Raw genomic sequence first — 72,089 nt, forward strand, 5'->3', positions numbered from 1 at the left:
AGTAAATAAGAAAAGAGCAATGTAATACTTCCTACACGACTGACTCCCACACAGCTGCGCTTGCCAAGAGCATATCACAGCACTTGTGTCCTGGGAATTCCCTTTCGAAAGTCTTTCCAAGATTAGAACACAAGCTTTATTTACAATGATAAAAATATCATACGTCTATATACGTAGCTTTGGTGGGGACTGTTACATGATCTTTTAGTGGGATTAAAGTTTTCAGATGCTCTGGAAAAGCTATCTTTGCAGAAAGAACTGGAGAACAAACACATTCAGCAGAGGAGGGAGTTTGTCCAATGATTTTTTTTAGATATTACGTATTTGATTTTTCCTTGCAATGACCACAGGAAATTGTTACGTTTGCTGACAATTTGATTAAAGAAATGAATACATCTGCCTTTGCTATTCATCCACAGCTATTTCAGTATTTTTACATCAGCAGGATTATGAAAATAAGTATATAGATACAGTATATATCTGCATTACCACAAATAGTATAAATGAAGCTCAGTGATTGTTGATATTATTCACCTTTAAATGAATGAGTCAAATGTAAATAAAACCACACAGCTGAAGGATGAAGGAAAACAATGAGTAATTACTCTTCTTTCCCTTTCAAATACAATTTGTACAAGTGTATTTGACCATGAACAGAATTCCATTTTTCTTTCCACTCTGCACAGAAATGTTTACAGGACATATCCAGAATTGATAGCCACTATTTAAAAGTTTTTATTTGTGAATTACATTTTCATTAGTTTTCTCGAAAACAGGACAAAACAAAAAAACATTCCCCACCTTGAATTCCTTTGGTGGTACCCTCTCCAGGTTTATATCTCAATAAAACATCAGCAGCACTGGGTAGTAATAACAGAGATACTGTGCACTAAGGATTTAGCAATTTGAGTTGCACCCTATTTTTTTCTGTATGATGAGTGAAGCCAAACACACATTTCTGTCACTAGAAGAAGCCAAGATCTGTGTTTTTCATGAAACAAAAGTACTCATAAAGACCAAGGGATATCCTTTATTAAAAGAGAGAATAAAGAAGATGAATCCTGTTTCTGAAATGTTACCACACCTGGACATTCCCAAAACATGTGTAAGTAGGGGAACACAGTGCATTCTGAACAAAGTGCACACTAGTTAGGAACTTCAAACAGCAGTGTCTTTGATGGAATATGGGAGCAAGATAAAGCATTACTAGTGCAACAGCAAGTTAGCTCTGCATATGATTGGACAACTGAATGAGCACTATTACATAGACTTGGCCCCAAACCACGCCACTCTTTCATCTTGCTAAACACACCATTAATCCCATGTCTGGAGTGAGCCTGCCTGTCTGATGTTACTGTGAAACCAGTGCTTTGAAAAGCACCATGTGGCAGTGTACTACCTAATAAACACTAATCATACCACTGGTATCATTAGAAGTGATGGCTTGAGAAAAGTATTTCTGTAGATCATTTGATGTGTTTTTGTTTTCTTCTCATTAGCAAGCTAGGGAATATAACAAGGATCTTTACAGTGCATGCTGAGAAAATAAGGAAAATGCTAAATCTTATTTTTCAGGATTACTGTGTCTGCACGCAACCCAGTAAAAATTGGAAGTACTGTAAACATCAAGGTTTAGGCACAAAAGGAATTCTTAATTATTATTCTACAGAAGGCTGATTTTTTTAGCTAAATGTATTTATAGAGAGAAGAAAGACCTTACATGTGTGAAAATGTTGTTGGCAAGTCGGAATTCTTTAAAAAAATAAAATAATGTGGTAAATACAAGTTCTATTTTGGTGGACATAAAATATTTATACTCTGAAGTACACTTTCGCATTTAGAATTTTTTCTGTAAGACCACTGCATCAGTGCTCCACTTAAAATACTCTCCCTCTGTCTCTGATGCTAATGGACCAGCTCAGTCTCAAAGAGGGAAGGGATGCCTTTTCTTTGTAGAGCATTTGTTTCAAAACCATCTCATTGATGATCATAGTAAACATATTCTTCTCTGATGTTATAACTGAACATTTTTAGAGAAAAAAAACATCAGTCCAACCAACATGCCATTCAATTAAACTTGCCTGCCTATCAGTATTGTCTGTCATGATACCTGACTTGAGTGGGTGTATGGGGTGTGTTGGAATGGACAAGGTTGTTGTTGTGTTTTTGAACATTGAATAGTTCATGAACTAGCGCATAAGGGTTTAGTGATCAATGGTGTGTGGGTGTCTATCTTTACTAATCATCTAATGTTGAATTCACTAATTCAGTTTACATATTAGCTTGCCATTGTGTATACTGTATATAATAAATACATGGAAAACAGCATTGTGTATTTCAGTGGATGGGTCAAGCAAAAATTACAAAGGGAAAGAGGAATGATTTGAATTAGTTCACTTTATTGGCTTAACTTTTCTGGCAGAGAGAGAGAATCACAACCTGGTCATTGAGACAAAGGTGCCAGGACTCCCTTCCCAAGTTTTTTTTGAGGGATGAATCAGGGAAATGCTCACTCACAGGGAGGTGAAAGTGGGCAAGATTACAGTTTGACTTTTTCCTGAACTTTCACTAAAAAACTCCATAAGCTTATTTGAACATTGCAGCACAAAACACATTTCTGACTATCAGCATTAATTCCATTGTGCAGTGTGTCAGTATAAGGCACTGTTTTATTATCATGAGTGTTTTGTACTGAGACTCTGCGTAGCCAATTAGCAGGAAATCCTCTGCTCTAATTGCACTGATTAACTTTAATAATGAGAACTTTTATCTTACAGAAACATCTGCTGCTTGCAAACATGCAAACAGACCAATAGTCACACATGGCACTGTAATATAACAAGAGACGTTTTTGGAAACCACAAACATTAAAGACTCCATGGTTTAGTCACTACACCAGCCAAATAATGAACCATGTTGAAAATTAATGCCTTACTATTAATTTGAACTGCCTTCTCTGTGAAAAGCAGCCTGTGCAACTATTTGTCAGTGACTCGTTTTACTTTATGATTTAACAGCTTCCGGATTATCTATTTGCTACTGTACGTTCGTTTAGTTATATTGTGCTATTGCATGCGGTCAACATGCACTGTAGTATTATAACATGCGCAAAACACTGAAAATTGTCAACGGATTTTCCAAGCAACCAGGGGATAAATGCTTGGTTCTCAATCTCTAAGGACAAAAACCTAAGGTAGTTTTTCACATTTCTAGTAGTAAATTATACTGTACATATCACATCTGAAAAACAGTTTATCATCCAGAAAACAGAATACATTAGCTTTGCTATATGAACACTATATTTCATGTATGCATACTGTACATTGTTTCTTCCAAATCAGCAACATTAAAAAAATAATTTCACATAATAATAATAATAATAATAATAATAATAATAATAATAATAATCGCAGTTTCTTTGGTCAGTTCATTAAAATAACGGCATTATTTGATCAGTTTCCTCCAGTTGCCCCCGGCGTAACCACACCATAAAATATACAGTAATATTTAAAAAGTTGTACACCCTGAAAAATGCATACCACTATCTTTCGTTCAGTGTAACCACTAAAGAGACCACTACAGCTCTCTTGGCACTGAACACAGAGATGAAAATGAGCCAGGCGGTTTGAGCGGCGATGGTTCTAGCACAACGCAAGTACGCTCAGTGGATCGCAGAATCACCTGGTCTCCAGACTTGCTGTGCAACCTGATCGATTGCACACCATTGGCTCGGGACGCCGTCGAGACAGTGCGAGACGATCTCCCCTTTCGCTCGGTCCTCGAAGTGCCGCTCCGCGCTTCAGGTGCTCGCTGTGCTGCTACCGGAACCTCTATGGCAGTTCTGCGGCTGTCTTTGGATGTTGAGTGTCAGCTGTCTGAAAGCCCGTGAAACAGGCTAGCTCGGATTTCCCCTCATTGGATTGTTTCTTGTGGATCTACACCTACAGTACAGTACAATGAAGTTGTCCCCCACTGACAGGAGGAAAAGCATGCGCGACCTTGCTTTAGAGATTGGGATAAGAGTTTTGCTCTTCGGAGTTTTTGTGTAAGTACTGTAGCATTTCATACTGTATAAACACCTGCTAGTGGGATTCCACTGTAGTATAGTATTGTTTCACGATGTACTGTATTATTATTGAGTATCCCCACACAAAACGAAGTGTTTATTAATAAAACATTAGTAACCTCAGTCATAGCTAATAAACTATTTTAAGTGCTACATTTGTAAATATTTTAATAGTAATATTAGTAAAACTACGCTTTTCAGATGTTATTGTTCTTTTGAAAGTATTAATTAAATTAAGGTGCCTTGAAACGGTTATTTCTATCAGGAGGGCTCAGCTTTCATCTTTACCCTCTTTATAGTTATTACTATTCAGTAAGTTAAACTTATGTTTCTATTTACACTTGTTAAGATGAGGTGAAGATGATAATGATAAGATATGCATGCCGCAATAACACTGTCGATTTATACAGTAGGACGCGTATAATCTCTATTGCCTCTTAAACCTCGTGCTTTACTTTCTGTACTCCGATTAAGTTTGCCAAGACGCTGTTTTTTCGTGTGACTTTTATGATTTCATTAAGAAGATTTTGCACTTTTTTAATCCAGGTGTCGTTGTACAGTGCGTTGAATGACAGTGACAGAATGATTGCAATTTTTCCTTCGACTTGCTAATAATCACTGCTCTAAAATGAAGTAAAATGCTCAGCCTATACAGTAGCTGTGCTTGGTTCTGAAGTGACAGCTCTTGAGTGCTGTCTTTTAGCTTGTGCACTTCTAGTGTGCAAGAGGCAGAAATTTAACATCTGGCACATTATGTGGCTGTTTAGTTTTCCTCGCGTAAAATATAACGCTTTTTCATCTTCTCCTGATGACGGGTTTGGACATTTCGATGTGCAAATGAAGGGTATAATCAAATCTTGTGGACCTGGGTTTTCGATATCTGTGTTGTCTGGGCGTTACAAACTCCTTTGCTAGCTCCTGCACAAAAATCTTCGATAATTCAACGTGCAAGCGAAAAAGAAAGAAGCCGGTGTGGTGTCATCCAAATGTACTGTAGCCCCTTACACTTTTGCTTTGCCCATATTGCTTACATTCTCGTTGAAATGCAGATCAGGGCTACATACAGTAATTCCATTCTGAAACACCGACACGTAAAAGCTTTTCTACTTGTGGTTTTAAACATCTGCTGTTTCGGCTTTTATCACTTTTGACTAGTACTACTTGGGTGACATGCTCTTTGCGTGTCGATGTCTTTTAACAGCGGTGTACAGTTATCAACCTGACAGGCAGATGGAAGATGTTGTTGCTACCCTGCAGGACATTTTACTGTATGTCCTGTTTTTTTTTATTTTGATTAATGTTTTTTTTTCTGTGCAGATTTATAGCGCGACCCAGAGTAAAAAATGATGAGGAGGGAGAGTTTCGATACAGAAAGTGGAATAGCCGTTTGTTTAACCTGGCAGAGAGAGAGAATCACAACCTGGTCACAACGGTTTAAGTTGGTGAAGAGACTTAAGATTTGTTTCCCCACAAATCATTAGGATCTGTTGATGCCACTGGCACTGTGTCCATCCAGATAGCACATATGAATGAAGGGTTCATACATTCAAGCTTTGTATATCCATCAGGCACAAGGTACTCTACACGTTAGGCAATGATAGCTCTCTAAGGTCATTCATCCATCCATATGAAACATTTTCAGTACAGACAAATACATTTCTACAGACAAATACAGATATTGATCGTGGAATCAATGGTTCAGTAAATTGGATTTATAGTTTCTGTCTTCATGTTCTCTCCTACCATCCTTGAACTGATTTATAAACGAACATACATTTTCCTTACATGTTTTGATCTAAAAGTTTCATCTTTAAATATTGACCATACAGGATAATATAAAAAATACAGAGAAAATCCCACTGTACACCATTTCTGTCAATGTGTGTCCCACATTAATGGCTGATTGATGACAAAAGCTGCTCCATCGCGATCCATTTAATCAACCTTGATTTGATCCTTCTTTCTGGAAATATATTACTCACGCTTAGTAGCATCATTGCTTTTTAGTGGTGTTATTAATCTCTAATCAGTACAGAGCCATTTACTATAAACGTACTGTAGATTAGGACAATGGAAATAATCTTGTTTCTTCTCGCAAAACACATACAAAAGACACCTGCACACCCACACGCTTAGACACACAGATATACATCCACAGTGTAACACCATGACAACTGTTTTTGTTGTAGATTATTTTCTTCACTTCATCTGGCAAGAGGGTAAATGTCAGTCTTTTCTTTTTCTATGGAAACCATAAAACAATTGCAGAGCATAGCTTTTCTTGTGCAGAATCGTTGTAGCAATTAAGCAGCAGCACAATGGTAGATACATTATGTTCATATTGTTTGCTAAAGTATGTAATGGGAACAGTGGAACAGCATCTCCCCTATTTTCAGTTTATAACATTCCCTCGGTTTTTACTGTGTTGCCTGACAACCTTCTGTTGTTTTGCTTTCTTCATGATTAATTCATTCTTTTATTGCATGGAAAATGATGCACCTCGTTAAACAAAATTATTTGGTACAGGCACCAACAGATCCATGAAATGCTTATGATAAAATCATTTAAAGGATACTGGAGATGTGTTAAATAAAGTGAGCAACTAATTGCTTATTACTGCTGAAAAACTCTTAGGGATCATGAGAAATATTAGTCTAGTTGATCGTTCAGTTGTCAAGTGATGCCAATGGTTACGTATGAAAAGCAGTTTAATTTTCAGGCAGAGAGCATGTTTTCAGTAAGGGTTGAGCCCTATAGTCCAGATGTGCTCTGTTTGATCTTGGTCAGTGTCTTCAGCGTACTGTGATTCATCATGTGGCAAAACATGTTGGGGCTACTGAGCTTTGGGAGACTAAAGCCTGTTCTGGTGTCCTCTGCTTGCCATGCATTGGTGAGCCCTTGGAATGTACTGTATGAGCTTGCACTGCTTTCAGTGATGAAAATAAAAAATCTGCATCTTCAAATTCAAAATCAAAGAATTACTGTAATAGAAGTGTTTGTCATATATTTTTTTTATTTTACCTATGATTTTAAAAAGCTTTAGTCAATATGATATTGCATTGTCTAAAAACCTTTGACATGATCAATTAATATTTTTGAACTAAAAGAACATAAGAAAGGTTACAATCAAGAAGAGGCCATTTGGTACATCTAGTAGGAGCGTATGTTCAATTGATCCAAGGATCTCATTCAACCATTTCTTCAAAAAAGCCAGAATATGAGCTTCAACAGCATGGCTGGCAAATGTGTTCCGTACGCCCACAACCCTTTCTGTACATACTGTGAGTACCTCCGGTTCTCTGTTTTAATTACACTTCCATGTGGTTTCCACTTGTGTCCTCTAGTTCATGATTTACTGATGATTCTGAAGACGTCCACTGGACCCAAAATGTATTAATCTTGAGTGCTTCTCGTACCTGAAACACCCCTCCCTGTTCTGTGTTGATACTTTGTCCTTCCATTGTCTGAGACATGTTGCTGACTTCTTCCTCAGAGGACCCCTGATTGAAATGTTCATTTAGTACATCAGCTATTTCCCTCTTTTTGTCTATGTTTTATGCTATGTTACTTCCCTGTGCAGTGAGCTCCCAGGCAGGTGTGACTTGGTCAGCTTTCATTCAGTTCTCACAGCAGCTACTGTACATGTCCTGCTGCCCATTTCAGACTAGCAAGGTAACTGATGTGACAGATTAGTAATTCTCATAGAAGAACATGTACCTGTAGTCATAAAGGTGTCTTGTTATCTAAGACTGGGTGGCTGTGCTTTTTCCCCTTGGCACTCCAGTGGAGTGAACACAAACTGACATGTGGTCCTGATGATGACTTGAGCACTGTCTCTTGGGGTAAGCTCCTTAAAAGCGAGGGAATGGGCTGGTCACTTGCCTCATCAGCTGCAGACTGACATTTGCATTGCTGTTGTGGAGCAGAGTACATTTCTTGAGCTCTATTACCAAAGCCAGGCGGATTCAGCCTCCGGGAGCAGTGCTGTAGGAACAAGCATGCCCAGCGGCAGCCAATAAACGGCTCTTAAATCAGGGCAAATATTTTAAGGGGAGAAAAATTAAAATCTGTGAACTGTGTGATGGATGTGCTTGCAGCTTAGATTCTTGTCATCGGGGGTATTTTGTCTCAAGCTGGAATAGAATGGCATCCTAGGAGACTGATCATAAACTGCTAAGGGCTTTGATTCCACATGCATTTCTTTGGGGAGGAATAAGTGCATTAGTTTTGTGAATTTCTTTAAGGAGACAAAACATCATAAAGCTATTGGGAAAATAAACATGCTGTCATTTTTGTGTGTGTCAGAGTAGCTTTGTATTAATACTGATACGTCTGCACTTTTGTAAACTGACTTGTGTAAACTGGAAGACTTGTGCAAACTAAAAATTCTACTATCATTCTGCAGAAAAAATCTGAAATACTGCAAACTATATGAAAAAGAAACCAGATTGCAAGGGAATGTATTAGATGTTTGTGTATGATTACAATCAGCTATCTGAGGTGAGTGTGCCTTGTAGGCTCTTTGAAATAAGGTTAGTGTGAACACTGTCCATGTTGAGCCTGGAGATAGGGGTACTGCAGCTAAATGACTTTCATACTGTATATTGTATGCCCATTTTAATTAATATATTAGTCATATTAAGGAACAAAGTGAGGCGTTTATATAGTATTGACATTTAGTAGTTATAGTGCAGTACAGTTATATAGCATAAAAGCTAAACTGCAAGCCAAGGTATTCATCAAGTAATTGAGGCAATTCATTGTGCAAAGCGCTGGACTGGCCATATGCAGTAGACCATTTTCCACCACACTGCATTAACCTCATAATTTTTGAAAACGTAGAGACAAACATCTTTTGGCAGTAAAGATGCGTATACTGTATGTGTAGTACATGCATACATGTGTACAGATAATCTAAATTGACTCATACATATAAACATATTTATTATGTATAAACATTGTATAAATACAGAATATTTGTGTGACACAAAGCATTTCCATTCTTAGAAAAAAAAGATAATCCTAACAGGATGAAGCCCTATAACCTATCTTAGCAGGGTAAGAAATCAGAATACAGATTTCTTAATCAGAATGAGAAATTATTATACTGTTAAATTGCTGATTAAAGCTCTTTTTTTCATAAGTAACTATATAAAGCTCAATAATTCTGAATTGTGTGCATGAACCACAATTATAAAAGGTACGTACTATAATTCAATAGGATTCTGAGTATTTGGCTTAGTGTCTACTATTACAAAGCACCTCAATTTACACACAATGGACCTGTTTCATAACATCGAGGTTGCATTGCAATGGAATATAATGTTCAGAGTTATGGAACATTTGTTCATCCTTTTAGATTAATTAAGACGTTAGTATAGCTTTAGAAACTCAACTATGCTTAATACTGAGAGGCACAGCTATAAATCAAGAAATGAAAGTAATTCTAATTTTACCGAAAGATTGTTCATCCTTACAATTAAACAAAAGTGATGAACTATGATAACGAGCTAAAGTAAAAATAAAAGAAAGAATAAAAAAACAAACGTAAAATAGTTGAGTAGCTCTCTGTCTTCAGGTACAGTACATACAGGATATGAACTGGATTTGACTGCTGACAGAACTTGTGTGCTTCACAAGATGCACAATGTACTGATGAAACTAGGTGTGACGGACTGATCACGTCTTTTTAAATTCAAGAAAAGGGAAAACATCTGTTCGTTGCACAATCATTAACCTACCACACAACCAAAATGATTGCAAATGTGCATCATACTCCTTTCCATACTTCTCTGACATTCAGTAGTTTTTCTTGATTTTAAACTGTTTTGTCTTCTTTCTGCTTTTTTCTTTATTCAGGTAACTGGGGAAGATTTTGCTAGAGTTTAGCTGGTCAGAACATACTGTAAACCCTTAAGCCAGATATTGCAAAGTTCCAAGCATGTACTTGATGTCATACTGCATCCATTACCTCCTTTAGGGAGGCGTGCCACTCTCTTGGGCACAGTCCTGCCCAGGTGTGCTGCCACGCTGGTGTTTGTTCACTAAATCCATTATTTGCTGGGTTTTCCCAACAGTAAATATCCAAAACTACTATTCTTTTAAAGGTTGAGAGTACAAGCAAAGGCAGTTATTGCTTTGTGTTTTTTTCTGCGGTGTTTGTTTTTTTATTCTTGTCTCATACATTTGAACTTCCCAGTAATTCATTTTCTTTTATGGCTTTAAGGAGTGCCAGCGTTTGGACTTTGAAACTCCATTTAAGGGGAAGCTGTTCTCTGGGGGCTTTGTTATTGCTGAGGAACCACAGGCTCAGCCTCATAAACCCATGGTCAGAAATGAGGTCAGGGCCATCTCATTTGATGCTTTGATGCCAGGGGAAGGTTTATGATATACAGTAACTGAACTGGCTGAAGCAGAGAGCCAGTTCCTCCTGAAAAATGAGGTCTCAGAAATTAGGCTGCTCCTGAGCATGGGTGTAGTGGACTTTATACCTGCAAGGGACCATGAGCCAAAACACACACACAAAGCCTGACATCCTCATTCTAACTTCTCACATGTGAGATGCTCAGAATTTTTTTCCAATTTTTTTCTGTATTTTTGGCTTAATTTTTGTTTTTACTGTATTTGGATGATTTATGTGTACATTTTACATTATACTGTCACGTATTGTTTTACAGTATATATTTTAAGTAACACTACTATTACTACTACTAATCTTCTTCATCATCATTATCACTCCACTCTCTATAGTACTTCATCATTATCATCTCCAGCCTTCTGTATTTTTGGATCACCAAGATATACAGTAAGTAGTTTTATCTTTTTGATGTTTTTAATGCTCAGGATGTAATACTTTTGTTTTTTATTTAAACAGGCTCTCTTAAGTCATTAAGTTTAAACACGTGCTGAGGCATGCACACTTTCTTACCAGTGAAAGATAATGGCATTGCTGCATTAGACTCCAGTACAATCTGTATAGGCAAATAATGCAAGTGTTAGACCTGGAAATGATCTCATTTTTATTTTTTTCTGATCTCACAATATGTTAGAGGGTATTAAAAAGACCAACATCTTCCAATGTGACTAAAACTTGGTGAAAGGGTAATGGAACGGTCTTAGAATTGAGTCATTTCATGTGTGCAAATTAAAAAGTAATTTACATGTAAATCACATGACTTAGACAGACATTGACATGTTCTGAAAATGATAAACATGCATCTAAGAGAAAACAGATGAGATCCATTTCTGGTATCTGTAATGTGTGGTGAGTTTTATGGATGGTTTTGAAGTTGAAACTCTCACAGAGATGCTGCTGAGGCACTGGAGATTCCTCTTTCTGTGAGAAAATATCTCCAAGGACTGGAGGGGGAATCAACACTGACAGGGAGTCGGGTTAAAGGTGCTCTGAGAGATTAAAGAAAAGACACTGGCTGAGGTGTGGAGTTGTACTATACCTGAATGCGGAGTTGTAAAGCCTGGGGAAGGGGTGAGGAAAGGGAACAAGCATCTTTTATACATTCAGCAGTCAGGCAGGTGTGCCCTGGAGCAGAAGGGTTAGACATGAAAGCCGGGGCTCGTTAATATCAGTTTGGTTTAAACTAATAGCAGAGAACTGGGAGGCCAGGGACTGGTAACAATGAAGAAGGAGAGATCCTGTCATCCCCCAGTACTGCAAGAAAAACAACCTGAGATTGTGTGGTGTAAGTCTTATTATGGCACAATTACCTGACCTTCCACAGTGGTATCTGGAGTCGGGGACTGGAGTGAATTTAGATTGGAATTTTACTCTGCACAGACTACCGTTCTTTCTCTGTCTTTACCAGCGTAATTCATTTCAATTGACCTGTCAGAATCAACTGATTACAGGAACTAATACAATATATATACAGTACAGTATACTTTATATATTCTATACAATATATTTATATCGATACATATCGATAGCTATACATATCTATAGGCATATCTATTGTTACTTGTCTAGACAAATAAATATATACAATTTATTTCACCAGATAAATCAATTGAGATCACATTCTAATTTACAATGATAACCTAGCCAAGACACTTACACTATTGAAGCATAGAAAACAGAACAACGGCAGAAAAAAAACAATACCCTTAAATAACTCAACAAAGCATGATATTATTATCAAGAACACGTGCTGTGACAAGCAGAAATAGTTTAAACATACTGTACTGTATAAATGAAAACACTGCAAGTTACAAAAGTGGACATTTCTCACATTATTCTAGTTATTAGTATGAATTTAGAATTAATTTCACCCCAAAGTGGCACACAGAACAGTAATAAGGAAGCAGTTTTCCACTTAAAACTATGTAAATTAATATACTGTACCAGTATGCAATGTTTTTCTAATATAAAGATATGTCTAACCAGTAAAAGAATAAAGATCACAATGATAATTCTTATAGCAGAATGGTATACGATTTCAGGCTTCTCATGAACAGCTGTAAAGCCCATTCTGTAGCCAACATTCTCAAGTGGATATTAAGATAAGGAGCACAGACGTTTGAACTAATGTACAGCTAGAGGAATGCAGAAACTAAAACTAGATTTGTTGCAGTAAACCAGCTTCAGTTTGTAATTTATCAATACATGTTTTGAAAATTAATTATTTATAAACTGACTTGATCCAGCTTTACATATAGTACTGTGCTGGTATATACTGTATGTAAATTTGAATTTCTTTAGTATGTGCAGTCATTGTATTTTTTCTCTAGATGTCACTCTAGATATCTGCTTTCATGATGCAGAAAGCACATTGGAATATTTGTTTTCTCCAAGTCAACCCACTGAGCAATGAAGTTTTTAGGATTTGAAGGATTTGATTTGGCTTCTTTTTGAAATCACTTTGCAGAATACATGTGTGCTGACATAAATTAGTTGGACAGGTTACTTGACTTGCTCTGCTGATATACTGTAGCCTTATGAGAGACAGTCTTATTTTGAGCACTAGAATAAGGCCATGAGCCATAAAAACTACCACCCAGCTGAACACTTCTGAATGGAGAGCCAAGTCTTGTTTTGAACTAACAGTGATTATTCCGTTTTTCTCAAGGTTAGAGTACTATTCAAAATCCTCTCCTTTAAATGCAGTACAGCTTGTTCTAAGGACAATAGCACAGAACTTTAGCTGCTCTGAGCAATGGCACTATTCAAGTACTAAAATAACAGGATAGGTGTTTAGTTTGTCCTAAGAATTTGTTTTTGACATGTGAACTACAGTTTTTAACTGACAGTCTTATCTGACCACACTGCCTACATTATACTGTATACTGACATCTCAGGGAGCTACCCTTGGTTATTGAGCTAGAGTCTTCTGGCTTTGGGCGCTCTTATTGCAATTCTTCTTTATATGCATTTGTTGCTCTTCATTGCAATTGAGAGGAAGACCTTGTGATATCTTTTTATCCATAAGAAGTGAAAGGAAGTGAAATCTCTGCCCTGGATGGCTAATTCTGGTTTTCATTCCAGCTTCAGCTCTCAGTTGCTTCTTCTACCTTATTATTTGTGTAATTGGAAATATTTAATATTTTTCAGAATATTTTTCTTTACAAATGCACAAGTCAAGCCACAGTTTATGTTACACATTCTGCAGACCCTACCAGTTTGCATTTGTCTACTGATCAAATACATGCTTGACTTGTGTGAATGGGTAAAACACAAAATATACTGCAGTTCTAAAGGACCTGTATTTGAGATGTACAGTCTTGGATAAAAGCTTACTTATTTAACTATGCTTCATTGTCACATTGTTTTTTTTTTTAGAATGAACAATTGAATAGTTCATAAAATGCTTGACCTGAGGGAGAATTGTGCTGCAATGAGACACCTGTTGGAAGACAACAAGACTGTTTTTAGACAGTTAACCAATGGTTTTCCTCTCTTATCCGAGGGAGTTTAGCTCTTCTTACACTGATATCAGCACCTGGCTGACCTTGGACAGCTCCCAGCTCAGTGCTAGCACATTTCCACTTTCACAACAATAGTACATTACTCTCTATGGATTATGGAGTTGAAAGTCACCATGCTCATTCCTAGTGCTTTTTAAATAATAGAATTCTGAAAGTTTAATTAATTGGCTTCTCTAAACACAAATCAACTTAAAGACAAATGAACTTAAGATCTGTACATTGTTGTGTGATATTTGTTCTCATCATGTTTAACAGGACCTTAACATTTATCACTGTGAATAATGAAATATTGATGAAAAACAGATAGATAATTGACTGATACCTAATCTGACTCAGTTCAATGTTACAGTTTTTTTTTCTTACTTTGAGTTGACCTGTTTATTTAGTAGGTTTATCTGGCACAATTTACGTAATCCTTTATAAGATTCAATATATACAATGAAAAAAATCAGTGAAAAAGGAGATAAACCTTTTGCAGATTACATTCTGTGAGATTATAAAATCTTACTGTATTTTTGCTCTTCTAAATCTCCTAGGCACAAAAGCAGTTCTTAGATATCAAAAGATTTTTTTTAATCCTTTCTCCTCATGCCTCTGAGCCATTTCCCCATCACCCGTGTAGTAATCTCTTTTGTTCTTGTAACAAGTGCCTGTATCAACATCAGACTATGACCAGGAAAAAAAACAAAACATCAAAAATACTTTCAGGCTTCATCTTTTTTTTTTTGTTTTTTAGACACTCCACAGCTTAATTGTTTAGTTTTTTTTTTTACAGTCTAAAACTTGATTTTATCTTTCTTTTATTCTGGGAATTAAAAACCCCCTTGTAGTGTATGGATTTGAAAGGAATATTCTGTCCTTACCTACATGTATTAAACCATATTGATATAATTGAATTCAGCTAGTGCATATAACACGTGAACACTGAGATCAACCTTGTTGTTCTCTACTGCTTTCCTTGTAAAGGTTTAACAGCTGTTTTTGAAGTACAAGGGCCAAAAAGCAGGGCGGAAGAGTGTTGTACGATAAGAAAGTTAGAGCTGTCTAATCTCATTAAGACCAATTGGGCTCTGCCCCCCACTCAGTACCAGATACAGTGGGCTGGATATTGTACGTCAAACATTTAGTGCAGTTCAAATTCTGCATGGTTATACTGTAGTTGAACAAAGAAAACAGTTTTGCAATAGGAATTCTCGTAAATGCCTGAAGGAGTCTTTCTCAATCCTTCACCAATCAGTTGCTTTTTCTCATCTGTACTAGTAAATCGGAAAGCATACAAAACTAGTAAAGTGCTAAAAGAGTTATGAACCCAACCCCATTTTCACCTTTTGACTTAAAACACCACTGGAACAGATCAACACTCTGGAAATAACCTGTACAGATTTCATATTGAGTAAGGACAAGTGAAGCCAAGATAACCATGTCTTCTGTTACCATGCTGTTTTAGTGGAAATTGGAATTGTCTGGGTCTGACTCTGTCTTTTGAGGTACAGTATGGCTAAATGAGTTGAAAAAAAAGGTTGTCATCAGAACTGGAAGTTTGTGACTTTAAATTAAAAAATTAAGAAATTGCTATTTTTGTTTTGGTTAGGGGAAGTGCATACCACAAATTCAAGATACTAAGTTTTGTTGACTGTAGTGAGATAGAGACCTAAATAAAAGGATACGTTTATTTTTGTCTGCTTATGATTCAATGTCATATAAACAAGGGATGCCAAAAGTATGTGCTTTTAAAAAATGCTTTAAGACATACAGTATGGAGCTTCTTGACTGATCTATTAAAAACAAAGATAACCTCCTTGTGACAGTACTAGAGGTTGCTACAGTACACACATTAAATAAAGTATATGAGTGTGAGGAGAGTGAGATAAATGTCAAGTCTTGAATGAGCAAGACTGTTGTCCATGCCTGTGCACTGCAGTCCAGTCCATGTTCCCCTGCTAAAAAATGCTATGAATGCTAAAAAAAAGTCACAAAATCAGATGATGCAAAAGATATACGACTGTTTATTTATGTAATGTTTGAAGGTTATTAGAAATGTTAAGAATGTTAGAAATGCTCTTTGTACATTGTTTAGCTATTCAAATCATCCAAACTAATTGTTCAGTAAACCCAGATGTTTGACCACAGGAGTCTGCATTCCTTTTTATGTCATATTTGTTAGCATTGCATTTCTTTCATGTTAAAATTGATATTAGGATTGAGGAAGGTGTCCCCCCCCCCCTCAAAAATTAATAATCTCAGGTTTTTTAATAGAATTTGCATTTGAAGTAATCTCCCTGACAGGTGGCTGAAACAGAGTGTGACTATAATGGCTTGTATACAGACAGCGTGTCCAGTCCTGCAGTGACAGGCGTATTTCCCAGCCTGTTGCCTGGCCTCTGTTTGAGTGAGCAATGAGCATGCTGTCAGGGTGCTGCTTGTGGAAGGATACTGGAGCCTGCACATCGCTGACACAGCTGACTGGCAGAGCTGCCAGCCATTGTGACAGGTCTGTTACCAGGTTACTAGACATGAAATTGAAAAACTGTTTCTCCCCATCAGTCAATGGTGTCCACCTATCATGCAGCCAGATTTATAATAAAGTTGTCCATCACAAGTGAAAACCATCACGTCTGGTATCATCCTACACTTTTTATGAAAATAAAAATAATATTTATATGAAACTAAAATATAAAATAAAAATCATATTGACCTATTCTATGAAAATAAGAATAATATATTTTATGCTTTTCTCTAATTTATTTTAGCTCATCCTCCTCCTAAAGTGACAGAAAGAAGGGAGGATACACCACAAGAGAATCTTTATTACGGTCCTGCACCAATTACTGTCCTGGAGATCAGCGGGTGAACAGGGTTTGATAGCTTCAGTCATATGATGGTGTATTTGTGTGGGAGTGTGGGGGGATTTAAAAGGCTATGAGAGAAACAGAGTTAACACAGCACAGAACCCTGCCTTAGAGTAGCTCTCATCGGCTGGTGCTCTGTGCTCTGAGAGAGCAGCAGATGGGTGTGCTCCCATACTCCCAAGTATCTCCCACAGCCCCACTGATAATGATCTCTTTCACAGAAGGGACATTGAGAAAACCTCTGGGGAGGTGCAAGGTTAAATGTTTTCATACTCTCTTGACACACAGTTAATTTCTCATGAATTTTACATGAATGTCTAATAGGAAGACAAATAATGCTGTTAATTGTCATGTGAGGCTAAAACTTGTTTAATACCCAGTTTCTGCAAAACGGCTTGAGGTCTGAAGAACTGCCTGGGCACAGGAAAGAGAAATTGTAGCAAGTCTGCACTGAACTAAATATCCAAATATATATATATATATTTTAATACATTTATCTATAGTTAGAATTCATTTTCTATACTACAAGAATAATGGATATTGAGGTATTTTAAGAAAACTGATGAACACATAATTATTCTTTTTGCTAATACATTTATTGTCAGGATAGTATTTTATTAATATTCTTGAATGTTTACAGTAATGATGGTAATCAAATTTCCTGAAGTGAAGATTGCAGTTTGCAAGTGAGTACCTAGTCAACCAATGTTCTGTGTATACTTCGCATTATACAGTATTCTTTTTTATATGCTACACCTCGGAAAAAGCTTCTTTCTTCTGAAAAACAAACACTGCACAGACAATCCACAGTTCTTTCATCCCTCCTCTAGCTGTTGTGAAGGATTTATAATGGGTTTGCTGTTGAGCTGTAACAGTTCTTATCTTATCACCACAAACATTAATGTTGTCATATCTCAGTTCACAATATGCAGCTGCCAAATGAGAAAATATGCAGCTTATAATGAATTCTTCCCTTCTGACTTCTTTTCCTGGACACAGACATGTACAGTATGTGTAGAAAAAAATAAGAGGAACCTAAGACAGGTGCACCATACACCATTTTATCATTTCCAGACAATAATTCAGTTAGGGAATGAAAATATATTATTTTTATGAGGTACATGCCATACCAGTAAACAATATAAAATATTATAAAAATTCAGACCAGGAAACACCAAGAAAAACTTGATTGTCCAAAATGCATGTTTTATCCAAATAAGAACAGTTTCAACTGAATGATTTCTCCTTGAATCATATAGAAGAAAGCAAAAAATTAACAATGCCAACTTCCTTTTTTAAACCACTCTGGAAATGCAATGTTAGGTTGTGTTTCATTAAAATGTTAATACATTGGAGTACCTATTTTCTGTAAAAAATGCTTAAAACATTAGTGACCAAACTCATTTAAACTATAGGGTGATATCAGATGGAAACTGGTATATTTTGAGGTGTTTGCATAAACCTTATAGATTGTGCTATTATTTCTGATATACTCTTCTGTTATATGCACACTTCTTACAACTGTGCCTGCCACTTGCACCAATGTTGTTTTGAATGAAACAACAGGATGAATGTTACATCAATGTCACCTTTTATTCACAGCTAGACAAATCAGGAGGATGTCATTCAGTCCACCTAGCTCATTTGGTTGCTCATAATTAAGCAATTTGAGGATCTCATTTCATGAAATGGCTTTAACAAGATGACTAGGTAGCTTGTTTCTGACACCCACAACTCTTTAAGTTCCACAGTGTCATTCTGCTTTCTCCCATCAGCTCTCTTATATTTCATTTGGTATTTTCAGCCACGTTCACGACTGAGGCCAGTTTTCAAATGCGCCGGTGTTTGCAGTTGATTTATTGGTGTTCATCTGTGGAAGGCCTCCCTGAGGAGAAGCTGCTCTTTGTTCACTCTATCTCTCTGCGTAAAACTGGCATCAGAGGAAAGTCTTAAAGACCAGCAGAGGTATAGAGAGTATCTGAAAAAGCAATGAGTTTATTGTAAAAAGCTGAGTGAAGAGTATTTCCCAGCATCATAAGAATCAAGATAGAGACTCTTCAATTTTTATTCAATTTCTAGAAATGTGCTTTTGAGGACTTGTGTGATGAGATGGGGGAGAGAGATGCTACATGTTGCAAAACACAATGAACAACACTTGCAAACAAAAGATGAAAACAATGCCACTACATCTAATAGCCTCATGCCCCTCACCTGAAAGATTCTGTAGTACGTTGTATGGACTATAAGTATAAGTTGTACTTATAATTGTAGCATGAGTCCTAACCATGTCAGACGTAGTAACGGGAAACACTGAAGGCTCAGTTATGTCCTGGTTTTCTAAGTACTAGGATTAGGGGTATGTAAGATGTTGAGAAAAATAGAAGCAAGCTGTTAAGCATGCCCTACATATTTTTGCAGCAGTGCAGAAATTAGGAGACACAGAGAGAAGTGCGGAAAAAGAGAGAGACAGATGGTAAGTAAGTTTAATGAGAGAGAATAACTGACATACAGTAGGAGTACTGTGCAACATAAAACAATATAGTACAAAGCAATGTCAAACAGTAAAAGACAATAAAAATAAAGCTCTTCTAATTCTGCTCTCCTTACTGTCCCCCAAGCCCGTCTACATTGTATGGGTGACAGGGCCTTCTCCTGTTATGCCCCCAAGCTCTGGAACTCTAAACCCACAAGGATATCAGAGAGTTACCTTCTCCTTCTCCTAAACTCCTTCAAATCCAGACTCAAAACCCTCTCCTTCAGAAAAGCCTTTACTTAACTGGCTCCTTTCTTCACCCCTCTGCTTTTCTTAGTACCACCATCCATGTCCCCTCTGTATATTGTAATTGTGTTTTATCTTGTGTATTCTTTTTATTTATTGTTGTTGTCATCCTGTAAAGCGCTTTGAGAAGCCACCTTTAAAGGCACTATATAAAATAAAGTTTATTATTATTATTATTATTATTATTATAAAGGCGACCCATACCCCTTTTGTCACTAAGAACAAATTGCTGTTTGATACATTGGGTAATAATATACATATTTTTAAATGTACTGTATTACAAAGCTAGTTTTAAATACAACTGAATACATGAGTGCTGTATATTCTATTTTTTTTTAGAATCAAGCTTTTGATTTATTTGATGCTGTGCTAATTTATATTGGGGACACAGACAAGACAGCTTTAAAGGTGAGTTTGGCTGCAGACAGTCACAAGCCTTACAAGACTCTTGGCAACAAGGCTGTCTGCTGTGTTGTCTGTCATGCTTTGAATGCTTTTAGAAATTCTGATTTCACAGGGCTTATTTTGTCTTCTTCTGAGCTGCTGAATTCTGAACTAGCTAGAACAGGCACAGCAATGAGAAAGTTCACAAAGACATATGCCCCAGAGAAACCATTTCTGGAGAACATAAAACAGGCCTGTCTCAGCATCAGGACCAACAGTGCATCTTCACTCTTTTGCAGGCAGCTCAAGAGATGCCTGGAAAAATTATTGGTAGATGCCTGAGTACCATAGGATAAAAATAACATTTAAATGAAAAACTCTCATTTATGAATGTGAGCATTGTGAATAAAAAACACAACAAAGTCTTAATTAACTCACATTGTTAAGAAAGTCACTGGCAATCAAAAAACAGCTTCTAATTTCAGGTTTTAGTGAAAACATTAAGGAGAGTATATATAAAGAGAGCTGAAAGCTTTAAAATTCTTTGACATCCAACACTTAGTATTAGCAGCCGATGATTGCAGGGATGCCCCAATAGCTGTATTATAAATATATTCATGCAGTTGATTGTCTCCAGATTACTGATGAAAGCTACTTCATTTCTAGAATTTTAGTTTGAGACACAGCGGAGCAACTGGTAGAAAGGGGTAGTGTTTGTTAATTTTGAAAGATAACAGATGTGTGGTACTGTTTTTGTTACACTGAATTCTCAGAATAATTCACAGACCTTGCAGGAGTCATGGAGCTCCATGCCATTCAATCTTGCCCAGCACAATGTCCTTGCCTTTCTTTCACAAACTGGTAGCTGTATTCTCCTAAAGACTTTCACCTCCATCACTGTTGAGCTACAGGTTTGAACATACTGTACCATAAAAGTAGGTGTTCTGTAAGGCATGCCAGGAAATTTATAATTAAACCATACAAGCAATGAGAACAAGGGTTCATTTATTATAACAAGGGCATTGCTGCTAGATGTGTTGAGGAAGCCGTGGCATGCTAATTGCTGGATCCTAGCTGATAAAGGGACCTTCAAATAAAGAAATGCTGAAGAATGGCTTTGCTGAATGTTAAAATAATTCCTTAACCATGTTATGATCACTCTCTGACATATTTTCATGCACAGAGCTCTCTGCAGTATTTTGCAACTTCCACATGTATATCAGTTATTCAGCTACATTTACTGTATTTGCTTTTGTCTTTCTTAAATGCTACGTTGTCAGCTTAGAATATCCTTACAAAATTCTCTCTCCCTCTCTGTCTAAAGTTAGTCTTATACAAATCCAGAAGTACTGACACAGAAAAAGAGACATTTCCTTTCTTAGTTTTCTTTTCACTGCATTAGCTATTTTAATAAACTACTGTATATCTGCTGGACTCGGTGGTTGATCACAAGTTACACCATGTCTTTGTAATGTGAGCTGAAGAGTGTTTAAATAGATAGATACTTTATTGATCCCGTGAGGGAAATTGCAGTGCAACAGCAGCTTTACACAGACAACACAGCCACAGTGTGACGAATGATACAATAATAATAATAGTACAATACATACAATACAATCAGTACAGTGAGGGGTGCACTAAAAGAGTAACTCACAGTCCGGACACACAAAGAACAAACTAGAACAGAACAGTATGCAGAAAAATCGTATAACACATATGAATATAAATATAGATGTAATATAGATATAAATAGATATAAATATAAATGTATTGCACGGGTCCCTGGCATATATTGCACAAAAAACAGTTGTGAACGTGAAAAGAAAGAGAGCAGATGTAGCAGTAGATGTGTAGATGTGTTTAGTCCAGAAACAGGTCATTGTCAATGTTGCCTATGCCCAGACGCAAGGTGGATGCGTTGTACAGTCTTATGGTAGAAGGCAAGAATGACCTCCTGTAGTGTATAAATATATATTGAAACAATCAGCACAGCCTTTCCTGAGCTGTCAGACACTCAGGATCTCTTCTACCCTTCGGTTAAATAGAAGGCAATGCCACCGGGGATGACTAACTGGCTGATTTATTGATCAATCGGAATGTGCATTATGGAATTTCTCATGTTCTTTATTCATCTAGTCAGAACATTCCACACAGACCTATCCCTGCCTTTAACTGCTTCATCCGATTCAAGTGCAAGGTGGGACACAACCTGGACAGGAGGCCAGTCCATCACAAGGCACACTCACACCAGGGCCACAGAAGCCAACAAACCTACCTCTATGTCTACACATGAATGTGGGGAGAGCATACAGTACAAACTCCAAGCAGACTGGTTGAGAATTGAACCCAAGACCCCAGCGCAGCAAGGCAGCAATGAAAATCACTGTGCCACTGTGCCGCCTGCCTTTTATTCATAATATAGCAAATGCTTTATTGTTTCATGCTAGACCTGTACTACTATATGGAGCTGAATGTTTGGCAGTTGGAAAGAGGGAAGAGAACTTGATGAGAAGAACTGAAATGAGGATGTTGAGATGGATTCTGCAGATTTCAATGAAGGATAAGATCAGAAATGAAGAAATCCGTAGACGATGTAGGGTGGTGGATGTGGTTGAGAAGATGCGAGAGGCAAGGTTACGGTGGTATGGACATATCATGAGGAGGGACGTTGAGGAAGTAACAAAGAGGCTAATGGAATTTGAGGTGGAAGGTAACAGGGGAAGAGGCAGGCCTAGAAAGAGATGGATAGATTGTGTGAGAAAAGATATGGAGGTATGTGAAGTGAGTGAGGAAGATGTGCTCGACAGAGACAAGTGGAGAAGAGCAACCAAAGCAGCTGACCCCAGGACAATCTGGGACTAAGGCTGTGAAAAAGAAGAAGAAGAAGAAGAAGCTCTGGTTCTCACTAATTGCTCATCCACCTTCAACACAATTATCTCATCCATATAAATATAAAGACACCTAATGGAAACAATCCCAGGAAATGTATAGTTATGAAGAGTGTTTGCATTGTGTTTCATACCTTGGCAAATAACTGCTCTATCTGAAAAGAGAAATGTTTCCTCTTGTAAATTATATTGACTAGTCTATCTAATCCATTCAGGTATACACGGTATACAGTGTAAAGTAATTTCTTGGGAAAAAAATGAAAATGGTGCAGTCTGTTTTACCTCTCTCATGATAACATCTTTTGTCAGGAAAACTATGCTAGAGATTAATTAGAGAGGAAGGGAATTTTGTTGAAGGTGGTCTCACAAATTTCGTAAAATATTCCTCTTTGTAATCTTTCATAGTTTAAAGAGGAGATATTTTTTTATTCTTTCAGATAACCTACTATCATTAATTTTCATGTGATAATTTTGCATCTTTGTTCAGGTTCACCGAGTTCCTGGAGCCTTTCGAGAGAGTTATCCAACCTGAAGAGCTCTGGCTGTACAAGAACCCCCTTGTGGAGTCTGACCACATACCAAAGAGAGTGATGTTTGTAAGTATAAATCCATAATCATTGGTACTATCATCAAAACCAGTAGATTAGTACTGCTACTGATACAGCTAATAAGGATGAAAAGAATTTAAGTTTTTTTATGTTAATTTTTAAGCCTGAATTACTCCTACTGAATTACTTTTAAGCCTATATACCGTATATGTACTGTAAGAAATAAAAACACTCTTCAGCAATTTATTACCTACAAGGACTTTGGAGACTGCATCTCATGTGTATGTGTTTATTCACATTATATGAGTTCTTCTGTGAAAGAATCCCTTTATAGTGTGAAGGTAACATTAAATCCACTGAAAACCTCTCTAATAAGACAAAGCAGATCCACAGTGTAGAATTCATTTCCGGCACTGAAGTATATTGTAAAACCTTGCTCTATCCAACAGTGTAATTTCAGGAGGAAACTAATATACAGCACATAAAGTAATTTCATTAGTAGGGCAAAATGGTGCTATGGCAATTTGAACTGCTGCCTCACAGTTCTTATGTAGTAGGTCCCAACCTGAAGTGTCTTCTGTGTTCAGTTTGCAATGTTTTTTTCAAGGTTTGTGAAGATTTTCTCCAATTTCCTCCCACCCCACAAAGACATGCTGGCAATGTTATCAGTATCATCATTTTTTGCTATGTGTGTGTGCTCTGAGATGGACTGGTATCCTGTGCACGATGAAGCCCTCTCTTGTGCTCTAAACTTCCCATATAGTCTGAAAAGCAACAGGTAAAGGTTTATTCCATGCTGAAAGGAAAAGTAAAGAGACATGATGTTTTGGTTTTGGAGCCTTCTTCAGCTGTGATTCAGGTGTGGAGACTGATTCCCATATACAGTACTCCCCAAGTTGCTCTGATCCACATGAGGAATGAGTCACTTTCTGATAAGGGATTGGTACAGTATTTGTCAGTAGTATTTTTTCCTAGATAAAAATTGATCTGATTTCTCCCCTTTCATGCTACGATTCTCTCACTAGGGTTCAAGATCACAAAAGCAAGAACGGATAGAAACATGCCATTAGCACCATCTAGCCCATTTCATAGTTAGTACTGTAGGTAAAATTTTCTAACTTTTGTGTTAGCTGGAGAAGTGGTACAGCTAATAATGACAACCCTCAACATGTGACTCTCAGGTTCTCCAGTCCTGCCCATTTTCTGTCAATGAAAGAAAATTCCAAACACAGCATCCACTTTCACTATATTTTTCCCAAAATCTGTATCATATGTAGAAGTTATTGTTTTTGTACACTGTTGTACAAAAGCCCAAACATCTTGTTTACAATAAAGGGTTGCAATTGTATGTATGTTATGAGCATCAAAAGTTTATTCATGTCCTCTACCAGTGTTTTCTATAATTATAACAACTTTGGCTGTTATTAATAGAGTTTAGCTGAGGAGAGAAGAAACCAAGCTTGCAATTTAACAATCTTCAATTACCACCAATTACAATCTTCAAAAACCTGTTTATTGAAGTACTTCTACTTTTACCTACTTTTCCCTACAGTAGTAATCCATCACATTTACCAATCAAATCAAGTTTTAATGGTTCCTTATCTTTGTTTCCTTCCTACAGTACACATCCACACAACGAAAAGACTAATTTTGGGCTACAAAATATGGATCTATCAGGATTTATGGATTTAGTGTTATCTTAAAACCAAATCAGTAAAATGTCTGTTGAAAGTCACCACAGAATTGTGTTTATGTATAAAGAAGGAAAAGCGCTGAATGAAAAGAACAGATAATGCTGAATGTCTATATCTTTTACAAAGGTGTGTACCATGTGGAGTGTATAGATGATGGATGATGTTTTTCTATTTATATGAATTCTGGACTATTTCAGCTCTCCAGAAAAGCCAAGCCTTTCCTTTAGCAAACAATTAGTCTGAGAACAATGTGAATGTTGAAATGTTGACCATGGCTCCTTTTTCCATAGAAGCTCCATTATTCGTATCAGATAATAACTAATGGCTGTGGACTTATATCGCCACACGCACAATGGAACACTCCAAATAAGGACTGCGAGTTGGACTAGCAAGTTCAGTACAAAATGTGCTTATAGTTCATAATCTGTAGGTCCTTTAAACTACGTTATAAAACACAATCGGTGCCTCATTCTTGTCAGGGTCCATATACAGTAAGTGTTTTAGGCACTAATAAAAACAAAAAGGCAGATATAATAAGCTACAGCACAATAACTAAGCTCACCCATCATTAGTGTTCTGCATTTTGGCTGTCAGATTTTCTTGCCACAAGAAGCTCCTTTAGAATTATCTTTAGCCAATTATGTTTCCCCATTAAAAACAGTAGAGTTCTGCTAATGAGTAAACAAGGCTGGAGCTGATTTTTACATGACACCACAGAGAGTTTATAAATGATTTCTATCAGTAATCCTTGCCTTTCAGTTCTGCAGTTTGCTAACTACTGTATGTGTACATGGTTACGCATTTATTTTCACCTACTGCTGAATGAGACATTCAGCTGCTTTCTTTACAGAACAAAGAAGTATTTGGTGTGCATATATCTTCACTGATAGTTAGATAAATATGTTAAAGAATGAATTGAAAACGTTCTATATTAATATGGCAATGAATATGTTTTGCTAAACAGTGACAATTCAGTGACATCTCATTGCTTTTTAAATATATGTTATTGTAAAAGAAATCTTGATCTTGGTGTATGAAATTGATGCTCTCTGAAGGACACATCTCTAAATCACAATGTCTTTACTTACAGGGAATGGACAGGAAAACATTTTAAAAGACCAATGAGTGTCCTTAAAATGGACAGTAACTCTGTTCCAAATGTTGCAAGGTCAAATACAGGTCTTGTCTTTGACTGGGATTCTCCAAGCAATAGCACACAATTGGCCCAGCACTGCCAGAGAGATGGGTGGGGATTAGTGATAAGCACTTCAGAAGTGTAATTTAACAAATTTATTTTTGTTAAATAATGAGTTGCATTCTCCTGCAATGCATGCTTTGACATTAACTGGGTCTAAATCAGCAATGAAAACAGTGGAAGTGCAGGTTTCAAATGAACATGTTTATAGTTTCTTGTGACATGCTTTTAAAGGTACAGGCAATGTGTAGAACATATTGTACACTTACATTTGAAATCCAGAAATTCTGTTAAAAAACCACAAATAATCTGAAATTTAACAATATGTGAGAGTTGGCAAAAGCAAAGTGTCATGGCTAAAGTTCAGTAAACAACTCAAGACCCAAAGCAATCAATGCACACAGGTCCCTGATCAGTCAATGAACCAGAGAAATCAGCCAGTGAACGTGAGGTTCTGTTCAATAGAGGGCTTGTCCAGGGAGCAAAATAATAATTGTTGCAGCAACTTCTGAAAGTCTTGTTTAAGTCTAAAACATTGTGACCTACCGTCTAAACAACATTATTCTATAGATGCCAGGCTGGCAGTGGCAGAGAGACATTTGTGTAATTATTGTTCAATGTTGCTGATCTGCCCTGGGACAGGATGATGTGACTGATTGTCAATTAACAACTTTAATACTTGTTGTGTTGCCTGAATTATTATTTTTTCCCAGTTCTAATGTGTCTCTATTATGTACATAGGCAATTTCCTTTCTTACTCCCCTGGCAGTAATTTTTGTGGTGAAAATCATCCGTCGGACAGATAAAACAGAAATCAAAGAAGCTTGCCTAGGTACAGTATATGAATCGCTAAATTATATCTATTTTTTGTTGTTTTTAAAGTATTTTGTTTTCTGTCATTTCTAAGATACCAACACCATGCTTCAGTGGATATTATTTCAGGTACACAAAGTTATTGCCTTTGAAGAAAACAGAAAGTAATGAACCTTTTTTGTTTTTAAGTACACTTTATGGAGGAAAACATGGTTCATTTATCCTAATTGGCTTGACAATTCTTTGCATTTAATACATACCACGAGAGGAGTGTACAAAATAAGCCACTGTAAAAAATAATGGAACAAAATCCATTTAGAAGAAAGTAAAAGAATCAAGGATGCTCACTCTTTGAAATTCAAGGTAAATGATAGAATTTCACAGCAGGGCCTTGTTAAACAGTGACATTGGAACAAAATCCTCTGAATCACTTTCTTCATGTTTTATTTATTTACTCTATATTTAAAACAAAACATCTGCCTATTGGTTTTAAATCACAAGAAAGAAAACATACTGTAAATTAATTCTAGGTTGGATTCTATCACCTATTTTGAATCATTTATAGAAATATTAATACAAACATTACATACTGAAGTACTTAGTACTTAGCTTAGTATCCCCACTAAGCTCAGAAATGTCTTATTATGTTTGTAGAGGGATTCAAGAGGAAATAGTCAATATATTTTAAAGCAGAATGCATCTTCTTCATGATTCTCACTTATACGGTATATATTATCAGATAACAAAACACAGGAGTTAGTGTCAAATTCTCAACTCAAATAATCAAGAATAATAAATCTAATAATCAAAGTATTTGCATTGTTATACATAGCATGTTTCTTAAAGTCTTTTACAATTTATAACTCAAAGCACTTCACTTCATTAAAGGTGCTGTTGTATTTAAAACACTTTGCAGCCTGGTTAGGAGTGTTACACATATGCTTTTAATTACATTATACTGACATAAATGAGATCTTGAGTCTATATATGAACATTACAAATATAAACAGAAAAAGAACAAGTTAGAAATTCATCACGCTTCTGTACATTAAGAAAGAGTATAGTGCTTCTGTAAATATCTCAATTTGCACTCAACCACTGCAGAGCAAACAATACAAGCAAAACATAATGAAGTATATTGTAGAGACCTGAATGAACAGGGCTTTATAAAGAACTTTCTTTCTACACAAGTGAGACTTGAAAATAAACACCTGGGGCTAGTTATGGCCCCCAGAAGACCTGGAGCTTATACTGCACAGACTGTTCCTCTTGTTAAATACGTTTTGCTATGTCAGATCACTTTGGTCAGGAATTCAACTGGATCACTGTGTTCATATTGCAGCAGTAAACCTACAATTCAGTTGTTGTTTTGTCCTGATTTATGTTCCTGCTTGACTACACAATATATATACACATATATGTATATGTATGCTTACCATACAATGAATCTGTTTGAACCTTCAAATCTTTCTGTTTCCATTCAAAAGATTTAATCAGTGGTTTCTTTTATGTAAGGTGGCTAGAGGGATATGCATGAACTTTTGTATACTTAACTGTGACATACTTAACTGTACTGTATGTCAGAACAACATGCCTAAGCATTATCTACTATTACAACATTTTAAAATTTGAATTTTCATCTAAATGCAAGGATTACATTGAGATTGAGGTCCAATTATGGATTAATGAATTGTATAAATATTAGTTCTATTCTATATATTTATTGAGAGCAATAAGTAAAAAATAAGTACAATATACTGAGTGCTTTAAATTTGAACACTTAAGTAATAGAATCCTTTTGACACCATTTATTCCAAAGGGAAATTCTGTAGTGCTCTCTGCTCTCTAAACAATGATGAAGCACTGGTTTACTGTTGCTGAAAAATGGAACCTGTTCTTCACTAATGTTCTGGGACTCTTTACTTCTCCTATCTAACTCATAAAAATCCTGGTTGCTTTTCTTCCAGCTGTTTCCCTGGCTCTTGCCCTGAATGGCGTCTTTACCAACACAATTAAATTGATAGTGGGAAGGTAAGCTGCTCAGATTCTCATTAGAACATGTTATTACATGGACAACAAATAGGCTTGCTGAAGTCCGATCATTCAAATGTGTTTTGTTATTATTATTATTATTAGTAGTAGCAGTAGTAGTTATTTTTGTTGAAAATGATACACAATTATGATTCATGATTTCAACTGGAGTGATCAAGATTGAAAAAAATGAATAATATGCCAATAATATGCAAAAGAAAAGAATGTGCAGAGCAGGATGTTTAAAACTGCTATTGTAAAGTCTTTGTTTATACATTTAAATATCTTTAAAATAAGGAATTCTATCATGCAAAAACAAAAGCACCACTAGCTTTGCATTTAAAACAGAAGTGTTGATTCTGCAACTTTTAAATATATAATATTCACACTAAAAACTGCTCAGAACAATCTCAACTTTCCCTGCAGTGGTGAAACACAATGGCAAAAAGAATCAATTCCTTTTAAATTTAAACATCTGCCAGCAGAATGCTGGAATGTGACTTCAGTCATGTATGTCCATTGTCTTGCTAGAAATAATAAATAATTACAGACAATGAACCAGGGATGTAGAAATGTGTCCACTTGTGGACAGATCAGCACAAATTTAAATGTTCTCAGAGAACAATACCGTAAAAAAAAAATTTAATCTGAGCTAGAAATTTACATGGATCCCATTGCTGAGCTTCAACTATGAATTTCTCTGTTGCTCCCATTTAGACCTCGTCCAGACTATTTTCACCGCTGCTTCCCAGATGGACAAGTCAATGCCAAGATGCTGTGCACTGGGGAGCCAGATATGGTATCTGAGGGACGTAAGAGCTTTCCCAGCAGCCACTCCTCCTGTAAGTCCTTCCCAGCATGCCTCAGCACCAAAGCAATGCTTTAATAAAATTAAAACACATAGGGAAATTCCACTATTGAATTGGAGCTAGAGACACATACTTAGAACATCAGAAAAACTGCAGGAAATGAAAGTGCATAGTGCTGTCGTAGTCTACACCAGCCTACTTTTAGGACTGGTCTACGAAGTTTGCCACACACAGGGAAGCACGTATAAGTCTCACCTCACAGCAGTTTCACATTTTGATTCCACACACTTTTCAATGCAAATGTCAGCAGAATAAAATAAACTTTTGGAAATATGCACCTCCTGGTGTTGAATCATACAAGTTATAAAACTAGAAATGAATCTAGAAATAGAATTCTCATCTATTTCCCTGATATGGGGTGAGGTTTCGAGAAAAATCCGCAACCACTGAGTCAAACACAGTGTGTAAATACACAGGAACCAAAGATTGCATATTGCTGAAGTAAAGCTCTATGCTCTGATATACAAAAATCTAATCTAACAATATCTTTTATGATTTACCACTATATATATAGTACTGGACTTTTTAAACAGATGTTCAGAAGGTGGTAGAACATTAATCTTACCCATTTCTGATTTCCCACACATATATATCTCACCTCCTGAGCATCCTTTTGCACATCTTTCTCACACTTGGCTATTTTTTACCAGTGACACAATTTAACTCCCAGTTCTCTGTTTCTGATCTTTACCCATTGTAATACATGCACATCACCCATTCTCATTTTTTTGGCTCTGAGTTACTCCAAATTAATTTTCAATACTCTGTAACTATAGGTTTCATGATTTCAACACATTAATTAGAATCTGAATGAAATACTGAAGTTAAACATGTGTGGTGCAGCCAGCAGCCATATCACCCTGCACCTCACAACTGGCAACCCACTGAAGCTGAGCAAGTGTGAGCCTGGTCAATACTTGGATGAGAGACCTCTTGGGAAAAACTCAAGGTTGCTGCTGGAAGTGATCTTAGTAGGGCCAGTAGGGAGTGCACACCCCATGATCTGAGTCCAAATCCTTGTGAATATTCTCCAAACTGAATACAGTGCAGTCCACTGTATGAGACAAAAAAGCAATGAGAACAGCATTTGCATCATGACATTTTCATAAAGGAAACCACTGCCTGTGGTGTCCTTTTACTTACCAAGCAGACCAGCAAATAAACACATTTTATGAAATAGACTCTTGGCACTGAGTTTTCAAGCCACACCTTTTCATAAATGCAAGACAGAATTCATATTCTTTCAAATCCAGATATAGCTGGTGCCTATAACCTGCCAAGAACTTTTAGAATGTATAGATACTCAATTCAAGTAGAGTATCAAGTATCAAAATCAGAACTAGCCAGGGAAAGCTTTTCTTTTGAAAAATATTTATTATTTAGTGTACACTTTTCTCATTATTTCACTGTTTCTGGTTAATATATGTATTTCATTTCACCAGCAGATGAAGAAATGTGATTTGGTGCACCAAAGTGATAAAATACTGATCTGCAGAAATTTGCAGAGAAGCAGCTTGCTTTTTTTTCCATGACTGGGTTGGTCTGGAGGTTTGTTTTTTTATACAGTGGACTACAAAGACCTTAGATTGATAGGGTCAGGTCATGGCCTTTGGACAAATGGAACACTTAAATTGTTAAATGGAAGGCAATGCCTTGTATTTTTGGATTGAGTGCAAATAGGGTTTGTATCAGGTATGACCTCCCTGACATTTCAAACAGTCCTAGAAGCATGGACACTTAGACCTGATCAGCCTCTGGACAGGTTCATGTGAGGTTTTCCTGTGTTTCTGGAAAGTCTCATGTGGTAGCCACTGCAGTCTGAAAACAATTAGACAAAGCGATCAGATGGATGTGATGATCCTAGGCTAATGTGATGACCTTATGTCTTCAATGACCCAAGATGTGCCCTGTCCCTCAAAGAGCCAGGTTTCTCTGGATGCATCTGCTCAAAATTGAATCAGAACATCTCATTCCCTAGGCAACTTCTCAAATATACATGCTGATATTAACCCAGTGATCTTCATTACTCATGCAAGGCACGGTCTTATCTTTGCTGTTTTGCATTAAATAAAATTATTTCTTTCTAAAAAGCTGTTTATACAGATTCATAATCAAACAATTTTGGCCATTTTAACTCAGCTCTGAAAATGAAACACCTTGCACCTGGCATTTTGACAAAATCACGTGACCTGAATTCAATATTTTGATATCCTAAGAAAAAAATACTCTCAAACAAATGTATTTGCTCAGTATATAAAATTTCAAATGCAAATATCATTATGTGTGTGCCCAGTGAGCTTGATTCTTTTGTATTCATTGTGCAAACCCAAAAAACTCTGCAGCCCTCTAGTACCAGTGCCATGGAACTTTTGAGAAGATAATTTTGTTGTTTTCATTTGTTGTTTTCATTGTCTCTTGATATTTAAATGTATTTACGTAATATAAACAGCTTTTAAATAAGGTATCCGCCTTCTCTTTAATGCCAAATGTCTACAAGAGCCCATTTGAAAATAAAAGATAATAACATGTAATCTTTGCAGATGGTTTGGCAGCTGTTGTGAAGTTTAAAAGCAGTGACAATTTGTTTATGTTGTATATTGTGTGAGTGTCAGCTTCCTTTTCTCTGTTGTCTGTCTATTGATTGCCTAGATCCAAGGCCAGAGCTTCTAACTAATCTTTTGTTTCTGGAAACTCAGACAGGGAATGGAAGAAATATCTTAATTAAACTTTTCTGTTGTCAGACAAATGAGTGCATTTCTTTCAAAATAAACATCAACTTATTTGTCTTGGGAGTATATGAAATGACAGTCTTTTCAATTATATTTAAAAGACATATGCATACTCTGACTTATACAGTATGCACATATACTGTATATATTCCCTCATAATTATCAAACCAAAGATCAAAGAAGAATATAATTGAGATTTATCCATTCTGTTAATCATATTCCTCAGTGCTATATTCAGATAATTCTACAGTATACTGTATGTACTGTATATCTATCTTCTAGTAAATTCCAAATTCATTTGAAAAGGAACTTTGCATTTGTTGACTGTATTGAATTGTTTTATTTTCTTTAGCTCCTTCCATTTTATAGCAATGGAATCTTTGAGCTGTGAATCCAGGCTACAGAGCATAAAGCAATAAAGCTTCATGTCAGTCTGGGGAATGTTTTTGTTTATAATTGATCAGGAAGGGAGTATGCTTACCAATGCTTCATAGATATGGTCCTTTCGTAAAAATAGTTCATTTTTCATGATGTGCACTAAAATCTTTGGATACTAGTTTGATGTCAGCACTTGTTCCCTTCTCCTGAGTTTAGTACCAACAATAAAAAAGATTGTTCTTCCACTATATTAATGTAAACGTATCCACAGCCAGGAAAGAGTGCTGCCTTAGTTGACTTCTATACTTGATAGAAAGTTTATTGTGTGAATGTGGGTCATTGTTCTAATGTGATTAATCTCACCCTTAGGTACACTTTTAAGCTATTTCAGTAAGTGATACCTGATTGAAACTAAAAATTAAACAAAAATAAAAGGATTAAAAGCTATGCTCTTCTTGTACAGAACTTTTTTTGCAATCAGTTTTAGTTCTGAGTCATTAGGTAAGGAAAAAGTAGTAGCATTTTTGTGATGTTATACTGGGCTGTGTGTAATTGTTTCACACTCCATTATGTCTGTGCATGATGGTGGTGCATCTCATTATAGACAGGATGCAGCTGTATGCAATGTCATGGGCCTGGAGGAGAAGTAAACAAAGTCATTCAGACTTGTAAAGAACCTTACCAAGCACAGATACGGAGATCATTAGCAGAATGTTGCACTTGTGGACATCCATTATCTGTAGCATGCCACAGTTGTAAAAGCTTTCACATTATATCATGAGAATGAGTGAAGTCTTCACCATACAATATTTAGTTCTGCAATTTCGAAACATTACTCATCCCCATTGTGATCACCTGATAGTCTTCAGTACTTCCCACTAGTCTTTCCTCTTTTCTGTTTTTAAAGACATTGCTCTCTTGCCACTACTCCACAGCAGGTAGCAGTGTGAATAATAGACTTGGTGCTGTTCAGTGTAGGTCAAAATGTGACCTGGTGGCAAAGGCTGGGAGGCATCCCATTACAGCATGCAAAAGGTTTAAGGAACCATGCCTCCTGCAAAGCTCAGTGGGTAAAAGTGAAGGTTGAGCGATCATGAAGGGTTTTAGTCTGCATGGGGTCAACAGGTGACTGTGAAAGGGATTCCTCATATGGAGAAGAGTGGTTTTCATCAGGTCTGGGATCAATTGTCTTTCTGTTACTCCATCAGTACCTACAGGCATGTAGTGCTGTCAATAAGGGACGTGCTTATCCTCCAGTCAGTGCCAAACCTCTGGTACAGAGTTGTGCTCCCATGATGTGTTCCAACTTGAGTGGCATGAAGAAGGAAATAGGTCAGAGAGCCTACACTACCTCATTCATCTCTGTGTGCAGTCTCAGGGTTCACAGCCATGAGCTGAGACATGAAAAACACACACCTGACTATTCCAAATCATCTGGTTCAACACAAATAGCTTCAGATTTATAAAAGAGTGAAAGGGGAAAAGCTTGAAAGAATTCTGGTTCTCTGGGTGCCCGTTGCAAGTTTATTGTGATACAGTAGGTAGGAGGTCTGTATTTTGAGATATTATCTAGGGGTGCCTGGGAGTGTCCTGGGCAGAGTTCAGACTGAGTTACTGTACATCCTGAGTCAGGATGTTAAACCCAAGATTTTGTGTAAACCTCATTTTAGAAGGACAAATCTTCTTACCTGCATCATGTGATCAAGAGTCTTTGAAAGACAAACATAAAAATATCACTATTGTTTGTGCCCAAGAATCCTATCGAATATCTGACAGTCACTTTAGCTGTTGATGAACATGAATCTGTCTTTACTATTGTTATTGTTATTGTTTTATCTGTAGCCAGACAATAAAGCATGCTCTGAAATGGAGTCAGCTCAAGAAACACATAAACACACAGTTTCTTACACATATAAAACTGAGCCTTTTGTACACTTGTACAAGGTCTTCCAAGTTTTTTTAAAATATATTTTGAATATTAGATTAACCTCTTTATGAGCAATACGTGGTATGTTAATTGTGATTCTGGTTTTCAGCCATTGCTGCATTATTTAGTTATAACAATTGCAGTACAGTACAAACAGTAAGATTTGCCGAGAAAACACTAGTCAGTCTAATAAGAACATCATACCTACACTGATATAGAAATCTTGTGTTGAATAATAAAGACACAAATCACATACTTTTTGTACAAAACACTAACCTTACTGAGTTTGTATCTATTTCTGGCTTGTTTTTGAAGGCCTCTTACTATTACCCACTTAGAAGCAACCAATTACATAATCCTCTAAGCCCTAAGACAGCAGCTTTTGCTTGTTGGTTCTTTGATCCTTTCTGAACATTTTGCTTTAAGAGCCATTGCAGCAATGATTACCAGCTGATGCTTCATAAAAGGTTCTGAGACTGGTCAGACTCTTTTCCTGAGCAACAATAGACCTATTGGAGTATAGAACAGTGTGCAGTGTAGGAAAAAGTGTTGCCACTTTAATACATTACTTATCATTATGCTTGGCTGTGGTCTGAATGTCAGTATTTTAATTGAATTCCTCCTTTGGGATGTCCATGCTTTACAGAATAAATATTCTTTCCATACCCGATGTCAGGCTGCATTTTAAGTGCTTGCAGGAAGCAGCTGTGGACTAGGTTCACCTCCCTTGATTATCAAAGGTTGGCCTGTGAAAAAGCACATCTCGAGATTTATCGGTAAAGAATTTTAGTTAATGAAATCTGTGGCTGATCTCGAGTCATAGTTTTCTTGAGATATGAGAACTCGTTTAATATCCAGTCTGCTGCCAGTGAAGCTTTCCAACCTAAGAATTACAAAGACCAAAGGAAATATGCATAAATTCCAAGATTGTTGTAAAAAGTATTGAAAACAGATTGTAGAAAAAGAATCTGAGACCATGTTTGAGAAAAAGTGATCTTGAAAACCACTTGAATAGACTATGAGTTTTTTTTATGATTCATTTTGACACTGGTGTAGTATGAATATTGATTATATTGAGTAGGTAACTCATCAAGGTGGAAGAGATGTTAAATTCTAAAACCATATGCTTATTACATTAGTTATAAGTTCGGCATGTTTTATAGATAACCAACAAATCATCAATATATAATGATCTGAATCAACTAACCAGGTCATTATTGTTACATTGAGTAGTCCAATTTAAAGATCATTTGGAACACAAATCAAAATATCGTTGAGCCCTTTAGATAATTAAACCATTTTCTTAATTGAACAAATTACTTGCTTAGTTGAACAATAACTCCCGTGTGTTTCTAATCTTTTTTTTACAAAAAGGAAATACAGGACTGAAGTTCCACAGCACTAGCATATGGTCCCCTGTTATAGAACTGAAGACAAACAACCCATTGACAGCCTGTCACGTTCGGAAACCCCTCCTCTTAAGGACGCTCCAGCCCTTCCTTGCCTACTCTGTTCCAGGCTCTGCATTGGTTTCCGTACCAGGCGAGTCCAGGACCTGGAAGCGCCTGGTCCCGTGCTGGTCCCGTGCTGGTCCCTGTTTTTAATCCCGTTTGTCTTGGATGGACAGCCCAGCTTTGGACTTTTGCCTTGTCTCGTATTCCCCCTTGGACTCACTTCTGGATTGTTTGCCTCGGCTACACCTCCCCCGAACACCAGCGCACCATGGACACGCCCCCTGTTTTCATTCCCAACTCCCGCATGCTTTTTCCCCCGTGTTTTCCTCACTCTACCCCGGATTGTGTCGTCTGCATAGGGTCCTGAAAGAACGCTTTCGTTACACAGCCGAAAACATAAAAATGAATCATACCATGAAAAGAAGGGTGAAAAACATCTATCTTTCTAAGAAAAAATAATGTGTGAAAAAATAGAAATATAACAGATACTATGATGTCTGCATGACGACTGACATTACTGCAAATTTGACGAAAAAGGCTTTTGTGTGAAAAGACCCAATTTCAGTATTCATTGTAATGTTTACTGTATATACAACAAGTGCTGACTAACGTTAACAATCCACATTCCTAGGACAGAGGCTGCTATTAATCTTCGTGAGGTTTATTTGCTGTGACAACTGTTATAGCACAGGCATGACATTTTAATTACAGACAGTGTTTGCACCTAACAGAAAGATATTTATTACAGGCAGTCAATAACAGTCATCCTTTCTGCTTCTGATACATTTTGTGTTATGGTTATGATGAGAGACCAGCTGTGGTGGATACAGCAAGATTTGTGCAAGACAATTTACAAGGTTTTGCATACAGAACGCAAAATACAGTAATGGCTCAAGCACACCTCATTTCCTCTTTGCTGTGTGTTTTGTATGAGTATTAAAAAAACAATCTGTCTTTTTATATAGCACTGTGATTGTTAATAGCAGCTCAAGAGTACTTGTACAAATGTCGGGAAGAATTTATCTTTTTGTCTGCTTGACACCCGCTATGCTACTATGAATAAACAAATTCATAAAACTATTTCCTAAACTGCAGCTATGGATATTTATTTATTTATACAAATATCCATAGCTGCAAATACCTTACCTTTAAACATTTTGCTCACCATGGTGAGGAGGCTACATAAATTTAAAAGCAATGTTCTGTTTTTCATATTCTTTCATTGCACAAATGTCAGCTTTTCTTTTTCGTATTGTGCCTTAACCCGTACTTTGTAAGCCTACTATAAAATCTGTAGCAATAAGAATTCAGCTAACTTGACAGAAAACTATACCCCCTTTGAAACTTTTAATAGAACCTTGAAAGCATCTCAAAATCAGATTAGCATCAACTCCCTTTAATGACTTGGAATCTAATTTATTTGACTATTTATACTTGGGAACAATTATTTCAACATGTTATAAATATGCATGATGAGCCATAATCATGATGCTTTCTTTTTTAAAAACACTGTTCTTGACAAAACTGAGGTTTTTGCCGTTTTCGGTCTCATGTAAGTGTTTCAGTGAGTCTGAAGGATTTAAGAGGAAAGTACTATATTACGGAATTAAGTCTCCGCTTAATGGATTAAGAAACTAGCACTGAACTTTATTTAAATCAGTTCAATTTCCCTGTAGTTCTTGTTAAATGACAGGCAGAGTTTCAGTATAAGTGAGCCCAGTGATTATAAGGTAATTTATTAATCTCTTGTAGGAATACAGAGGACACTTTTGTAAGCAGTGGGAGAATGTACATCAAAAGTATGTGGTGTTGCCAGGACAACAAAATCAAAAGGATGTGGTGTTACCAGGACAACAGATCACATACACCTTCTGTTTCCATTAACCAAGTCAAAGAAAATGTTTCAAGGTATAGAAGAAACAGTCAATTGTATTAAATATAACACTTAAAAACAGGTAATCTGAATCTGAAACTTGTCTGAAATTTAGCTGCAAAACATTTGACTTAATACCTAGCATTACACAACAGTTCTTCTTGTACATTTTACATTTTCAGTTCTGAATGTCTGAATGACATTCATATCTAATAGCTACATACCATAAACCTACTGTACCTGGTATTTTATCATTTCCTAAGAAAACAAAAATATTTGATTTTGGAGATGCTGTATACTGTATCTGGACACTGGGCCGCAACCTATGAATTTGCTTGAAAGACAATTTGTTTATGAAAGCAGCTATAGGGGCTGCTGGGGCCTTATCCTGTCAAGCTATCTGTCTTGAAGGCAGGTTGAAAGATGAGAAATTGCCGATCTGGATCTAGAATATCTTATCAGTTCCGGTCTGTCCTTGCAATCTCCTGCATTATATGCGTGATCAATCAAGTGGAACATGCTTTGAGAAGTAGCAAAACCTTAAAACTTTATTCATTTCTCTTTCCATGCCTTAAAAATTAGGTATGCTCAAAAATTTTTCATATCTTCCTGATCTGAGCTCCCCTGAAGCTGACTCTGCCTGATCTCAGCATGTCTGTGGTATTGCTCATTACAAATTGTCAGTTAATCTGTGTGACTCCACAGTCTCAGTAAACAAATGACCTTGTCTTGTTGCTGCCACTAACAGTTTTGTCATCGGGATTTAATTTACAATTAAAATGCAGCTTGGTGCAGTGATTCACGGTGCTACAGCTATCTTTGAATAAAGTTTTAGTCCTCTAAAGAGTCATATTATTCTTCAAAAGCATTGTCAGTATGGCTACTTAGCTGACATGTCTGAGCACCCATTTCCATTAAATCACAGTGTTACACCTGATGTGCAGTTTGGTGCCTGTGGAAAACATGAGGAAATATTGACTGCTTTTGCAAAGATTTGCTCATTAGTTACAACAAATTACTCAGTCTTGTCAAGCAATGTTAGACTGGCGGAATCTTGTTATTTTTTATTTCTTTTATTTTACCCAGTAAGTTAATTGAGAAGAAATTCTTGTTTTGCAGTGATCACCTTTATATAGAGCCATTATATACAGGTATACAGTATATACTGTAGCAGGGCTTAAATGGATCTGAGTGAACTACAGTATCTTGCTCAGGGGTACAACAGCATTATCCCACCCAGACTTTAACTATACAGCCCTCTAGTCTGGAGTCCAGAGCCCTAACAACTGCTCTCCACATGTTTTATTATGTATGCACATTAAGCAATTATTGCTTCCATTTATAGCCAAAAACTAACACTGTGAGGGGATCAGGCTTCTGGCTGTGACTGTTCCCTATGGCAGCTGGTACAGTAAGTGCTACATTATGATACAATGCTTGCAAAGCCTCATGTTATGAAGAATGAAGTACAGTGCACAGGAATTTCTGTATTCAAATACCAAACATTAATGTAATCCAATGTGCTGAAGAAACCTCACTGGGATGGTCAGGTGGAAGATTCTGTGTCTGTGTACTGTATTATAAAAGGTTTCTAGGGTGGTGGGGATGTTTAGTTTCCAAATGAAACCATGTGTTGGAAGCAAAGGAGGGGAAATTAGATAAAAATCAAAAGTAATAAATTAATTATATAATTATAAAGTAATATGTGGAAGGTTATTGAATTTATGTTGTTGAATTCATACCAAATTCATTATTACATAATAACACTATAGGTCATTATAGGTACCTGTCATTATCATTATGACTTAATTATACCATTTCAGTAGCGGATGAGATTAAAACATAAACAAATATGGTTCATTCACTACCTGCCATCAGATCTAATGGATTGCAATGTTGTCTGTACTTGGGATTCCCCTTAAGAAGTGATAATAAACAGTGAAATGTTAATTATGTGGCTAGGTACATTAAGCATGATTGTTGATATACATACGTGAATGTATTTGCATACATAAAATGGGAGCATGTATACAGAAATGTCTTCTTTCATATTTAATGTAGATCAAATGATTATTAGACTGCAGATTACCAGAGACGTTGCTCTGGCTTCTTAACTGGGTTTAAGAGGCTATGCTGAGGCTCCATGAAGGGGACTTTCCTGGCTGCTCTAAGGAAAGACTGCCTTTAACGCTGGGGCAGTGGATAGCCTGTGACAGACAAATTCACTTTTTAAAAATTAAAAGGGGTCTTCTGATGCTTCCCTGTCTTGGTATGATGATGGCTGAAGAGTTTAAAAATCAATTTTCCAAACACAACAAATCTCTAACACAGGAGGAAAAAGTGCTTCATTTAATCATATCCTTACAAATGGAAAACATCTGATGACAATCTCAAAAGCAAAGCCTAAAGCACAGACGTTTTTTTGGCTTTCAGGGCAAAACATGAAATATTTAACAGGACACAAAGAAGAATTGTGTTTGTATTGTATTATGCATAAAGAATATTCTGTCTCAGCCTGGAGAATATGAAGTTAATGTGAGGAATGCAGACAACAATAAAACATGGGCTGGCAGATCCCCAGAGAAAGAGTTAATTATTTCAGCAGAACGATCTCTATACTGTATGTCTGAGGAGACATGTAGAACTCTATTGTATATGGAATCTCACTGAATCTGGATATCGGTTGTACCTTATTTAATTTGTTGCAAAAGCCTTTATAAATACTTAGAATTATCCTATTAATGCTAAACTTCTAATGAGAAACATTAAATTTAATCTGTACTGGAAAACAGAGGCATTAATATTAGAGTTCATTATAATGGCTTATATTCGGTTAATGGTACTGTACATTGAACTACTGTATACTGTATTACCCTTAAATATGCCAATGGTACTTTTAACATCTAAAGGAAAATTATGAGCATATACTTCTCCATTTGGCTAATTTGTAACATTTTATAGTTTGAGAGAAGAGGTGTGTTATTTTCAAGGTGATAAAGGCTTTGCAAATAGGATCTGCAATCCTTAATTTAAAGTGTTACCAGCTGACTTGTTAACATCTCAATACATAACCTGATTCTCTCTGTGTCTCTGGTGCTGTACCGCCCTGCTCTAAGAACTCCCTCTGTTTCCAGTTGCATTCTCTGGCCTGGGCTTCACTTCCTTCTACCTGGTGGGGAAACTGCAGTGCTTCACTGACTGTGGGCGTGGCCGAAGCTGGAGGCTCTGTGCTGCCATCCTGCCCCTGTATAGTGCCATGATGATCGCCCTGTCCCGCACCTGTGACTACAAACACCACTGGCAAGGTCTTTATTCATTACATTTTTTTCCCCATTCTCCTTTTCTATATATAGTAAATACAGAATATACAGTATTGTGAATTTCTTATACTCTGTTGGTATAATAGAATTGCTTTTACCTTGGCATTATAGAGTATTCTCTGTTGATCAATGGCAGTAAATCCCAATTAAATACATTAGGATTCCATATTGTGACACAATAAAATGTGACAACTTCCAAGAGGGGTGTTTTCGAGAGCCACTGTACATTGTGAGTTATAGGCTTACAAGCCATGCTCCAGAACAGGAGGGATAAAATCAGCATTACGATGGAGAGAGTAGAGACCTTTATTTTCCTTTTTAAATTGTTTGCTGCAGTCAGCGTGAAGCAATCCCAGCCATGAAACAATTACAAAACAGAGACCATTGTGTCAGGTTTTGACTTTCTGGTGCTGAATTTGTCTGCTCTGAAAAGCCTAATCAGCTTTTTTACTGTCCATTTAAGCTAACACCTTGTAAGCAGATATTTGAAGGTCCTGGAGCAAAGATCATCAAGAAATACATTTGCACAGTTAGTTGGTATAAACTGTAAATATTTGAAACATTCGTTTTTCGTTGTGGGACAGATTCTCACTAAAACCTGATGAGCAGAGCATTTGATTTCTCACTCAGAACAAATACAAGATATCTTTTTTCTAGGCTTCAAGAAGCAATGCAATTATTGCTTGTTGTGCATCATCTCTCTTTATTTGCTTTTATGTCAGTGGATTTGTTTAATCAAATTGCAAAATTGAAAGTTGATGCAGACACAAACATGAGGCCTTAGCACAGTGCGATATTGTGTTCAGATGTCAGCAGAATTATCAGAGAACATTGTTTAGAACACAGAATTTAAAATATCTGTAGAATAGAACATAGAACTCTATAACATTTCCCAAATGACAAATTGACAGGTTAGAAGAAACAAAGGACAAAGGACGCAATGGAATGGAAAACTGTGGCTTGATAAAAATAAAATGTATGTATTTTTGTAGGCCTAGTATTTAATAGTATTTAAAAATATAAATATGATAATATTATGTACAGTATTTGTGAAAGTACCCCTTTCTTATATACAGTGACTAGTGTTGTGCAACATACTGTAAGGGTTTATCTGGTAACAATTGTACCTCTGATTTTGATGTTTTTAAAGAGTTCCTACACGTCTAACAGCATAATAACAAATACCTTTACTTATTAACTCAGGAACCTTAAATGATACACTTTGGCTATTTTCCTTTTTTAAATATGGGAGATTTTAAAATAATGCATAAATGGAAATATGCACTCATCACTTCAGATGAAATACACTTGGCTGTTGCTGAAAGAGCCTAATGGCGTAGTGAAGTGTGACCTTGTGATCTCTAGCGCAGACTTTATCCATAGACAGTAATTACACAGTCATTTGAATACATTCTCAATAAAAAATAAGCAACAAATATTGTGTACAAGTCTGTAAACATACTTGCAGTACAGACTGTAGGGTGAATGGAGACATTTTTTTGCCAGTGTTTGCTTGACCTCTGGATGGATTTTCATATCAAGGTCATGTGCTATGATTCCCTTTTTTTTTTAGGAAAAGCAAGTATGTTCTTTCCTCAAGCTCTCACAAAAAATGACTTTAAAAAATGTATGAAAAAGTTGAAGACATAAGAAAAAGATAAAGAAAAGAAGAAAGTCATGTCACCTTTTATAACTTCAAACTTGGAGACTGCTTATTAATGCAGTTGCAATTATCCTGCAGGCATTTAAAGTCAATTGATTTACAGGGGAAGAGTTTGGAAAGAGACAGGGTTGTACTAAGATGTGTGTTTACTCCAGGGGTGAGTTACCCTTGGAAATTTGAGATGAGCATGCAGATATGGAAGTGCTGAAGAAAGCTTAGTATGAATACAACCATCAATCACTGGATATGATCAAAATCTGATTGCCCAGTAGTTTTCATGAGGTTTGTAATTGGTGTCAGAACTTATTAACAAATTAATGAGTCTCAGAACTGCCTCCCTTCAGCTGCATTAGCTAAAATTGTAGTTGGTATCTGCACAACCACTCCCTTCCTGTAGGCTTGTCTGATACATCAGGGTTTCCCAGTTCTGGTCCCAGGGACTCGCCCACCTGGTTTCTGTTCCACCTAAGCTCCCTGTTTAATCATTGAATCCTTTATAGACCTAATAATAAGCTTTATTTTTTTCCAGTTCCTAATCAAGTTGGAGTTTGTCTTCTAGTGTGTTTCATAAGTAACTCCACTCATTGAGTAGAAAAAAAACAGCTTGTAAAGATTCCAACTGAGCAATATATTGGTTAAATTAAGGATTCACTTCAGCAAAGAGCTCAGCTGTAGTGAAAACCTGCAGGTGTGTGAGTGCCCAGAACCAGGACTGGGGACCCCAGAAATTCATTGTCAGTCTGTTCATCGTGCAGTGATCACTTGCTAAAAGCTTTTTAATTAAACACTTTAATGAGAGAGTAAAGTCTTAACTAGCATGTTGAGGAGAGATTGCAAAAATGTCTTTATACTGAAGTTAGAAATAATATTCTTTAGTCAGGGTATTTTTGAAACCAAGGCCTGACTGCAGATAAAAGTCTAAGCAACCCAATAGTGTAATAGCTAACAGATTGGGTACTAATTAAATTGCTGAGCTGCAATGAAAATGAGCAGACAAAGGGGTCACCCAGGACTTTAAGAACCACTGGGATAGAGTACAAGATTTGCTGTGCCTCTTACAGGCAGGGTGGTAATGAAAGTAAATCATTGTTTGATCTATATAGATGTGTTTCTGTAGATCTGAGATGGTGGAAGTGCCATATAATATTTTGATTGTAGTCAGACAGATTAATAAGGAATGTTGTTTTTTGCTGCAGAAAAAGAATGCATACTTTTCTAAGGGAATGAAGAGAAAAAATAAAAAAGCGGGAAAGTGTCTGTATGAACAGAGATGAGAGAAAACGTCCAGGCTGCTCCCAACAGACCAAATGAAAAGAGAAGCTTCACAGCTTTTGCAACATAATTTTACAGATTAATGATGGAGGGCAAAGAGGCATAAGAGGCATACGATCCTGGCTGTTCTAGTAGCTTATTAATAAGCAATGAGAGAGTCAGTTCTCAGTTTTCAATTCTTTCACATCCTACACAGTCCTAAGACATTATGAGGTATAAATTGATAATGAAAAGTGCCACGTCTATGTATTCTTGAAAAAGCAAACAATAAATTACAGTAGTCTCTCTATATTATTGTTACAGACATTTGTATAGTGTTATTATTTAGAATAATTCCCTCTATGGCTGCTTTCCTTTTTCAAACACATGTGCTTTGGAGGCTACAGTATCAAGCAGAGTGTAATCAAACATGGCACACATACAGTATAAATGAGACCATGCAGAACATATTTCCTAGGCACTGGGCAATACTAGCAGGCACCAGATGGATTGACTAGCAGGACTAGGTCAATACCTGGCATGCAAGCTCAGATCGCTTTTTGGGGTGCAGATGCGTACTGTAGTTGTCAAAGTTAGTGACTTTTCTAAATATAGCTGTTTGAATGGTTAAATGGTCTTTCTAAGAGCCCCTATACAATCAAATAAAAATATACATAAATTAACAATATAAAATGTATGATATCATATTCTGAATGCATTTCGTTAAGCTCTCTGCACAATTCTCAAAATTTCAATATATATGTAAAATTGATATACAATACGATATCCGTATGGGAATAAACAAAGATTTAATTGCAAATTTACTTCAACACAAAGTTGTACAGTAGTTGTACAGGGACACATTCCTGCAGGGATAAAGTCATTCTGACAGCTCTCATAAAAACAACACCAGTTATAATTAGTTAAAATTAATTTAAAATATACAATAAATAATTACAATGTATCACATATATTTACAAAAGTTAAAAATACTTATTTTTCTTCCCATTGGCATTACACTGGGAGAAGCCATAGCCTATAATCCCCTAGGTAATATAATGTCCTGAGCAGTGGCGTTTAACACTGAACCAAAAGTCATTCGTGACTGATTAGTTATGTCCAGAATACTCTGGAATATTCTCTTTATTGGAGAGTAGAATGTAACTTGACTATTTTAATGACTAGTTTACTCTACAATTGACCACTTTTGAACAGTATCAGAAAGACAAAACTACTTAATCTATTATATACTTTTAAATTTTATTTAGCCTATAGATTCATTATCAAATATAACAAATATTGTCCATTAAATCTGATCCAATTCACATCATGAGGACATATTTATATTTCTCTTACATTTCATCAACAGTAATTGTATCAGTGATTGTAACAATAATAGCAGCTTTATAAAACAGTAAAACTAGTTCCTCTGCTGGCGTGTTAAGAGAGATGGGGACGTTTGTTGGACAAGTAGGGCTGGGGACAGCCTCGACAGTTACTGCATGGCTGCTTGTCTGCTCTTCTGTGCAAATTATTCCTCCAGCCATGCTCCAGTGACCTGCATAGTTACTGTACAGCTGGGCTCTAGTAATTAGAATAAGCGAATCAGAGTGTTTTTGACAGAGTACTTACACCCTGAGATTGTGTAGCTGTATCTGAATAAAACGTCCTCTAAAGCATTTAAGAATAAATAATGTGAATGACACTGAACTGGTGTGTGCATATATCTGATGTGAAGTCCTTTGAGGCAGTTGGTTATTGTAGCAAAATAGATGAATGTTTCAGATTCCCAGTGCTCACACATAAGAACTGTTGCTTCTTAGTGCCTAAGGAGCTAGCAGCAACAACAGTGCTAGTTTAATTCATAATTAAGCAAGAAAAGGTACAACTTGTTTCTTCCCTGAGGAAGCGTGATACAGCTGTTATTGCTCAAGTAAAACACAGAAACACTTCATGAAACTGGCCTTTATTTTTGTTAGAGTAAGATTAAATATTAATAAGCCTACAAATTGAGACTAAAACAAAACAATAAGGAGCAGTTTGAGTTTATGTTATAATACTTAATATTTTGATCTTTCAAGGTCATGGTTCATCGTGATTTGTGACTGTTTACATATATACTCAAGTATAGACAACAGAAATCCAATGTTGAGATAAAACCAATGAAGGTTAACATTGATCTTGACTTCTGTGCAGTCTTTTATATTTGATTTTACAGCTATGTTCTTGCACACTATCAAGCACAGTGATGAAATGGTGCTCCTAGGCAGATGATGTCAAAGGCTATGATGGCGCAGTGTTGTTGTTCAGATGATGTCATAGCAGGCAATGATCACCCAGTGTTACTCTAAAGATTAAATTGGGCTGTTTTAAAGTAGTGTTAGTGACAGTGCAGTGTTGTTTTGCAGATGCCTTTGTGGGCGGGGTGATTGGCCTGCTCTTTGCCTATATCTGCTACCGGCAGCACTACCCACCCTTCCTTCATATGGAGTGCCACATGCCTTATGCCAGCCTTGTGGCTTCGCCCAACGATGCTCCAGAGGAAGAGCCTCCATCTACCGACAATGCAACAAGCCTACCTTTGGAGGGGCTGACTGAGGGGCCAGTATGACTATCGCAGCAGCCCAATGGACTTCTAGAACTTAAACATTCCAATGAACAGGACACTCATTTTTAACTTGTAGCATTCAATCTATAGTAGATTTCCAGGAAAAAGTACAGTTTTGCATAATTGTATCATATCTAAGGTTTCTTGGTAGTATTAAGGATTACTTCACTTTCCAAAATGATGCATACTGATCTTACATTAACATTAATGTCATAGCAAGTTTTTTTTTTCTCGTTTTCTCATTTTCATTGTGCTGACCTGACCTGATTATAACCATTTCTCTGTGGTTAAAAGGCCACATCCACAAGGAGGAGATCCCAGCATAAAGGAAGAACAGAACATATCACTTTCTGAAAGTCACACCGGGTAACAGACTGATTAATAATCTCAAAACCACACCAACTTGATCATGGTAATTTACTCTTATCACAACTGCAATAACCCCAAAAAACATGCTAATGTATTTGAATATGTGACAGGTGCACCAGTTGCATTAACAGAAAACACTGCTTTAGAATACATCATAAAGCCATGTTCAATATTCTTGCAGTACACGCTGGCATCATGAAAACTGATCCACTGCTGGAAATGTCTGTTCATGCACATTTTCATTTACTACACTTATGGGATGACAGCGGGAAACAGACGTTACCTGGAAACTGCTAACAAGAGTAGCAGGAACTTTACAATTCCTCTCACACCTTGTGCAAGACGATATAAGGGAAGCAGAATATTGGAGTTAAGATGTCAAAGACTCTCTGGGGAATGACTGCTGCCAGATAATGCAAAACACATTCAACTTTCTTCATTTTGTGATGCATGGCATCTATGTGTTCATTTGTAACCATTTCATGATTTGCCCATGGTTGCCTGTCACTGCCTTAACCCCATAATCACGCACATTAAAATGTATTATTCATAGCCAAAACATTTTTTAATAGCAAGTATGACATGAGATTAAATATCCAAAATAAAATGAAAAGAAAGAAAATCAAAGACAAAATCATACCAATGCTTGACTTACCTGTCTCTGTATATTAATTTCAAAATGAGTACTTGCTATTAAGCTATGCAAATTTTAAATAAACACATCTATGTGACTTTAGACAGACTGTAGGCATAAAAAGGGAATTTCATTTTTGTGCCTCCATGAATGTTCTTTTGGATCTTAGAGTGTGATTTTAAGTGAGAGGGATTTTGTTTAATGTAATGGTGCAGAGCTGTTTCTGCGGTCTTGTGATCTCAACATAGTGAGGTAGAAGGAAAGAAATGATTGATTATTTGAAATTTTAACTGTAGTATTTCAGAGAAATTATGTATTTTTTATCAATTCAAACTGACATGCACAAGAGATGATTAAAGTAAGTACAATATAGTTGGGTTCATGTATTGTTTGATGAAAGAAACAGAAAGATCATTTTTTTGTTTTACTCAAAGTCATTTTAAAAAAGTCTAGGAATTTTTTATGACTGAAAAAAAAAGTCCCCTTTACATGCAATTACAAAAGAAATACTGCATGCATATATTTTTGTAATGTAGCGTATAGCTTTACTATCATCAATAGTCATCCATCTCTATTACAGCTACCAAAACTAATTCTGTTGTGTTTTCAGTATAAGGCAGATTCTTACTTCTCATCTCTGAGAGAGTGGAAAATAAGACACAACATATTCCCATTCTCCTTTTGTAAAAATTCTTGTTGTCCATAGCAACTGGCTGACAAATACAGGCTTGGTCTATTTCTTCAGATGTCTTTTGCTCAGTCATAATATAAAACACAATATAGGGATAATAAAAGGTCACAAAAACTCTAATCCTTTGTGGATGGGATGGTTACACATAAGAACTGTTGCTTCTTAGTGTCAATGCTGGTGAACACTGACTAGAAAGCAGGAGATTAAATCATAAACAAATCAATTAACAAAATAAAATGGGGAAACTCAGAAACTGGCAATGAATGCATTTTTCCCTCTATAAAGGTCTGGCACAACTAAAACAGTCTAGAAATTCAGTTTCATAACCACTTTGAGATCATGGAATTCTGCACTTCAGCCATTTTCCAGAATGAACATTGCATTTACAGTACAGTAAGTGAACAGACACAATAATAGAGGGATGTTTGTTGTCCTTGAACACTTCCTATAAAAAAGGGATAGTTTTTCTAAATACCATTTATTTTTTTACAGTCGTTTCTGCACCTTCACGTTCCATCCTTAGTAACTGCACAGTTAGAGGTAAGCCACGGAAAAGAGGCAGCTCTTCATATGTTTGTGTGAAACACCTTTTCTCATCCTTAATTTTGAGAACTCGGGGTAGTAATTTTCTCCATATCCCATTCTTGTCATAAGCATTTTGGATTTTCAGACCAATTCCTGCCTCGTTCTTCATCTCTAAAAAAGTTCATAACCATACTTGTCTGAAAATGGAATGGCTTTCTTGCTGTATCAACCCGGTACAAGAATATTTAGATAGAGCTATTTGTGATTTAGAGACTTTCACAGCCAATACTAGTGGTTATGGTGCAATAAGCATATCTAATGAGCATGACCTTAATTTTGTTTGTATGATAGTGTGCAAAAATCTGTAGGTGCTAAGCTGTTTGACCATAGCAATGAGTTTTGTTAGAAATGAGAATTGTTGCTAAGTTGACTAAAACACAAATCTCAGTTTACATTTTATGCAGGCATTGCCTGTGTAATAAGAAAGAATGGATTTAGTAAGCATTGTTTAAATACATTACTTCAGGAGACTGGCTCCAACGGAATTGAGCATTCTTTATTGAATTTACAGATGTTTAATTTTCTTCATTAAAAATTAATACAATCATATACTGTGGCATGCTTTTGTGATCAGATTTTCTATGGGAAAAGCATGAAAGGCTGTAAATGAACTTTTGAACTGTGTATTGTTATTTATAAATGTATATATAAAATGGAAATGCAACCTTGTTCATGTACTGTACTAATAGAGTAATTTTGAAAAAAATGCATATATGAAAAATAAAATATTTTGATTTTATTATTTTAGCAAATGAGAGAAAGAATACCCTATTAAAACAACAATTACATTACTGGCAAAACAAGTAGGTAGAGAACGGTAATTGCCCATGAATGTTGGTGATATAAAGGCCTTTTGTGAAACACTGTATGTTAACATTGTGCTCTGCTCATAGTGAAAGTATGTGTAGTATTGTTATGCTTCAATAAAGCTACACATGATTGTGGTTTGTTTGAAACAAATATGCTATTCAAAATTATTTGTATTTGAGTGCATCTAGCTCAATATCCAAATAATGCAAACAGTATGCTTGTTAAAATTTGCTTAAACTTTTCTTTATCATTCTGACCTACAGCATTAGCAGCACTGAGCTCATAGAAGCTCAATTCTGTTTTTGTAAAGCAACCTATTTTTTATTCTGAAAATGCTCATATGAAGATAAATGAATGTCAAAGTGCTTTAAGAAGCAGGTTTTGCTCCACTGTGAAATATGAAGCATCTGGTCTGGGCTGACATCCTGCACATTAGAATAGGTACATTAAAGCAGCATTCACTTGTTCATCTATTTCTCACAGGACGACTGGGGCGTTTGCCATTTCTTCAGGCCAGTAGCTGTCAGTGGGTGTTTTCACAGTATTAGAACTATCTTTGCTGGATCAGAAGAAGAATCGCTTTACGTACCCAGTGTGATCTCCATTATTCTTGATGAAATCTTCTAGCCTTTTGAATGATGTTGGACATTTTTAACATTTGTGTGATGATCAATGCTCAGTTGAGTCTTGCACTATAGCCCGCTTTGCATCTGTCTCTGTCATTCAGTTATAAATTTAGAGTGAACGTGCTAAAGTATAAGTACATGTAAAAGTATAGAGATGTGCTGGAAGAAAAACTAATGATATTTAGTGTATTTCCAGTCCAGGATTCAGTGATTGAGGGGCAGCCATTTACAAAATACTTAACTTTTTTCTGATATTTTCTTATTTTTGCCATATTCCTTTTATCTCAGAGCTTAACTGAAACTGAAGGTCAGAGCTTTACTGAAGCTTTTATAAATCTCAAACAATATAGCTCTATTAAACTGTACAGTATTTGGCAAAAACACAAAAATTTAAGATTATTTCATTTGTAAGATATACAGTGAATAATCTTACAATAATCTTACCTTTTGAAAAGGAAATCTCTAGCAACAACAGGGACTGATGTGTTACACACTATTCCCACAGGAAGAGCATCTTCTCCCACCTGGTGTGGACAGTGCAATAAAGAGCCTTGCTGTCAACACCTTTATGCAAAAATATCTTCAAAGGGTGCCTCACTGTCAATGAATCTCTGAGCAGCATGGGTGAGAGTAGACAAAGATATTCCTCTGCAAATGATTTTGACTTTTAACCATCCAGTGATCTTTTGAATAAATCACACAAGCCATGAAAAGCAAACCCAGTCAACATGATGTTATATCTGTTGCACATTTCCTTTGTCTGCTTAATGTATTTAGTTCATAGCTGTCAAAAATAAATGTGTAACATAATTCACTTGTTACATGGGAACATCTGCAATTATAAAATGCCTAAATCTCCTTTGACTGCAGTAAGATTGCAATACAATATAACATGAATCATCCATTGTACGTTTAGCTTACACATCAAGATTTATCACAAGAAATTTAATATCTTCCTGAGGGTATACTGACTGACAAAAGGTTGTTGCAGAAGTTGCCCTATAAACGCCATGGGATAAAGGTTTTGCACACACATTATACTATATATCAATGCAACTTTTGAGAGCACACTAAGGATAGAGCTACTTGAAGTTGAATGTGATCCACTGCTGGAATGTAAAATGCTCTTACTGTTGACATTTCGTAAACATGAAAAGAAAACACACTTCTCTGATGCAGTGTACACACAAAAATATTGCAGAGTTAGTTTATCAAAAACCAAGCTGACTTATTGCAGGGTTAGAAAGTACTGAGATACACATTATATAGTACTTTCAATCCTTCTACTGTATATTAAAGGATTCACATATATTCACATACCTACTGTATTGTAAACTAGTGTTGCAAACTTATCAGCCTTTAGTTGGGTGTCAAATTATCATGCCACATCTGGTGGTTTTTTTTTGGCCATGTCCTGTGATCTATACAGTATGTCACTGATGTGTGAAAATCAAACTACCTACCGTGCGTGGCCAGTTAATAACCTCAGTGACATGCTGTAGAAACACTTTGAGAGAGCCAGGTCCTTGTCGTGATTAAATAAACAGCCTTTATATATTAAAGAAGAAATAATGAGCTACCAACCAAAAAGGCACTGAGCTCCAAGTCATCTGCTTTACAGCCTGCTGTGCCACTCCGGGCTGAACTCTTCACCCATTATTCTTACAAGTCCTACAATTACATTTCCTGTATATTTAAATTACTTGTGTGTCCAGTACATCACAAAAAAGACATCTGATGTGGATATGTAATTTCTTACAGGAAAATGCAACCAGGTTTATTCATTACCTTTGAGAAGGAAAATGACATTTTCAAGTAGACATAGCATTACTTTCCCCAATTTTCATCTATTAAAAGATCCCATTTGTCCAGGGCAGTAAATTATATATTAGATAACCTTTAAAGCAAAATGTACAGAGTAGTCCTGCTGGAAAGAAAGTCCTACAGGCAAGATGAGTCAGTTAAGATTAGACACAGACATTTGTTTCCTATACGTCAGTATGTATTGTACATCCTGTATTAAAAACATTTTTCTGATTTTTTTAAATTAAATTTAAGTTCATTTCCAGTTTTTCCTTTCAAGGTCACAGGTTTCTTTTGTTGTGCACCATTCTAAAAATATTCTACAATAAATCTATGGCTGAAAATGTAACTGAAATTCAGTCCTTGAGTCTGAGAGAAGGTCCAAAACAAATCACTGTGCACTGAGTATCACCTGCACTGAATTCTTCAATTGAAAGGAGTGTAAGATGTGTGGGAATGTGTACAATACAGAGCGAGAGCTGAGCCTACAGTCACACAGATGAAAGTCAGAGTATTTGTGTCTTCGGTAGTCTGTTTTGCTGAGAGACTGATCAGTAGATGATTAAAAAACAAGACTGTAACTGGAGTTCCTTTACAGTACTCTTCAATTTAAGGAGTAGTACGATACTCCTGGATGCACGAATAACAAACTAACATAACAATGTAAAATTCAAATTCATATAAACTATGATGAAGTAGAACGAACAGTTTTGATTTTGTTTTATTTTCGGGCTGGACGCATATATGATACTTTTTTTGTTCATTTATCATGAGGTAGGTCTACTGCCCTAGAGGTGGTGCTGGAAGAGCAAATTCTGTGGAAGTATAATATATTCAGTCTCAAGTTCTGCAAACTTCAAGCTGCAGGAATGCTGGAAGGGCAGCTTCATGAAATGTGTTTTTCATTACAATTTCAAATAACCTTAAAAGAACGTTCATAATTATGCAGCACGGGGAGTGCTATTTCAGAGATGGTACAGAGGGCACAGATGATGAAATGCATACCCAGCACAGACAGTTATTAACTGATGAATTTGTTCAAACTATTTTCTGCAAAAAAGTTGATTTTTGTACTTCTGCACTGGTTCTTACTTTCCCTGGATATCATACTAACATTAATACACTTTGGTTTGTTAATGATTCAGCAAGAATGATTCAGCAAGAGAGCCTTTTAGGTCACAAATGTCAAACATAAATTACAGGAGGGTTACAAGGTTTTTCAGTTTTCCATCTGTGCAAGGCCTCACCTGTTAAATTGGATTAATTATTTAATTAAGTGGAAGAAAGTGACACTTCTCTACAGATCTAAGGACAATTATACAGCTACAGTAATTTGAATCGTGTGGCTCAGTCTTAATTTCCAGAGGGCCTACCGTCTTCTGATTTTTGCTCCATCCAAGATCTCAGTTAACTAAGTGGTCTATTTATTTAATCATCTATAGTACATAACTGTAAAACTGATTTAGTGAAGTTTAAATTTAAATTAGAAAATACTCAACTGTAATTGACTCTGGTTGCACCAAAAGCCTAAAAACATAAAGCCCTGCAGGAACTGTGAGACTCCAGCTCTACTGGGTGTGACACCCTGTGCTACTGGGTGTGACAATACAACAATGCCGATGGGGAAACCTGTTACATTTATCATTCTAAATCAAGGCCACAACTGACAAACATGATTATGTTTAATTCATTAACGTATTCTCTAGGAATGAGCTTACTTGAAAAACTTTTTATTTAACATAATATCAACAAAATAATCAACTGAATAATTTTGGAATTCCTTGGAGCCCAATGTTACTGTCTCCAAGGGACCTGAGAGTCACAGGTTCCCCAGAACTTCTCTGGAGTCGGGAATTCTGAGACTCTGAAGAGAGCAGAAACAGAAAACTCTCCCTCAAACACTATTAATTGTAGCTGTATTGTGAATCGTCAGTAAATCCATTCATAATATAAATCTCTACCTCCCACATACTGACTATATTGGGTCTCCTATGTAATTTACATAGTTATAAAACACCAGGATAGAGATGAGTCTCTGATTTATTCATGGGCATTCTTGTGCTGTGTGATTTACAAGCTTTTTTCCAGCACTTTGAGAGTTTTAAATAATAAATGAACTCTAGTTCTCCACAAATAATAGACAGTTATCACACAGTTCTCATATTTAATGTATCAGCTTCTAAATATTACATTCTGAGTCTGAGTGAATTCACCTGATAGTGCCTCCTTGATTTGCAAAACAAACCCCTGTGAAATCTCTCTGAATTGCAAATCTTTTCAAAACATATTTATACTGTATTTCTCAATTTATTATTTATAAACATATGGTTGATTGTAACTGATTTTTTCTCCTTTACCTATGTAAGTTTAAATGTGAAGGTAAATACATGTATTTTCATTTTTAATGTAATGGTACCATAAAATAAGTGGTTGTCATGCCTAATTAGTAAAAATCAGAAATAAAAAAGAGGTGGAGGTATGTGATATCATTAACAATTTGTTTAGAAGGCATCTGTAACAATTATTAACACTGAAGTATCTATTAATAAAATATTTCATATTCCAATCAATAGTAAAAGTTGGTTCCAATTAATTGATCATCTACCAATCAATAGAGTGTGTTGGTTCCTACCAAGTTAGGAATATTTTGTTAATATTATGATAATCTATTACAGGGCATAAATAATTTATTTTGTTATATGCAGAATAATTATGGATCAATAATTATGGATGCCTGAACAACACTGTTTGTGAAAAACATTGTCATAGGAAGCTGATTTTCATAGGCCTACGATTTTCAGATGTTACTCTTGATTAATTTATATCGAACAAATTAATCAAACAAACAAATTCATTTGTTTGACCTATTTTTAAAAGGTTATTTTTTTGTCTTTCAGTTGGCATACATGAACTCATGTCATCTCCCAAAAGAGCAGCACACCCACAGTAATTACTTTAGTCTAATGGGCAAGAACTGGGCAGAGGCGTGCATTTTCAGACCTTGATGGAGATGCAGGGGAATGGCCATATTTCCTCAGGCTTGGGCAGATGAAAGACACAATACAACAGTGTGTAATTATTAAAGAAAGACCATCTGATTCACAGATAGCTAACATTACAGGAGTTCATTGATATGGGTACAAACGAATTGTATAGAAAGGTAGAAAAGACATGGAATCTGTTGGTCTGGATATGGTAAACCAGAACAGCCTCCTTAACCCAAGAACAAACCCACTCTCCCAACCCAGCTGCCACATATGGTATAGGAGCATTTTTGGTACTGGTTAGGTTCTAGATTTAGTGCTAGTCATACAGTAGGTTATTGTGTAGGCTAATTAATTACTATGGGATTAATAGCTGCTAACAGGCTAGTCACTTAATTCACTAATTTTTATAGTGCAATTTCTTTTTAAATTGCCCTACGTTTCCATTAAAAAATTCACCAATAAGAAAGCTCACATTGAAGCGTGGTAAATGGCTTGAGTTCAGCAGCAGGAGTACAATCTGACTTTATTGCTGTATTCCAAAATTGGAAGAACAAGTTCTGTGAAATTTAACACAAAATCATTGGAAGTATTTCCTTTTCCTCTGTACAGAAAAAGGGGAAAATGCATGTAAGAAAATGAAAACTAATTGGGTAGGCAACAGACCTTTTTATAGCTGTGACAGTAGGCTGAATTAATGTGCTTTAAATGTTATTGTTTACCATTCTGAATACATTTTGTATGACTGGGATGTGCTTGTCATGTTTTCACCTTAAAACCACCCTTCATTCCTTCTCATTCTGATTATTTCACTAATTCAAGGTGCATTTTTTACTCAAAAATGTAAGCAAAACATTAACGTTTAACAGCCACATTTGCTTTTAGATTGTAAGTGTATTTTTTCTAACGCTATAGAACTGTAGATACCGTAGTGTCCCACATCTGAATAGCATCAATTTTACATAGCATTTTTATTACATTACAACCAGGACATGTAGGTCTAGTCAGTAAAGTCATGCATAAATGATATACTTAAGAATATTTATTGAGCAGAGCTGTACTAATTTTGGTACCACACATTAATCACAATTTAGAAACATTATAATCACGGGTGCGGAATTGCTACAGTAAGAATTTAGAAAAGTATACATTTGCTAATATTTTTGCCCAGTCTTGATTCTATGCAGATACTGTAGTTACTTATTTCCTGACAAAATCCCAAGGTGAAAGTCTTTTGACTACTGTTTCTGTCCTTTGAATTGTTATTGTTTCCAGAAAATAGTATGGCAATTAAAATAAGTCTATTTCACATCCGCTTCACAGTATTCACAGTAATGGTTTCTCCATTAAAATCTATCTTATAACAACAGAAGTACAGTTTATTACACGAAAAACAAATTCAATGATATTTTTAACTGAGGAAATTTGTCTTCCAGTAATTCCAGTTCTGTCAATTGCCAGCCAGACCTCAGATATCACACACTGTGGAAATGCTGGTCTAGCAGCTCCAAGTTTTAATTCACCATCGTGACATAATTAAACAAGGCTTTATACATGATGAACAACAGAACATAAAGTTGTTATTATTATTGTTGTTGTTGTTGTTATAATAAGTTATTAAATTAATTTACATTTTATGGGCTGTGCATATTTGTGACAAAACAAAATATTTGAAAATACTTTAAAAAGGGCAGCCAATTGTGATTCTAGCAAAACAATAAAAGAGGGATTGAGCCTGTTGAAGAGCCTGATACAAAGGCGCAGTCTTGAGCTTTCATCTTCTGTGGGAATGGGTCTCCATAGGAATTAAGCAGAGTTCATGTGGTGTGCATCTAAAGACATTTGCTGCACACATCAAACAAGAAAAGGTTGAATGCAACTAAAACTCAGCCATGTACTGAATTTGGGACTGACAGGTAGGCTGAGGTTTGAATTAACTCTTGGGATGAATAAACAGGTTAATGCCATAGTGTGCTCAATGTTACTACAGTATCACTTAATGAAGCGAGTGTAGATTAAGACTAGGTTTGCTCTCCAGGGGCAGGAAATATAAGGTACAACATAGAAAAATCACAATCCAGTTCTTGTGGCTAAAGAGTAATTCAGCATAATTTAAAAGATTGTTTTTTCTTACTAAAGGTTTATTTGAGAGGAAGAATAAGGAGAACATTATATTAGTGTTTGAGCTGATGACAAATATGGAAACGGGGAAGTTTGAAGAACATCATCATAACTGATCGATGACAAAACCTCCCCACAGCTGTTAACCCAATTAGTTCTTCTATAATTGATCAATTATATATGATATATGCAAAGAGCATATTACTCGCCAAAAGAAGAAAGAGCTATTCTTGAATGATTTTCTCCTATTTTTATGCAAGTGTGTTATATGTAAACTGTTTGTAAAATTAATCTCTCACTGACATAAATGCCATACTGTTTGCATTCCATTATCTTTTTAACATTTATAATTACAAAGCACCAGGATATACATGGGTCTCTGATTTATTTACATATCTGTGCCAATAATTTCAGCCGACAGCAAAGAAATTGGTTGGGCATTTAAATACAGTTTGTGTATTATGGACTGGGAGTGTCTGCTGGAATTTTCCCAAAGTCCATGCTGTTGCTGGCATTCCTGAATTCTCTGACTCCCGTGCTTTGATGGAACTTTGTTTGCTTGGGTTCATACATTCATGAACATAAGAAAGTGTTTTTTCTATTGATGTCTAGACATTTCACTTTTTTGCCTTTTGTGTTTGTTTTATCTTTCATTCAGAGTCATACTGCATCTTTTTCTTGCTAGATCTCAAAGGGGACCTGTGCCAAACATTTCTAAGCTGCTTGAGTCTGAGACTTTAAAAGGTCAGCACTGTAAAATTTCTCTAAAGGAATGCATACCAATCAGTACTTCACAGTCATTGTGAACAGTAGTACACATCAAGAGCAATCCCAGAAAAGAAAAAGTAGTTTTGGTCATTAATCCTGTACTGTACACTGCATCTCATCAGCCATCAGTGTCTTAGGAATATATTACATGCAATATGTAGATAGTGTATACTGTATTAAACCCCTGACATTAACGTTAAGTCCATACTTGAATCAGGTAAAAAGATCAATTCTTTCATCACAAGGATATCTTATTAATTTTCCTGGTATGTCAGACCATACTATAATACCCCTCATTAGTTTTTTTTTCTCCAGTCCTTTTGTTCACAGTGCTGGAGAAAAAAGCAATTTTCTTCAGAAATCTTTGGTGATCAAAATAATTACCAAGAAGAAAAGGCAACTCATTCCTTTGCTCTTGAAACCGGTCTTAGTTACTCCTGGAGAAATTGCAGCAGTCACTCAGGATTTGTATTCTATTGTGTAATAAATGTCAGCTTTGACTTCTTTGGCATGTGTGGCTTTAAATGAAAAAGCTTCAGCCATTTATTCCAAGTTCTCTTTTTTATTTCTTTAAGGTTTTGCTGAAGTCACAGTGTTGTTTCTTAAAGATAAAAATGTGAATAAATGGTAAACATGCAGGTCTGGTATTTGTCTTTCTATGAAAGGAGAAAGGATATTGAGGTCTCTGGTCGTACTGTAAATGCTGCAGTTTGTAAGGGATGAAAAATAAACATTAAAACAGGCTTTAACTAGCTGCTCCTACTGACATCTCAATGGAAGAGAAAGACAAAAGAGGCCCCTGGATCCCCCTTTTTATATGATACATATGTAACCCCTTTTGTTCTTGGTTTGTTAATATAGGAAAAGTGGGCATCCAGTCGTTAATCTGTATTCTTTCATGGTGCTTTAGGATTCCTCCTTAGCGAAATGTCAAGGTCTTGATTATTATTTACAGTACCTTTATTTAGTACCTTTGTTTAACTTGTCCTAGGTGGTCATGTTTTAAAGCATTGGAAAAATTCAAGTAACGCACCCATCGTGTTGGGTGATAAAACAAATAAATTAGAAGTTAACACTACAACAAGTCCCAGAGAAAGCAAAACTAGGGTAGTACAATATAGTAAATAGAGGGACTAATAGTACTGTTTGCAATGAACTGTAATGTAAATGAAGTAGCATGAACCATTATTTCTTATACAAGGCCTTTTCACGTGCATTAGGGACAAAGGAATTTTCTGTCCACAGGACCTTTGCAATGTCCTATCATCCCAGTATTCTTAACAACCTTTCCAAGATATTCAAAAATATTTCCTTAAAGGAGTCAACAGCACAGCTTGCCCAAAATATTGATGTGAAGTAGTTCATTGATGAGTTGCTCCAGCAAGTGCCCTGGCTCTCATTTTCATCATGCAGAATTAACTGGGCCTGTCGGCTTCTGTTTTTTATTGTCATTGCTGAGCTGAATTAAGCAAGTGGGGAAGAAAATCAGCCAGATTATTTATGTATTCTATTACGCCATCCTTTTTGGCAAGATAATGTGCAGAGGTTGTTTTCCTTTCAGAAATAAAATCGAGAGCTGTCAGGAACTACTGAATACAACTTCTTCAACACAGGCTAAAAGATGTCTTGGAATGGCTGGGCTGCTCAAACCATATATGCATTACAAGCCTATTGTGATTAAGCATGTCCTAGGGGCTAATCGGAAACCTACTGTAGAGCTTGAGATGATGAATTGCAGTGTTCAAAGAGCTGAGTTGGTGTGGTGTGTTACGTAAAATGTGTTTGCCTGACATGAACAGAGTGAAGTCAATTGCAGGATCTTATGAACGATTAAGGGCAGAGGCAATGGGCCAAGTAGGCAGTTTTCAAGAACAAAAAAGAATTCTTTGGCAAAATGCATGGCATTGGCATTCCTCAACAAATGTGAGAAATATATCATCTGAGGTCTGAATTAACATGTATGCTCAAATACGTTCAGGAAATGTCACAGACCACAACTACTCAGGAAAGAGAAAGTAGACACAAATGTAATATTTTAATGATCGTTGTACAACACGCAACTGAAATTTTATAGAAGCAGCACTGAGCAGAAATCAATACTTTTCCATTTGCAATTTCAGATTCCTGGCAAGAGAAGACAACATAAAGTTACCTTCTCATATACTTTTGCATTTTTCCAGTCTAGTTACGTGTTCTGTCTAATCTATTGTGTTAGGCTAAGCAATAAAGAAGTGTGTTTAGCCAGATACAAATCAGGCAATAATCCTTCGTTGTCTCATAGACTAGATTAACAATGACAGTTCTATAATTACTATCTAGCGGAGCTCCTTTTGCCCCTTTTTAATACTTTTTTATTGCTTTGTTTTGTTTTTGTTACTTATGTAAATTAAAAATGCATTTCTGATTTTTAATACAGTAGAGTGGTACATTCTTGAAATGTGTATGCAAATAAAAGCCTCCAGTTCCACCAACAAAGGGAACTAAGGCTTATAACTCAGCATAATGAAAGCATTTAAAATGTGAGGTTATTTTGCATATAATGGGAGAAATGGAAACACACTACAAATAATTTATTGTAAATATTTCATTGAAAATGGGGAAAGTACAAAAAATGGCCTGGATGAACCTTAATAAAAAAACATAGGAAATGAGAATAATGCACTAGTGCTGCAGTAGGTGGATTTGAAAAACAGTTACAAATTAAAAGTTGCAAATTTGAATACATTTTGCAGCCGAAGAAAAGGAAAAGGAGAAAAAAATATTTTCACAAATACTTTACATCCTTTAACATACTTTTAATATCTACTTGATGTTTAATTTGTAAATGCAATGGACAGAATCTGCAGTATCTCGAATGTAACATACAAAAGTTCAGAACTGATAATAAAGGCATTGTGTTTACCAGAGAGCAAGACGGCACAGTCAAAATGTTCATTGTTTATGATTGCATTCTAAAAATTACATTACAAATGCTCTTTTGTCCAGGTCAAGTTTTTGGCATCCTATTTTTTAAAGACTGCAGCTTGAAAAGTAATGGTATTTTTGCAGGTTTCTTTATGTGGTGCTGTAGTTTTGTAATTCATGATGTCTAGTCGTGTACGGAGAATTCTGCCAAGACTGATTATGCGACAAATGAGTACTGGTCCACAATCGATAGCTGATTTATTCTACAAATGTCTCTAGGAAAGCCTTTATCAACTTTAAATGCTCATTGAACGAGACAGGTTGGGGACATTGATGATCTTAATACCAAAGACTACTTACCTTGATGGCAGATTAACGATCAACGCATGTTAGAAATTTTTGAAATTGTGAAATTTTAAAAAATAATATATTTCCCTCTGATCCTAACTATACCTTCTGTCTTACTTGTCTTTCATCTCCATAAGAAATTGCATAGGTTTATCACATCAAAACTATTTACACATTTTTCTTCATTTCCTGCAAACGATATGGACAGTATTGAAATGCATAGAGCAATTACTGGTTCTTAATTGTAAGAATGTCTGGAGATTTTTGTGAAGTCTGTGGTATATGAGGAAGCTATATAATGGAGTTTTTAATGAAAGTTCGGGAGGAATGAAGGCAGCCGCGCTCATTCGGCACAGCTGCTGCAATTCTCACTAATCCTGACGTAAGCAACCGGTCTCCATAAATATCAAACGTCACCCTCTCCTCTTCCTCGTTCGTTTTCTGCATCCCTCCTCCACCCCCTCTCCACCTTTGCAGCTACCCCATTGGTCGCATGGGGGTCCTATCCTCCCCGTCCAACGGCCGGGAGGTTGGCCCTCAGCCAAGCGGGTTGCGCCAAATCTCCACATCACAATAAACGATTCTAATTTCTCCCAAGCTTTCGGCTGCTGTCATTCCTCGTGAACTGTATATAAATGTTAATTCCGCTGATTTCCTTTGGCAATGAAAGGTTGACATGCTTTACTATTTATAAATGTATTATCCATTTTTCAGACACCAACCAGCTTTAATGTATTGTAGTTTCCACTCCTTTTATCTTTCTTCATTTAATTAGCATTTAATTGACCAGAAAATGAGCATAACTGAAGGACACATGACATTGATAGATTTTCCATACTTGTGAGTGTTTTATTGAATGTAAACAGTACCGGCTAAATGAGAATTATCTAAACTGTAACCCAATCTACTGTTTTTGTCAGGCTTGCTGTCCTTCCGGTGTCTCTCTTTCTGGGACTATATATTTCCGGGTCACTCATTCACCTTCGCTCAGCATTGACGTTCGAGTGTCCTGAGACCCATCTAGCACCCGGTCACCCCACGTCCGCTGCCTGAGGGCATTGGTTTCTATTCGACTCCTGAACTGCTGAGCCCGGGCTAATCCCCCTTTCCGCCGCTACGCATATGGGTCTTTTTCCGCTCTCCTGCCTCTCCACGGTTCCGTGACAGTTTTATTTTTACATTTCTTTTCTCTTTGTTGTGCCCTTTAAACACTTTGAGCTTTCCAGCCAAAGTAAAAAAGTACAATTTTTGTGCACGTGACCTAACATTTAGAAAACAAAAGAAACAAAACAGAATAATAAGCTGTATACTTTGCCACTAGTATATTGGAGAAATGCTGCAATACATTTATATTCTTAAAGCAAAACAATTAATCTCACAGATGACGAGAATAAAAATAGTGTCCGGCTGTCATGAGGCAAGTTTCCATCAGACTGATCAGGTTGCCCTTGTTTCCCTTTGATATTTTTGTTGCTGTATATATAAAATCAATATGGTGTTTTACTGCATATCTAGTAAATATGCATTAACAATTTCCTTTTATTTTCTTCTATATAACAAAATTTAACTCCAGCCAAATATTGACTGAACAAAGAGCGTATATAAATGAGAATGAGGTTGACTACCAACATAAATAGTCATATAAAATAAAAACAGCCATTTAAAATTTTAAGGGAGAGAAAATACCCATTTTCTCTGAAAACATCTGTTCAAAACCAGTGAACAGAGAACAATAGTACCCAGATGATTTCTTCTACTGCCTGTTCACCCTTCTATAATTCCTGGGTCTGAGCTTTACAAGAACAAATACTAGAAGAAAAGAAAAAAGTTTTTGAAAAAATCTCCTGTGCTGTTTTATTGCTGGGGCAAGAAGCAAGGTGTTTTTTAATTCCGTATGCATTCTTTGCATTCCAAGAAGCATATACCTTTAGCCTTTCTGGCCATGTATCTTATCTTTCTTGCTTGAACATGCGAAGGTGAAGTGATGCTAAAACTTTACCTGAAGGGTTCAGAGAGACCACTTGTTAATGCTTATCACAACAGTATGAATGATCACAGTCTAAATTACATGAGCATCATAACTTATATAGCTTGATTTCATACCCCGGAATTTTTAATAGTGGGCAACAGTTTATACCAAAAATGAATGTGCCCCTTCATATGTAATTAAGTGATAATAATATTTATTGTGCCTTAGGCAGAGTAGTATATGCAGCCTAGAATAAGACAAATGAGAATGCCTTTGCAATTGAATGAATCTGTTATCAAAGCTTTAAAGACTTTATGATTTAGAGTTATGAGGCCATTAAAGGAGCAGAAATAATATTTCAGACCAATGATACTAAGCCTAAAGGCAATTTAATTCACACACAAGGTGTCTTTTCATTAAATGAAAGGAGTTTGAACATTGTTACACTAAGCTGTTAGAGCGGCAGGTTGTGTGGGAGAGAAAACAGGAGAAACTAATCTGAAACTTGTTTACTTGAAAACTCTTCTCTAATGTCTCTACATTGATTTCCTTTGCATGTAACACATTCTGCAATACTGATAACTTCATTTCAAACGGAGAAATCTTGTTACTCAGCACTTCTCGCCACCCATCACAGTGAATTTGATGTGTCTCCCTGTTCAGTAGCTGTCTAGCAATGCCTTCTGATTGCAGACCAAGCTGGAGCTGTTGAACATCTCTGAGTATGTTCATGCAAAGCAATGAACTAGAAAAGCTAACTGTCTTGACAGTGAGCCTTAAGGAATCTAATTGAGGCAACCAAACATGTAAGGGTTTCCTCAGAGGACAGTCTTTTCTATTGTAGGTCCCTAGCACAGACATTAATTCACGAGCATCTTTAGCCTAACTTTCCTGTCTTCACACTTCAAGATTTGTACAATCCTAATTTTTTTTTCCTTTTTTCAAAACCTTCAGTACTTTTGCAAAGAGCTATGTATAGATGTGGCAGGTAGAGCTCTCCCTGCCCTGGTCTTATGACGTGGTGGGATTCCATCCTGATTTTGTCACAGGCTCTGAGTACACACAGCACCACTGTCTAGAACACGTTGAATTTTCACCTTGCCATAAGACCAGGTTCCCTGCTGCAAGAGAGGTTTGCAGCATCAAGATTTCAGAAGGGTGTGATGGGACTACCGTAAGTTTTTCAATGGATTTTCTTGTTTGACAGATACAGTATATGTTTTTCTTTTTACATTTTGAACTCCTGAATATTCCTGAAAGGCAAACATGTATAGCAATGGTGAACCAGTGGCATTTTCTTCTTTTTATAAAAAATCTGATTGGCCCAGGGCACCTTAGCCATCAAAAGTCCACTCAACCACAGTGGCACTTATTATACAGTTTATTGCTGCATGGTGAATGTGTGTCCCTGTTACCTACTGAGTCAAATTTACACTGGAGATGTGTATGTCTCAGCACTCCATGTGTGCGCTGAATGTGCTTCTTCACGGTTGAGCCACTTGAGATCCCCCAAAGCAGTGATAAAAAGTAATTTGATAATTAATTCAGCATTAAGTTAATTAAATTGTTAAGAGCTCAGGTGGAGTGAAAGAAGACTGGGAGACACCGAAGCATTCAACAGAAAGAGTGTTTAATAATGAAAGGGAACATGAATTCCACAAAATATTGGAAGAAATTAAAATTTCTATCAAAAATCAACATGGTACTATCAATGCTTTTCCCTCTTTTATGCACAATTTTCCCCTTGTGAGATGGAGTGGTGCTAGAGCAACTGCAATGTGACACATACCAACCTGTACAGATGCCTATGAAATGTGGGAGTAAAATGCTCAAATCATAAACTTGTTTCTTTTAACGAAGCACATCCCTTAGATAACATTTAAACAGTCATCATCTACACCCACAAGAGCAAATCAACAAATACTCTCCACCAGCTACATTACAAAAGTATAAAAAGTGCATTTTAAGCCTTTGAATGAACATGCAAGTCTGTTTCACCCAAGCAGGTAGCAAGAAGCTCCAGATTCATTTTTCATTAAAAACTTGTAAGTAATCCATATTGCAGTCATGTCAGGGAAGTATTCAAGTGTGTCACGCCCATGATCACTGGACCACAAACAATCACACTAGACTCACCACTAACAATGCCAATCCTGTCATTCAATCTGTAGCCATGACTACATGCTATGGTTAGCAATCAGTGCCATCCATCAGACTCTAATCTCATCTGGCTTTTAAGACTCACCTTTTCATCCTCTGGTGTTCAGTCTGAGTTACTTGTGTTAGCGGTCTCCAGTCACTTACTTTTAACAGTGCTTGTTTTCCCCACGTGCTCCTGGATTGCCCCAGTACAGTGATTTCAATCCTGGCTTGCTGTTTCTACTTTGCTTCCGTGTTTCTCTGAGCTATTTCATTCCGATCCTTCCTGGATCTCCACCTGTTTCTGGCTATGATTTGGATTATGTTTTACTTGTTTGCTTGTTTTCTGAACCCGCAACTGAATCCAGTTTCCAAACGCAGACCACTTCACCGCAACTGTGAGTACAGTGATATTGTATTATTTGTATTAGTTATTGTATATTTTGTTTTTTGTTTACTGAACAGTATAGTATAGGGTAATAAAATGAAATAAATATATAAATTTGTTAAAAGGCAATTCTAATTTATTCACTGTACACTTTTAAGTATGCTGTATTATTTAATTATTCTAACTACAGTATAGAGCTTTAAATCATTCTTTTTAATTCATTATGTAAACAGGGAGGTTTCCTTTCTCTCTCTTCCCCATGGATTGCAGGATGCCACCACATACTCCAATACGTACATACAACATTAATATTACAAAGGAACAAGTAATAGGTTTATTCCATGCTGAAAAAAAGAAGAAAGAACACACCTGAAGAAGGCTCCACGGCCGAAACGTTGTGTTCTCTTTCTTCTTTTTTTCAGCATGGAATAAACCTATTACTTGTTCCTTTGCAGCCTACGCATGCTGACACAGCTACCCACCATTAATATTACAATCCATACTTAAGTAGATCTGCCTTAACCAGTAATGTGGTCATGGAGGTACGTTAACCACTGATTATTCTCGTCTTTCACTGTAACATTCCTAAATTGCTATTCCAAAGAGGAATGTAACCGTAGGAAAATAACAAGACCAGATATAAACTGGACTAAGTTTCACCTTCACTTCTTATTAAATCTGTATCTAACTTTATTCACCAGGTTTCTCCTTGTGTCAAAATTGTAAACTGGTGGATAAAGTTTCTCCGTCCTTCTGAAATCTCTTGTCTTCATTCCCAGTGAGGTTCTGGCACCATGGAGAGTGAGATCACTGGTGGTAGATGAATGTATTTGTTAGGCAATCAGACCATACTTCCCTCTTCAAATTTCTAGCGTTAACCTATTCCCGCTAACACATGTGAAATGCCTTGGCAATATTAGTGTTTAGTTTATGCAGTTGCTTATTCATTTGTTGCTCAAACTGATCTAACCCAGGAAGACTTCCTGTGCTCTCTACCTATGTAATGAGAAAACTGGAATCACATTGCTGATACATCTGCTGCACTCATGTACAGTATAAACTTGCACGTGTTTTCTCTTTGATATGCTCTTAAACTATCTTGCAATCTTTTAAAACTAGAAAGACAATTCTGAAAGACAGCTGCTCAGTTACAAGTGATTTGATTGCAGAATGCAGTGCATTCAACATTAAATCAGCTCTGTCACTGCCATAGTGCGTGTACATCGATGATGGTTCCAGCAGCTTGTGGCGTTAGGCCTATGCTTAGTCACTCAAGTGTCACGATCGTCATCCCTCCTCTAGAGGGTGCTCCGACCCTTTTGTGTTTGTTTCATTATCACATACACCTGTCCCTGGATTCACAGACAAGTTGCCCTACGTCCGCAGCTCGGAGCACCTGGCCTCGTCACTCCATTTTTAATTTCCTAGTTTCTTGAACCTGTCCCTGTGTTTAATCGTCTTGTCTTGGATGGATCACCTGATTTTGTTTTTTTGACTGCGCCCCGAATTTCCTACCTTGGACTGCTTTTGGACTTGTTTGCCTGCGTTCCCCCTTTGCACCTGGATTCACTGTCGGCAACGCCCCCTGTTCGCCATCCCTTCCATTCCTAACCGTGTTTTCCCCGTAGCCCTTTTCCAGTCACTTCCGGATTAAACCATCTGCATATGGTCCTAAATATGGCCTACACGGGAGTTAGGACCAGCTCCAGCCATTCCTGTTACATCAAGCTTACCTTGGGTGCATGTTCCTTCTTCTCCCAGAGTCTGCCTTTCTCAGGACCCCTTTCTCAGAGTCTCAGTCAGGGTCTGTTTTTCTTATAGCCCATTTCACTCAGGGCTTTCCTCTAAAGTTTCAAAGTGCACACATCAGGCTCTGGAGGAGCTGACAATGTAACCTCCTGCTGGTCCTCTGATTTTAGATTGTAGTCTGAGAGAAATATCTTGCTCACTGTCCATGCTGCCTTCACCACGTCTACTCTCATAAGGGCAAAATAGCACAGACAAAACTCAAAGCTCCTTGCATTAAATATTAAAGCAGAAAACATTTTGATCACAATATATTTTTCAAGTAACCAACTATGGCTCTGGCGCTATAAATGTTTAATAGGTTGTTAACATGTTTTCTACTATTGTTTCCCTGGAGGTGGGGGCTGAATACCCACATGGCTCCTCTTCTGAATGATTGTGGCTTTGTGTTCTGTCATCAGCCTTGAAGTGGCTACTACAGTTTTTTTTTTATTTTTGTAAAGATAATTATTGTTACCAGGTGGCACATTGGCGCAGTGGTTAGGAGTGCTGGGGACCCTGGGTTCAATCCTGGACCTGGGGCACTATCTATATGGAATTTTCTATGTTTTCCATGCGTTTGCATGGGTTTCCTCCAGGTTTCCAATCCCAGTCCAAAAACATACTGGTAGGTTACTGGCCCAAGGTGTGAGTGTGTTTGTGCCTGTGTGTCTGCCCTGTGAGGGACTGGTGTCCTGTCTAGTGTGCACTCTGCCTATTGCCTCTGCTTACCTGGATAGCTTCTGGCTCCCCTGTGACCCAGAATGAAAGATGTTGCAGAATAAAATGGATGGATGAAATTATTGTTACTGGCTCTTGCGTGTTTACGTACTGTATACTGTTTGTATCTTTGTGGTTTTCCACCTCCCAAAAACAGCCTGTCACTTTGATGGCTATTCTGACTTTTTTCCTTTCTCCACGGGCCTGTGATGGATCACAGCAATCACATGCTCTTGATCTCTCCAAGCACCGTATGATTCCAGGATAGGCTCTGGGTTTCTTCAACCCTCATCAGGACAAGAGGCTTTAAATTGATTGAAACCATTTTGTTACCTGCCCTCTTAAGACAGGATATACTTGGAAATGATATGGAAATCGGATGATGTGGAGTATTTTGGACAGTATGTTACAATAATATACAGGTTTAGCTAATGAAACATGCTTCTCATTCATATGAGTAAATAATAGTCTAAATTATAGTGTATATTATAGTGCTTTATTTTACTGCTTTGGTGTGAAAGCAAACAGTAAAACTGGCGGTAAACTGTGTCAGATTAGTTTTTCACTAGTCTTTCATTAAAATATATATTAATGGCTGCTCCCTTTCAGTTGCTGTTAGTGGTTAAACATGCAACTAGAGTCATGAGCTCAATTCTTTATCTGTGCTAATTTGTTAAGATACTTTGCCCCAGGCTTGTGTGAAACATAGAGTGGCATATCTATGCTATCCTGGTGCTAGGATCATGGTTCTCTCAGGTTGGTGAAGCTGTCTATTCTTGCAATAAGAAGAAAAATTACTAGTCCAAAAGGTTAAAGATTTTGTTTTATTCATTATTTCATATTGCTCATCATCAAAATGATCTACTGTGACAAAAATATTTTTTTGAACCTTTAAAGAATATGAATTAATATGAAACACATAACTACAAAAACAAACACATCTGTTCTGGGGTTTCTATATATGTAACTCTAGGGTTCAGAGTCTAGACATTTTTTTCACAGCTCTCTAGAATAGCAATCTTGTTGCAAGTCAATGTTAAAACATTTTTAGGAAATCATAAAATGAAAACTAAAAATAGGCCACTTTTAAGTATATTAGTAGAAATAACACGATATACTGTATGTACTCGGTATGGCCAGCAAAACCCTAATACTGTACATTTTAGACTGGATATTTTAGAAACTATATATGGTTATCTTGTAACACCCAGCCTTGGACTGTAAGATTAATTATTTTGATTATAAGTAGCCTAACAATTCTAAAAAGAATATATACCTGTAAGTAGGATTTAATATACAGTACATTAATCCATATTTATTTACAGCTGGCACTAATCCTGACCACTGAGTTCAAACAAATGTGATACAAATAGACCCTTAAAATCACACATTCTACTTAAATTTATGTTTGTTATGTAAATGTGCAAATATCTTCTTTTTTTTAGAGGAATCCCTCACCCCAAACACACAAACAATAGTGAAAATAGTAATAATAATAACCAACATTCAGAGCAGACATACAGACTATATATATATAGTTCTATATAGTTCAGGAGATGTGGATTCTTTCAGGTTTTTATTTATTTTGAGTTCCCTCATTCACCAAAGAACTGGGAAAGACAATAACTGTGCTTAATTAAGTAAGCAACTAGTAAATTAGGAAGTCAGGATGGAAAGAAGTCAGAAATGTATGCTCTTTAAGGAGTGGATTGTGAGCCTCATTTTTAACATTGACTTCCTTATGTACTGTGTTCAAAGTCTGAACCTCTGAGAGGACATACATTTTTTAACGATGTGGCTCTAAGGCTAGGTGGATGGTTCTGAGTCTGCACTAGTCTCAAAGTATTTAAGAGTGATAAAACTGGTCTATGTTTAGTCTATCTGACAAAAACCCCATAGATGTGGGATCTTTTTAAATGGTTTGTCAATTAATTTAATGTGAATACAGATCAAAAAGTTGTAATGCAAACACTTATTCTGAGTAAGACATTATTGTTTGGCTGCATGGATCTGGAATTTTGCACATGAGAGCTCCACCTCAGAATTATACAGAAATATTACTTGTCTTTACTTAGCAAGACAGAAAAAACAAGACAAATATGTTTCCCCAAATTAAAGACCTCTTCAAAGTAATCACTTTACTTTAACTCAGAACTAGGCAGGTTAGTGGCTACGACCCACTACTTCCAACCTACTATTGTCAAACTACCTCTTGGGCCTACAAAGGTGTACAGGTGTACAGATGAGCAAACAGACAAACTCGTATACAAACTCAACAATCTGAACATTCATGTCCAATTAAAATGTATTGAAAGGTACCACATAAAATAAAGTTGATGTTAATGATTATTGCATAATTAGTGAACAAAGTGCGTCTAGTGTCAGTCCCATTCTTACTGTGCCCCTTTTCAGGGCAACCTGCCACAATTGGTTAATGGATTGTCTCATTAATCGGTTTAACTGTTGCATACACGTATGAATATGAATGCTTTACAGGCATTTATTTTAGTTAGACAAGCCTTGAGAAAGATACCTTGATAGTTTTATTTTTAGATAGAGGTTTTTTGTCTTTTTTTACTTTGGTAAAGCTTCCAGCTGACAGGATTAAATGGTTTTCCATGATTTTTAGAGAAATAAAACTTCTGTCACCTTACTCCAAAGAGCTAACAGAGAAAATGAGATGAACAGAGGAGCTAGAAATGGGGCTGAGAAGAGTACAAACTTAAATATGTCTGTCAGCTCTATGGACATTTACATATCACATAAGCAAGACGTACTAAGATTGTTTTTGCGGAGAGATTTATCAAGATATGGAGGAAAATGCAGAATATTGATGGTAATCAAATCAGACAAAGCTTTATTTTTTCTTCCTTGAAGTGCAGCATGTGGCTTCTTCTAGTGTTTTATTTTTACTTCTCACCATAAATAATTATTTATTTATTATTCTAGCAGCCTTTGTCTGTATGTGTGTATTATTTCCTTATTCTCTGTCTACTGGGAAAATTGGCCTTAAATGTGAATGTGTGTCTCTCCTGCAATGGACTGGCATCCCAACCAGTGTGTACCTGTCTTGCTGCTGTTGCTTGCTGGGATGGCTCTGTCTCTCCTGCAGCCCTTAAATGGAAAGTGCAGTTAGAAATGGATGAATGGATTTCCATATTCTTGAATACTGTGAAGCATTCTTCAT

General features: G+C 36.4%; 1 protein-coding gene across 1 annotated transcript; it reads left to right on the forward strand.

Moving 5' to 3' along the window:
- Nucleotides 1–3,588: 3,588 nt before the first annotated feature.
- plpp4 (phospholipid phosphatase 4) lies at nucleotides 3,589–47,261 on the forward strand. The gene is made up of 7 exons (XM_088916629.1): nucleotides 3,589–4,045; nucleotides 23,393–23,501; nucleotides 27,084–27,174; nucleotides 29,123–29,186; nucleotides 29,904–30,028; nucleotides 41,551–41,721; nucleotides 47,059–47,261. The coding sequence occupies exons 1-7, from the start codon at nucleotides 3,957–3,959 to the stop codon at nucleotides 47,259–47,261; spliced, it is 852 nt and encodes a 283-aa protein (XP_088772755.1). The 5' UTR covers nucleotides 3,589–3,956.
- Nucleotides 47,262–72,089: the final 24,828 nt, after the last annotated feature.

This window comes from Atractosteus spatula, chromosome 5 (assembly GCF_055471065.1).
Source record: "Atractosteus spatula isolate fAtrSpa1 chromosome 5, fAtrSpa1.hap1, whole genome shotgun sequence".
Taxonomy (NCBI): Eukaryota; Metazoa; Chordata; class Actinopteri; order Semionotiformes; family Lepisosteidae; genus Atractosteus; species Atractosteus spatula.

What these genes read in the sequence shown, in the direction of transcription:
- plpp4 (XM_088916629.1), top strand. Translation starts at nt 3,957, where the DNA reads ATGAAGTTGTCCCCCACTGACAGGAGGAAAAGCATGCGCGACCTTGCT. An exon ending in TTGCTCTTCGGAGTTTTTGT is followed by an intron (nt 4,046 to 23,392) that starts GTAAGTACTGTA and finishes ATCTTTGTTCAG; the next exon opens with GTTCACCGAGTTCCTGGAGC. An exon ending in AATCAAAGAAGCTTGCCTAG is followed by an intron (nt 27,175 to 29,122) that starts GTACAGTATATG and finishes CTTTTCTTCCAG; the next exon opens with CTGTTTCCCTGGCTCTTGCC.